At 37.7% G+C, this 72,089-nt stretch overlaps 1 protein-coding gene across 1 annotated transcript; it reads left to right on the top strand.

Annotated features, from left to right (window-relative positions):
• The first annotated feature begins 53,057 nt into the window (after positions 1-53,057).
• Positions 53,058-57,040, top strand: LOC131989974 (uncharacterized). Its single transcript, XM_059355353.1, has 7 exons — positions 53,058-53,140; positions 53,264-53,328; positions 53,484-53,668; positions 53,856-54,301; positions 55,163-55,224; positions 55,350-55,498; positions 55,595-57,040. The coding sequence occupies exons 3-7, from the start codon at positions 53,506-53,508 to the stop codon at positions 55,681-55,683; spliced, it is 909 nt and encodes a 302-aa protein (XP_059211336.1). The 5' UTR covers positions 53,058-53,140; positions 53,264-53,328; positions 53,484-53,505; the 3' UTR covers positions 55,684-57,040.
• The last annotated feature ends 15,049 nt before the right edge of the window (positions 57,041-72,089 follow it).

Here is a 72,089-nt window from a genome sequence, read left to right as displayed (position 1 = left end):
CTGAAAACATGAACCTAAATTTACCTCACATCAAAACAGCTGCTGTTAAATGCAAAGAGTTGTATCAATCCTTTTGTCACCAATTTCTTATTTACAGCAGCTGGAGTACCAACAACAACTGCTGGAACAACAACAGGCTTCATTGCAGCACCGCCACCAGTTGTGATTCTCACAGCAATCTTGGAAGAACCATTTGTTGCACAACTCAATAATCGCAGCAGTGAACAATACAGAGATCTTGAAGAGAGAGTGGTAGCAATGGTGAGTAGAATATAAAGTTATGGAAAAGTATTTCTGATGCTTGGAGGAACTTAGCACCAAAACAAGAATATTAAGATTATTAATGTTCCTCATTTTTAATTCTTCCTTACAGTGCGACTTCATCTTCTTTGTGACCTTTGGCAGCAGCTTCATGGGCACCACTGTCAATGAATTTCGGTAATCTTTTAAGTTTTGCAAGTCTGATTTAAATGTTCTTGAGTCATGAGTACCACTACAACAACAAAAAATGTGGATTATGTTTTAAAAAAGAAATATAAAATGTTACAGCAGTGGAGAAAAAAAAATTCAAGTTGCGATCCAACAAAAAAGCCCTTGAATTATTAGATGATCCCATTTGACTAACACGGCTGATTTTTCCATGCAAGGCAAAACATGGGAAATGTCCAAGTAGAGGTGGACCTGGTGTTTAACAGCACAGTCTCACGCGATGAGGTCCCAGAGGCTAATGTTGTTGTAGATACCCTGAAAGGTGCCTTGAATAACTCCAACAACAACTTCAACCTCACTGTTCTTGCAAACTCCATCACAGCCATTCGTAAGTCAACACTGAAAACATGAACCTAAATTTACCTCACATCAAAACAGCTGCTGTTAAATGCATAGAGTTGTATCAATCCTTTTGTCACCAATTTCTTATTTACAGCAGCTGGAGTACCAACAACAACTGCTGGAACAACGACAACAGGCTTCATTGCAGCACCGCCACCAGTTGTGATTCTCACAGCAATCTTGGAAGAACCATTTGTTGCACAACTCAATAATCGCAGCAGTGCACAATACAGAGATCTTGAAGAGAGAGTGGTAGCAATGGTGAGTAGAATATAAAGTTATGGAAGAGTATTTCTGATGCTTGGAGGAACTTAGCACCAAAACAAGAATATTAAGATTATTAATGTTCCTCATTTTTAATTCTTCCTTACAGTGCGACTTCATCTTCTTTGTGACCTTTGGCAGCAGCTTCGTGGGCACCACTGTCAATGAATTTCGGTAATCTTTTAAGTTTTGCAAGTCTGATTTAAATGTTCTTGAGTCATGAGTACCACTACAATAACAAAAAATGTGGATTATGTTTAAAAAAAGAAATACAAAATGTTACAGCAGTGGAGAAAAAAAATTAAAGTTGCGATCCAACAAAAAAGCCCTTGAAATAGTAGATGATCTCATTTAACTAACACAGCTGATTTTTCCACGCAAGGCAAAACATGGGAAATGTCCAAGTAGAGGTGGACCTGGTGTTTAACAGCACAGTCTCACGCGATGAGGTCCCAGAGGCTAATGTTGTTGTAGATACCCTGAAAGGTGCCTTGAATAACTCCAACAACAACTTCAACCTCACCGTTCTTGCAAACTCCATCACAGCCATTCGTAAGTCAACACTGAATACATGAACCTAAATTTACCTCACATCAAAACAGCTGCTGTTAAATGCATAGGGTTGTATCAATCCTTTTGTCACCAATTTCTTATTTACAGCAGCTGGAGTACCAACAACAACTGCTGGAACAACTACAACAGGCTTCATTGCAGCACCGCCACCAGTTGTGATTCTCACAGCAATCTTGGAAGAACCATTTGTTGCACAACTCAATAATCGCAGCAGTGAACAATACAGAGATCTTGAAGAGAGAGTGGTAGCAATGGTGAGTAGAATATGAAGTTATGGAAAAGTATTTCTGATGCTTGGAGGAACTTAGCACCAAAACAAGAATATTAAGATTATTAATGTTCCTCATTTTTAATTCTTCCTTACAGTGCGACTTCATCTTCTTTGTGACCTTTGGCAGCAGCTTCGTGGGCACCACTGTCAATGAATTTCGGTAATCTTTTAAGTTTTGCAAGTCTGATTTAAATGTTCTTGAGTCATGAGTACCACTACAACAACAAAAAATGTGGATTATGTTTTAAAAAAGAAATATAAAATGTTACAGCAGTGGAGAAAAAAAAATTCAAATTGTGATCCAACAAAAAAGCCCTTGAATTATTAGATGATCTCATTTGACTAACACGGCTGATTTTTCCATGCAAGGCAAAACATGGGAAATGTCCAAGTAGAGGTGGACCTGGTGTTTAACAGCACAGTCTCACGCGATGAGGTCCCAGAGGCTAATGTTGTTGTAGATACCCTGAAAGGTGCCTTGAATAACTCCAACAACAACTTCAACCTCACCGTTCTTGCAAACTCCATCACAGCCATTCGTAAGTCAACACTGAATACATGAACCTAAATTTACCTCATATCAAAACAGCTGCTGTTAAATGCATAGAGTTGTATCAATCCTTTTGTCACCAATTTCTTATTTACAGCAGCTGGAGTGCCAACAACAACTGCTGGAACAACTACAACAGGCTTCATTGCAGCACCGCCACCAGTTGTGATTCTCACAGCAATCTTGGAAGAACCATTTGTTGCAGAACTCAATGATCGCAGCAGTGAACAATACAGAGATCTTGAAGAGAGAGTGGTAGCAATGGTGAGTAGAATATAAAGTTATGGAAAAGTATTTCTGATGCTTGGAGGAACTTAGCACCAAAACAAGAATATTAAGATTATTAATGTTCCTCATTTTTAATTCTTCCTTACAGTGCGACTTCATCTTCTTTGTGACCTTTGGCAGCAGCTTCGTGGGCACCACTGTCAATGAATTTCGGTAATCTTGAGTTTTGCAAGTCTGATTTAAATGTTCTTGAGTCATGAGTACCACTACAACAACAAAAAATGTGGATTATGTTTTAAAAAAGAAATACAAAATGTTACAGCAGTGGAGAAAAAAAAATTCAAGTTGCGATCCAACAAAAAAGCCCTTGAATTAGTAGATGATCTCATTTGACTAACACGGCTGATTTTTCCATGCAAGGCAAAACATGGGAGATGTCCAAGTAGAGGTTGACCTGGTGTTTAACAGCACAGTCTCACGCGATGAGGTCCCAGAGGCTAATGTTGTTGTAGATACCCTGAAAGGTGCCTTGAATAACTCCAACAACAACTTCAACCTCACCATTCTTGCAAACTCCATCACAGCCATTCGTAAGTCAACACTGAATACATGAACCTAAATTTAACTCACATCAAAACAGCTGCTGTTAAATGCATAGAGTTGTATCAATCCTTTTGTCACCAATTTCTTATTTACAGCAGCTGGAGTACCAACAACAACTGCTGGAACAACTACAACAGGCTTCATTGCAGCACCGCCACCAGTTGTGATTCTCACAGCAATCTTGGAAGAACCATTTGTTGCAGAACTCAATAATCGCAGCAGTGCACAATACAGAGATCTTGAAGAGAGAGTGGTAGCAATGGTGAGTAGAATATAAAGTTATGGAAAAGTATTTCTGATGCTTGGAGGAACTTAGCACCAAAACAAGAATATTAAGATTATTAATGTTCCTCATTTTCAATTCTTCCTTACAGTGCGACTTCATCTTCTTTGTGACCTTTGGCAGCAGCTTCGTGGGCACCACTGTCAATGAATTTCGGTAATCTTTTAAGTTTTGCAAGTCTGATTTAAATGTTCTTGAGTCATGAGTACCACTACAACAACAAAAAATGTGGATTATGTTTTAAAAAAGAAATATAAAATGTTACAGCAGTGGAGAAAAAAAAATTCAAGTTGCGATCCAACAAAAAAGCCCTTGAATTAGTAGATGATCTCATTTGACTAACACGGCTGATTTTTCCATGCAAGGCAAAACATGGGAGATGTCCAAGTAGAGGTTGACCTGGTGTTTAACAGCACAGTCTCACGCGATGAGGTCCCAGAGGCTAATGTTGTTGTAGATACCCTGAAAGGTGCCTTGAATAACTCCAACAACAACTTCAACCTCACCATTCTTGCAAACTCCATCACAGCCATTCGTAAGTCAACACTGAATACATGAACCTAAATTTAACTCACATCAAAACAGCTGCTGTTAAATGCATAGAGTTGTATCAATCCTTTTGTCACCAATTTCTTATTTACAGCAGCTGGAGTGCCAACAACAACTGCTGGAACAACTACAACAGGCTTCATTGCAGCACCGCCACCAGTTGTGATTCTCACAGCAATCTTGGAAGAACCATTTGTTGCAGAACTCAATGATCGCAGCAGTGAACAATACAGAGATCTTGAAGAGAGAGTGGTAGCAATGGTGAGTAGAATATGAAGTTATGGAAAAGTATTTCTGATGCTTGGAGGAACTTAGCACCAAAACAAGAATATTAAGATTATTAATGTTCCTCATTTTTAATTCTTCCTTACAGTGCGACTTCATCTTCTTTGTGACCTTTGGCAGCAGCTTCGTGGGCACCACTGTCAATGAATTTCGGTAATCTTTTAAGTTTTGCAAGTCTGATTTAAATGTTCTTGAGTCATGAGTACCACTACAACAACAAAAAATGTGGATTATGTTTTAAAAAAGAAATACAAAATGTTACAGCAGTGGAGAAAAAAAAATTCAAATTGTGATCCAACAAAAAAGCCCTTGAATTAGTAGATGATCTCATTTGACTAACACGGCTGATTTTTCCATGCAAGGCAAAACATGGGAGATGTCCAAGTAGAGGTTGACCTGGTGTTTAACAGCACAGTCTCACGCGATGAGGTCCCAGAGGCTAATGTTGTTGTAGATACCCTGAAAGGTGCCTTGAATAACTCCAACAACAACTTCAACCTCACCATTCTTGCAAACTCCATCACAGCCATTCGTAAGTCAACACTGAATACATGAACCTAAATTTAACTCACATCAAAACAGCTGCTGTTAAATGCATAGAGTTGTATCAATCCTTTTGTCACCAATTTCTTATTTACAGCAGCTGGAGTGCCAACAACAACTGCTGGAACAACTACAACAGGCTTCATTGCAGCACCGCCACCAGTTGTGATTCTCACAGCAATCTTGGAAGAACCATTTGTTGCAGAACTCAATGATCGCAGCAGTGAACAATACAGAGATCTTGAAGAGAGAGTGGTAGCAATGGTGAGTAGAATATAAAGTTATGGAAAAGTATTTCTGATGCTTGGAGGAACTTAGCACCAAAACAAGAATATTAAGATTATTAATGTTCCTCATATTTAATTCTTCCTTACAGTGCGACTTCATCTTCTTTGTGACCTTTGGCAGCAGCTTCGTGGGCACCACTGTCAATGAATTTCGGTAATCTTGAGTTTTGCAAGTCTGATTTAAATGTTCTTGAGTCATGAGTACCACTACAACAACAAAAAATGTGGATTAGGTTTTAAAAAAGAAATACAAAATGTTACAGCAGTGGAGAAAAAAAAATTCAAATTGTGATCCAACAAAAAAGCCCTTGAATTATTAGATGATCTCATTTGACTAACACGGCTGATTTTTCCATGCAAGGCAAAACATGGGAAATGTCCAAGTAGAGGTGGACCTGGTGTTTAACAGCACAGTCTCACGCGATGAGGTCCCAGAGGCTAATGTTGTTGTAGATACCCTGAAAGGTGCCTTGAATAACTCCAACAACAACTTCAACCTCACCGTTCTTGCAAACTCCATCACAGCCATTCGTAAGTCAACACTGAATACATGAACCTAAATTTACCTCATATCAAAACAGCTGCTGTTAAATGCATAGAGTTGTATCAATCCTTTTGTCACCAATTTCTTATTTACAGCAGCTGGAGTGCCAACAACAACTGCTGGAACAACTACAACAGGCTTCATTGCAGCACCGCCACCAGTTGTGATTCTCACAGCAATCTTGGAAGAACCATTTGTTGCAGAACTCAATGATCGCAGCAGTGAACAATACAGAGATCTTGAAGAGAGAGTGGTAGCAATGGTGAGTAGAATATAAAGTTATGGAAAAGTATTTCTGATGCTTGGAGGAACTTAGCACCAAAACAAGAATATTAAGATTATTAATGTTCCTCATTTTTAATTCTTCCTTACAGTGCGACTTCATCTTCTTTGTGACCTTTGGCAGCAGCTTCGTGGGCACCACTGTCAATGAATTTCGGTAATCTTGAGTTTTGCAAGTCTGATTTAAATGTTCTTGAGTCATGAGTACCACTACAACAACAAAAAATGTGGATTATGTTTTAAAAAAGAAATACAAAATGTTACAGCAGTGGAGAAAAAAAAATTCAAGTTGCGATCCAACAAAAAAGCCCTTGAATTAGTAGATGATCTCATTTGACTAACACGGCTGATTTTTCCATGCAAGGCAAAACATGGGAGATGTCCAAGTAGAGGTTGACCTGGTGTTTAACAGCACAGTCTCACGCGATGAGGTCCCAGAGGCTAATGTTGTTGTAGATACCCTGAAAGGTGCCTTGAATAACTCCAACAACAACTTCAACCTCACCATTCTTGCAAACTCCATCACAGCCATTCGTAAGTCAACACTGAATACATGAACCTAAATTTAACTCACATCAAAACAGCTGCTGTTAAATGCATAGAGTTGTATCAATCCTTTTGTCACCAATTTCTTATTTACAGCAGCTGGAGTACCAACAACAACTGCTGGAACAACTACAACAGGCTTCATTGCAGCACCGCCACCAGTTGTGATTCTCACAGCAATCTTGGAAGAACCATTTGTTGCAGAACTCAATAATCGCAGCAGTGCACAATACAGAGATCTTGAAGAGAGAGTGGTAGCAATGGTGAGTAGAATATAAAGTTATGGAAAAGTATTTCTGATGCTTGGAGGAACTTAGCACCAAAACAAGAATATTAAGATTATTAATGTTCCTCATTTTCAATTCTTCCTTACAGTGCGACTTCATCTTCTTTGTGACCTTTGGCAGCAGCTTCGTGGGCACCACTGTCAATGAATTTCGGTAATCTTTTAAGTTTTGCAAGTCTGATTTAAATGTTCTTGAGTCATGAGTACCACTACAACAACAAAAAATGTGGATTATGTTTTAAAAAAGAAATATAAAATGTTACAGCAGTGGAGAAAAAAAAATTCAAGTTGCGATCCAACAAAAAAGCCCTTGAATTAGTAGATGATCTCATTTGACTAACACGGCTGATTTTTCCATGCAAGGCAAAACATGGGAGATGTCCAAGTAGAGGTTGACCTGGTGTTTAACAGCACAGTCTCACGCGATGAGGTCCCAGAGGCTAATGTTGTTGTAGATACCCTGAAAGGTGCCTTGAATAACTCCAACAACAACTTCAACCTCACCATTCTTGCAAACTCCATCACAGCCATTCGTAAGTCAACACTGAATACATGAACCTAAATTTAACTCACATCAAAACAGCTGCTGTTAAATGCATAGAGTTGTATCAATCCTTTTGTCACCAATTTCTTATTTACAGCAGCTGGAGTGCCAACAACAACTGCTGGAACAACTACAACAGGCTTCATTGCAGCACCGCCACCAGTTGTGATTCTCACAGCAATCTTGGAAGAACCATTTGTTGCAGAACTCAATGATCGCAGCAGTGAACAATACAGAGATCTTGAAGAGAGAGTGGTAGCAATGGTGAGTAGAATATAAAGTTATGGAAAAGTATTTCTGATGCTTGGAGGAACTTAGCACCAAAACAAGAATATTAAGATTATTAATGTTCCTCATTTTTAATTCTTCCTTACAGTGCGACTTCATCTTCTTTGTGACCTTTGGCAGCAGCTTCGTGGGCACCACTGTCAATGAATTTCGGTAATCTTTTAAGTTTTGCAAGTCTGATTTAAATGTTCTTGAGTCATGAGTACCACTACAACAACAAAAAATGTGGATTATGTTTTAAAAAAGAAATACAAAATGTTACAGCAGTGGAGAAAAAAAAATTCAAATTGTGATCCAACAAAAAAGCCCTTGAATTAGTAGATGATCTCATTTGACTAACACGGCTGATTTTTCCATGCAAGGCAAAACATGGGAGATGTCCAAGTAGAGGTTGACCTGGTGTTTAACAGCACAGTCTCACGCGATGAGGTCCCAGAGGCTAATGTTGTTGTAGATACCCTGAAAGGTGCCTTGAATAACTCCAACAACAACTTCAACCTCACCATTCTTGCAAACTCCATCACAGCCATTCGTAAGTCAACACTGAATACATGAACCTAAATTTAACTCACATCAAAACAGCTGCTGTTAAATGCATAGAGTTGTATCAATCCTTTTGTCACCAATTTCTTATTTACAGCAGCTGGAGTGCCAACAACAACTGCTGGAACAACTACAACAGGCTTCATTGCAGCACCGCCACCAGTTGTGATTCTCACAGCAATCTTGGAAGAACCATTTGTTGCAGAACTCAATGATCGCAGCAGTGAACAATACAGAGATCTTGAAGAGAGAGTGGTAGCAATGGTGAGTAGAATATAAAGTTATGGAAAAGTATTTCTGATGCTTGGAGGAACTTAGCACCAAAACAAGAATATTAAGATTATTAATGTTCCTCATTTTTAATTCTTCCTTACAGTGCGACTTCATCTTCTTTGTGACCTTTGGCAGCAGCTTCGTGGGCACCACTGTCAATGAATTTCGGTAATCTTGAGTTTTGCAAGTCTGATTTAAATGTTCTTGAGTCATGAGTACCACTACAACAACAAAAAATGTGGATTATGTTTTAAAAAAGAAATATAAAATGTTACAGCAGTGGAGAAAAAAAAATTCAAGTTGCGATCCAACAAAAAAGCCCTTGAATTAGTAGATGATCTCATTTGACTAACACGGCTGATTTTTCCATGCAAGGCAAAACATGGGAGATGTCCAAGTAGAGGTTGACCTGGTGTTTAACAGCACAGTCTCACGCGATGAGGTCCCAGAGGCTAATGTTGTTGTAGATACCCTGAAAGGTGCCTTGAATAACTCCAACAACAACTTCAACCTCACCATTCTTGCAAACTCCATCACAGCCATTCGTAAGTCAACACTGAATACATGAACCTAAATTTAACTCACATCAAAACAGCTGCTGTTAAATGCATAGAGTTGTATCAATCCTTTTGTCACCAATTTCTTATTTACAGCAGCTGGAGTACCAACAACAACTGCTGGAACAACTACAACAGGCTTCATTGCAGCAACGCCACCAGTTGTGATTCTCACAGCAATCTTGGAAGAACCATTTGTTGCAGAACTCAATAATCGCAGCAGTGCACAATACAGAGATCTTGAAGAGAGAGTGGTAGCAATGGTGAGTAGAATATAAAGTTATGGAAAAGTATTTCTGATGCTTGGAGGAACTTAGCACCAAAACAAGAATATAAAGATTATTAATGTTCCTCATTTTCAATTCTTCCTTACAGTGCGACTTCATCTTCTTTGTGACCTTTGGCAGCAGCTTCGTGGGCACCACTGTCAATGAATTTCGGTAATCTTTTAAGTTTTGCAAGTCTGATTTAAATGTTCTTGAGTCATGAGTACCACTACAACAACAAAAAATGTGGATTATGTTTTAAAAAAGAAATATAAAATGTTACAGCAGTGGAGAAAAAAAAATTCAAGTTGCGATCCAACAAAAAAGCCCTTGAATTAGTAGATGATCTCATTTGACTAACACGGCTGATTTTTCCATGCAAGGCAAAACATGGGAGATGTCCAAGTAGAGGTTGACCTGGTGTTTAACAGCACAGTCTCACGCGATGAGGTCCCAGAGGCTAATGTTGTTGTAGATACCCTGAAAGGTGCCTTGAATAACTCCAACAACAACTTCAACCTCACCATTCTTGCAAACTCCATCACAGCCATTCGTAAGTCAACACTGAATACATGAACCTAAATTTAACTCATATCAAAACAGCTGCTGTTAAATGCATAGAGTTGTATCAATCCTTTTGTCACCAATTTCTTATTTACAGCAGCTGGAGTACCAACAACAACTGCTGGAACAACTACAACAGGCTTCATTGCAGCACCGCCACCAATTGTGATTCTCACAGCAATCTTGGAAGAACCATTTGTTGCAGAACTCAATAATCGCAGCAGTGCACAATACAGAGATCTTGAAGAGAGAGTGGTAGCAATGGTGAGTAGAATATAAAGTTATGGAAAAGTATTTCTGATGCTTGGAGGAACTTAGCACCAAAACAAGAATATTAAGATTATTAATGTTCCTCATTTTCAATTCTTCCTTACAGTGCGACTTCATCTTCTTTGTGACCTTTGGCAGCAGCTTCGTGGGCACCACTGTCAATGAATTTCGGTAATCTTTTAAGTTTTGCAAGTCTGATTTAAATGTTCTTGAGTCATGAGTACCACTACAACAACAAAAAATGTGGATTATGTTTTAAAAAAGAAATATAAAATGTTACAGCAGTGGAGAAAAAAAAATTCAAGTTGCGATCCAACAAAAAAGCCCTTGAATTAGTAGATGATCTCATTTGACTAACACGGCTGATTTTTCCATGCAAGGCAAAACATGGGAGATGTCCAAGTAGAGGTTGACCTGGTGTTTAACAGCACAGTCTCACGCGATGAGGTCCCAGAGGCTAATGTTGTTGTAGATACCCTGAAAGGTGCCTTGAATAACTCCAACAACAACTTCAACCTCACCATTCTTGCAAACTCCATCACAGCCATTCGTAAGTCAACACTGAATACATGAACCTAAATTTAACTCATATCAAAACAGCTGCTGTTAAATGCATAGAGTTGTATCAATCCTTTTGTCACCAATTTCTTATTTACAGCAGCTGGAGTACCAACAACAACTGCTGGAACAACTACAACAGGCTTCATTGCAGCACCGCCACCAATTGTGATTCTCACAGCAATCTTGGAAGAACCATTTGTTGCAGAACTCAATAATCGCAGCAGTGCACAATACAGAGATCTTGAAGAGAGAGTGGTAGCAATGGTGAGTAGAATATAAAGTTATGGAAAAGTATTTCTGATGCTTGGAGGAACTTAGCACCAAAACAAGAATATTAAGATTATTAATGTTCCTCATTTTTAATTCTTCCTTACAGTGCGACTTCATCTTCTTTGTGACCTTTGGCAGCAGCTTCGTGGGCACCACTGTCAATGAATTTCGGTAATCTTTTAAGTTTTGCAAGTCTGATTTAAATGTTCTTGAGTCATGAGTACCACTACAACAACAAAAAATGTGGATTATGTTTTAAAAAAGAAATACAAAATGTTACAGCAGTGGAGAAAAAAAAATTCAAATTGTGATCCAACAAAAAAGCCCTTGAATTAGTAGATGATCTCATTTGACTAACACGGCTGATTTTTCCATGCAAGGCAAAACATGGGAGATGTCCAAGTAGAGGTTGACCTGGTGTTTAACAGCACAGTCTCACGCGATGAGGTCCCAGAGGCTAATGTTGTTGTAGATACCCTGAAAGGTGCCTTGAATAACTCCAACAACAACTTCAACCTCACCATTCTTGCAAACTCCATCACAGCCATTCGTAAGTCAACACTGAATACATGAACCTAAATTTAACTCACATCAAAACAGCTGCTGTTAAATGCATAGAGTTGTATCAATCCTTTTGTCACCAATTTCTTATTTACAGCAGCTGGAGTGCCAACAACAACTGCTGGAACAACTACAACAGGCTTCATTGCAGCACCGCCACCAGTTGTGATTCTCACAGCAATCTTGGAAGAACCATTTGTTGCAGAACTCAATGATCGCAGCAGTGAACAATACAGAGATCTTGAAGAGAGAGTGGTAGCAATGGTGAGTAGAATATAAAGTTATGGAAAAGTATTTCTGATGCTTGGAGGAACTTAGCACCAAAACAAGAATATTAAGATTATTAATGTTCCTCATTTTTAATTCTTCCTTACAGTGCGACTTCATCTTCTTTGTGACCTTTGGCAGCAGCTTCGTGGGCACCACTGTCAATGAATTTCGGTAATCTTGAGTTTTGCAAGTCTGATTTAAATGTTCTTGAGTCATGAGTACCACTACAACAACAAAAAATGTGGATTATGTTTTAAAAAAGAAATATAAAATGTAACAGCAGTGGAGAAAAAAAAATTCAAGTTGCGATCCAACAAAAAAGCCCTTGAATTAGTAGATGATCTCATTTGACTAACACGGCTGATTTTTCCATGCAAGGCAAAACATGGGAGATGTCCAAGTAGAGGTTGACCTGGTGTTTAACAGCACAGTCTCACGCGATGAGGTCCCAGAGGCTAATGTTGTTGTAGATACCCTGAGAGGTGCCTTGAATAACTCCAACAACAACTTCAACCTCACCATTCTTGCAAACTCCATCACAGCCATTCGTAAGTCAACACTGAATACATGAACCTAAATTTAACTCACATCAAAACAGCTGCTGTTAAATGCATAGAGTTGTATCAATCCTTTTGTCACCAATTTCTTATTTACAGCAGCTGGAGTACCAACAACAACTGCTGGAACAACTACAACAGGCTTCATTGCAGCACCGCCACCAGTTGTGATTCTCACAGCAATCTTGGAAGAACCATTTGTTGCAGAACTCAATAATCGCAGCAGTGCACAATACAGAGATCTTGAAGAGAGAGTGGTAGCAATGGTGAGTAGAATATAAAGTTATGGAAAAGTATTTCTGATGCTTGGAGGAACTTAGCACCAAAACAAGAATATTAAGATTATTAATGTTCCTCATTTTCAATTCTTCCTTACAGTGCGACTTCATCTTCTTTGTGACCTTTGGCAGCAGCTTCGTGGGCACCACTGTCAATGAATTTCGGTAATCTTTTAAGTTTTGCAAGTCTGATTTAAATGTTCTTGAGTCATGAGTACCACTACAACAACAAAAAATGTGGATTATGTTTTAAAAAAGAAATATAAAATGTTACAGCAGTGGAGAAAAAAAAATTCAAGTTGCGATCCAACAAAAAAGCCCTTGAATTAGTAGATGATCTCATTTGACTAACACGGCTGATTTTTCCATGCAAGGCAAAACATGGGAGATGTCCAAGTAGAGGTTGACCTGGTGTTTAACAGCACAGTCTCACGCGATGAGGTCCCAGAGGCTAATGTTGTTGTAGATACCCTGAAAGGTGCCTTGAATAACTCCAACAACAACTTCAACCTCACCATTCTTGCAAACTCCATCACAGCCATTCGTAAGTCAACACTGAATACATGAACCTAAATTTAACTCACATCAAAACAGCTGCTGTTAAATGCATAGAGTTGTATCAATCCTTTCGTCACCAATTTCTTATTTACAGCAGCTGGAGTACCAACAACAACTGCTGGAACAACTACAACAGGCTTCATTGCAGCACCGCCACCAATTGTGATTCTCACAGCAATCTTGGAAGAACCATTTGTTGCAGAACTCAATAATCGCAGCAGTGCACAATACAGAGATCTTGAAGAGAGAGTGGTAGCAATGGTGAGTAGAATATAAAGTTATGGAAAAGTATTTCTGATGCTTGGAGGAACTTAGCACCAAAACAAGAATATTAAGATTATTAATGTTCCTCATTTTTAATTCTTCCTTACAGTGCGACTTCATCTTCTTTGTGACCTTTGGCAGCAGCTTCGTGGGCACCACTGTCAATGAATTTCGGTAATCTTTTAAGTTTTGCAAGTCTGATTTAAATGTTCTTGAGTCATGAGTACCACTACAACAACAAAAAATGTGGATTATGCTTTTCAAAAAGAAATACAAAATGTTACAGCAGTGGAGAAAAAAAAATTCAAATTGTGATCCAACAAAAAAGCCCTTGAATTAGTAGATGATCTCATTTGACTAACACGGCTGATTTTTCCATGCAAGGCAAAACATGGGAGATGTCCAAGTAGAGGTTGACCTGGTGTTTAACAGCACAGTCTCACGCGATGAGGTCCCAGAGGCTAATGTTGTTGTAGATACCCTGAAAGGTGCCTTGAATAACTCCAACAACAACTTCAACCTCACCATTCTTGCAAACTCCATCACAGCCATTCGTAAGTCAACACTGAATACATGAACCTAAATTTAACTCACATCAAAACAGCTGCTGTTAAATGCATAGAGTTGTATCAATCCTTTTGTCACCAATTTCTTATTTACAGCAGCTGGAGTGCCAACAACAACTGCTGGAACAACTACAACAGGCTTCATTGCAGCACCGCCACCAGTTGTGATTCTCACAGCAATCTTGGAAGAACCATTTGTTGCAGAACTCAATGATCGCAGCAGTGAACAATACAGAGATCTTGAAGAGAGAGTGGTAGCAATGGTGAGTAGAATATAAAGTTATGGAAAAGTATTTCTGATGCTTGGAGGAACTTAGCACCAAAACAAGAATATTAAGATTATTAATGTTCCTCATTTTTAATTCTTCCTTACAGTGCGACTTCATCTTCTTTGTGACCTTTGGCAGCAGCTTCGTGGGCACCACTGTCAATGAATTTCGGTAATCTTGAGTTTTCCAAGTCTGATTTAAATGTTCTTGAGTCATGAGTACCACTACAACAACAAAAAATGTGGATTATGTTTTAAAAAAGAAATATAAAATGTTACAGCAGTGGAGAAAAAAAAATTCAAGTTGCGATCCAACAAAAAAGCCCTTGAATTAGTAGATGATCTCATTTGACTAACACGGCTGATTTTTCCATGCAAGGCAAAACATGGGAGATGTCCAAGTAGAGGTTGACCTGGTGTTTAACAGCACAGTCTCACGCGATGAGGTCCCAGAGGCTAATGTTGTTGTAGATACCCTGAAAGGTGCCTTGAATAACTCCAACAACAACTTCAACCTCACCATTCTTGCAAACTCCATCACAGCCATTCGTAAGTCAACACTGAATACATGAACCTAAATTTAACTCACATCAAAACAGCTGTTGTTAAATGCATAGAGTTGTATCAATCCTTTTGTCACCAATTTCTTATTTACAGCAGCTGGAGTACCAACAACAACTGCTGGAACAACTACAACAGGCTTCATTGCAGCACCGCCACCAGTTGTGATTCTCACAGCAATCTTGGAAGAACCATTTGTTGCAGAACTCAATAATCGCAGCAGTGCACAATACAGAGATCTTGAAGAGAGAGTGGTAGCAATGGTGAGTAGAATATAAAGTTATGGAAAAGTATTTCTGATGCTTGGAGGAACTTAGCACCAAAACAAGAATATTAAGATTATTAATGTTCCTCATTTTTAATTCTTCCTTACAGTGCGACTTCATCTTCTTTGTGACCTTTGGCAGCAGCTTCGTGGGCACCACTGTCAATGAATTTCGGTAATCTTGAGTTTTCCAAGTCTGATTTAAATGTTCTTGAGTCATGAGTACCACTACAACAACAAAAAATGTGGATTATGTTTTAAAAAAGAAATATAAAATGTTACAGCAGTGGAGAAAAAAAAATTCAAGTTGCGATCCAACAAAAAAGCCCTTGAATTAGTAGATGATCTCATTTGACTAACACGGCTGATTTTTCCATGCAAGGCAAAACATGGGAGATGTCCAAGTAGAGGTTGACCTGGTGTTTAACAGCACAGTCTCACGCGATGAGGTCCCAGAGGCTAATGTTGTTGTAGATACCCTGAAAGGTGCCTTGAATAACTCCAACAACAACTTCAACCTCACCATTCTTGCAAACTCCATCACAGCCATTCGTAAGTCAACACTGAATACATGAACCTAAATTTAACTCACATCAAAACAGCTGCTGTTAAATGCATAGAGTTGTATCAATCCTTTTGTCACCAATTTCTTATTTACAGCAGCTGGAGTACCAACAACAACTGCTGGAACAACTACAACAGGCTTCATTGCAGCACCGCCACCAATTGTGATTCTCACAGCAATCTTGGAAGAACCATTTGTTGCAGAACTCAATAATCGCAGCAGTGCACAATACAGAGATCTTGAAGAGAGAGTGGTAGCAATGGTGAGTAGAATATAAAGTTATGGAAAAGTATTTCTGATGCTTGGAGGAACTTAGCACCAAAACAAGAATATTAAGATTATTAATGTTCCTCATTTTTAATTCTTCCTTACAGTGCGACTTCATCTTCTTTGTGACCTTTGGCAGCAGCTTCGTGGGCACCACTGTCAATGAATTTCGGTAATCTTTTAAGTTTTGCAAGTCTGATTTAAATGTTCTTGAGTCATGAGTACCACTACAACAACAAAAAATGTGGATTATGTTTTAAAAAAGAAATACAAAATGTTACAGCAGTGGAGAAAAAAAAATTCAAATTGTGATCCAACAAAAAAGCCCTTGAATTAGTAGATGATCTCATTTGACTAACACGGCTGATTTTTCCATGCAAGGCAAAACATGGGAGATGTCCAAGTAGAGGTTGACCTGGTGTTTAACAGCACAGTCTCACGCGATGAGGTCCCAGAGGCTAATGTTGTTGTAGATACCCTGAAAGGTGCCTTGAATAACTCCAACAACAACTTCAACCTCACCATTCTTGCAAACTCCATCACAGCCATTCGTAAGTCAACACTGAATACATGAACCTAAATTTAACTCACATCAAAACAGCTGTTGTTAAATGCATAGAGTTGTATCAATCCTTTTGTCACCAATTTCTTATTTACAGCAGCTGGAGTACCAACAACAACTGCTGGAACAACTACAACAGGCTTCATTGCAGCACCGCCACCAGTTGTGATTCTCACAGCAATCTTGGAAGAACCATTTGTTGCAGAACTCAATAATCGCAGCAGTGCACAATACAGAGATCTTGAAGAGAGAGTGGTAGCAATGGTGAGTAGAATATAAAGTTATGGAAAAGTATTTCTGATGCTTGGAGGAACTTAGCACCAAAACAAGAATATTAAGATTATTAATGTTCCTCATTTTCAATTCTTCCTTACAGTGCGACTTCATCTTCTTTGTGACCTTTGGCAGCAGCTTCGTGGGCACCACTGTCAATGAATTTCGGTAATCTTTTAAGTTTTGCAAGTCTGATTTAAATGTTCTTGAGTCATGAGTACCACTACAACAACAAAAAATGTGGATTATGTTTTAAAAAAGAAATATAAAATGTTACAGCAGTGGAGAAAAAAAAATTCAAGTTGCGATCCAACAAAAAAGCCCTTGAATTAGTAGATGATCTCATTTGACTAACACGGCTGATTTTTCCATGCAAGGCAAAACATGGGAGATGTCCAAGTAGAGGTTGACCTGGTGTTTAACAGCACAGTCTCACGCGATGAGGTCCCAGAGGCTAATGTTGTTGTAGATACCCTGAAAGGTGCCTTGAATAACTCCAACAACAACTTCAACCTCACCATTCTTGCAAACTCCATCACAGCCATTCGTAAGTCAACACTGAATACATGAACCTAAATTTAACTAACATCAAAACAGCTGCTGTTAAATGCATAGAGTTGTATCAATCCTTTCGTCACCAATTTCTTATTTACAGCAGCTGGAGTACCAACAACAACTGCTGGAACAACTACAACAGGCTTCATTGCAGCACCGCCACCAATTGTGATTCTCACAGCAATCTTGGAAGAACCATTTGTTGCAGAACTCAATAATCGCAGCAGTGCACAATACAGAGATCTTGAAGAGAGAGTGGTAGCAATGGTGAGTAGAATATAAAGTTATGGAAAAGTATTTCTGATGCTTGGAGGAACTTAGCACCAAAACAAGAATATTAAGATTATTAATGTTCCTCATTTTTAATTCTTCCTTACAGTGCGACTTCATCTTCTTTGTGACCTTTGGCAGCAGCTTCGTGGGCACCACTGTCAATGAATTTCGGTAATCTTTTAAGTTTTGCAAGTCTGATTTAAATGTTCTTGAGTCATGAGTACCACTACAACAACAAAAAATGTGGATTATGCTTTTCAAAAAGAAATACAAAATGTTACAGCAGTGGAGAAAAAAAAATTCAAATTGTGATCCAACAAAAAAGCCCTTGAATTAGTAGATGATCTCATTTGACTAACACGGCTGATTTTTCCATGCAAGGCAAAACATGGGAGATGTCCAAGTAGAGGTTGACCTGGTGTTTAACAGCACAGTCTCACGCGATGAGGTCCCAGAGGCTAATGTTGTTGTAGATACCCTGAAAGGTGCCTTGAATAACTCCAACAACAACTTCAACCTCACCATTCTTGCAAACTCCATCACAGCCATTCGTAAGTCAACACTGAATACATGAACCTAAATTTAACTCACATCAAAACAGCTGCTGTTAAATGCATAGAGTTGTATCAATCCTTTTGTCACCAATTTCTTATTTACAGCAGCTGGAGTGCCAACAACAACTGCTGGAACAACTACAACAGGCTTCATTGCAGCACCGCCACCAGTTGTGATTCTCACAGCAATCTTGGAAGAACCATTTGTTGCAGAACTCAATGATCGCAGCAGTGAACAATACAGAGATCTTGAAGAGAGAGTGGTAGCAATGGTGAGTAGAATATAAAGTTATGGAAAAGTATTTCTGATGCTTGGAGGAACTTAGCACCAAAACAAGAATATTAAGATTATTAATGTTCCTCATTTTTAATTCTTCCTTACAGTGCGACTTCATCTTCTTTGTGACCTTTGGCAGCAGCTTCGTGGGCACCACTGTCAATGAATTTCGGTAATCTTGAGTTTTCCAAGTCTGATTTAAATGTTCTTGAGTCATGAGTACCACTACAACAACAAAAAATGTGGATTATGTTTTAAAAAAGAAATATAAAATGTTACAGCAGTGGAGAAAAAAAAATTCAAGTTGCGATCCAACAAAAAAGCCCTTGAATTAGTAGATGATCTCATTTGACTAACACGGCTGATTTTTCCATGCAAGGCAAAACATGGGAGATGTCCAAGTAGAGGTTGACCTGGTGTTTAACAGCACAGTCTCACGCGATGAGGTCCCAGAGGCTAATGTTGTTGTAGATACCCTGAAAGGTGCCTTGAATAACTCCAACAACAACTTCAACCTCACCATTCTTGCAAACTCCATCACAGCCATTCGTAAGTCAACACTGAATACATGAACCTAAATTTAACTCACATCAAAACAGCTGCTGTTAAATGCATAGAGTTGTATCAATCCTTTTGTCACCAATTTCTTATTTACAGCAGCTGGAGTACCAACAACAACTGCTGGAACAACTACAACAGGCTTCATTGCAGCACCGCCACCAGTTGTGATTCTCACAGCAATCTTGGAAGAACCATTTGTTGCAGAACTCAATGATCGCAGCAGTGAACAATACAGAGATCTTGAAGAGAGAGTGGTAGCAATGGTGAGTAGAATATAAAGTTATGGAAAAGTATTTCTGATGCTTGGAGGAACTTAGCACCAAAACAAGAATATTAAGATTATTAATGTTCCTCATTTTTAATTCTTCCTTACAGTGCGACTTCATCTTCTTTGTGACCTTTGGCAGCAGCTTCGTGGGCACCACTGTCAATGAATTTCGGTAATCTTGAGTTTTCCAAGTCTGATTTAAATGTTCTTGAGTCATGAGTACCACTACAACAACAAAAAATGTGGATTATGTTTTAAAAAAGAAATATAAAATGTTACAGCAGTGGAGAAAAAAAAATTCAAGTTGCGATCCAACAAAAAAGCCCTTGAATTAGTAGATGATCTCATTTGACTAACACGGCTGATTTTTCCATGCAAGGCAAAACATGGGAGATGTCCAAGTAGAGGTTGACCTGGTGTTTAACAGCACAGTCTCACGCGATGAGGTCCCAGAGGCTAATGTTGTTGTAGATACCCTGAAAGGTGCCTTGAATAACTCCAACAACAACTTCAACCTCACCATTCTTGCAAACTCCATCACAGCCATTCGTAAGTCAACACTGAATACATGAACCTAAATTTAACTCACATCAAAACAGCTGTTGTTAAATGCATAGAGTTGTATCAATCCTTTTGTCACCAATTTCTTATTTACAGCAGCTGGAGTACCAACAACAACTGCTGGAACAACTACAACAGGCTTCATTGCAGCACCGCCACCAGTTGTGATTCTCACAGCAATCTTGGAAGAACCATTTGTTGCAGAACTCAATAATCGCAGCAGTGCACAATACAGAGATCTTGAAGAGAGAGTGGTAGCAATGGTGAGTAGAATATAAAGTTATGGAAAAGTATTTCTGATGCTTGGAGGAACTTAGCACCAAAACAAGAATATTAAGATTATTAATGTTCCTCATTTTCAATTCTTCCTTACAGTGCGACTTCATCTTCTTTGTGACCTTTGGCAGCAGCTTCGTGGGCACCACTGTCAATGAATTTCGGTAATCTTTTAAGTTTTGCAAGTCTGATTTAAATGTTCTTGAGTCATGAGTACCACTACAACAACAAAAAATGTGGATTATGTTTTAAAAAAGAAATATAAAATGTTACAGCAGTGGAGAAAAAAAAATTCAAGTTGCGATCCAACAAAAAAGCCCTTGAATTAGTAGATGATCTCATTTGACTAACACGGCTGATTTTTCCATGCAAGGCAAAACATGGGAGATGTCCAAGTAGAGGTTGACCTGGTGTTTAACAGCACAGTCTCACGCGATGAGGTCCCAGAGGCTAATGTTGTTGTAGATACCCTGAAAGGTGCCTTGAATAACTCCAACAACAACTTCAACCTCACCATTCTTGCAAACTCCATCACAGCCATTCGTAAGTCAACACTGAATACATGAACCTAAATTTAACTAACATCAAAACAGCTGCTGTTAAATGCATAGAGTTGTATCAATCCTTTCGTCACCAATTTCTTATTTACAGCAGCTGGAGTACCAACAACAACTGCTGGAACAACTACAACAGGCTTCATTGCAGCACCGCCACCAATTGTGATTCTCACAGCAATCTTGGAAGAACCATTTGTTGCAGAACTCAATAATCGCAGCAGTGCACAATACAGAGATCTTGAAGAGAGAGTGGTAGCAATGGTGAGTAGAATATAAAGTTATGGAAAAGTATTTCTGATGCTTGGAGGAACTTAGCACCAAAACAAGAATATTAAGATTATTAATGTTCCTCATTTTTAATTCTTCCTTACAGTGCGACTTCATCTTCTTTGTGACCTTTGGCAGCAGCTTCGTGGGCACCACTGTCAATGAATTTCGGTAATCTTTTAAGTTTTGCAAGTCTGATTTAAATGTTCTTGAGTCATGAGTACCACTACAACAACAAAAAATGTGGATTATGCTTTTCAAAAAGAAATACAAAATGTTACAGCAGTGGAGAAAAAAAAATTCAAATTGTGATCCAACAAAAAAGCCCTTGAATTAGTAGATGATCTCATTTGACTAACACGGCTGATTTTTCCATGCAAGGCAAAACATGGGAGATGTCCAAGTAGAGGTTGACCTGGTGTTTAACAGCACAGTCTCACGCGATGAGGTCCCAGAGGCTAATGTTGTTGTAGATACCCTGAAAGGTGCCTTGAATAACTCCAACAACAACTTCAACCTCACCATTCTTGCAAACTCCATCACAGCCATTCGTAAGTCAACACTGAATACATGAACCTAAATTTAACTCACATCAAAACAGCTGCTGTTAAATGCATAGAGTTGTATCAATCCTTTTGTCACCAATTTCTTATTTACAGCAGCTGGAGTGCCAACAACAACTGCTGGAACAACTACAACAGGCTTCATTGCAGCACCGCCACCAGTTGTGATTCTCACAGCAATCTTGGAAGAACCATTTGTTGCAGAACTCAATGATCGCAGCAGTGAACAATACAGAGATCTTGAAGAGAGAGTGGTAGCAATGGTGAGTAGAATATAAAGTTATGGAAAAGTATTTCTGATGCTTGGAGGAACTTAGCACCAAAACAAGAATATTAAGATTATTAATGTTCCTCATTTTTAATTCTTCCTTACAGTGCGACTTCATCTTCTTTGTGACCTTTGGCAGCAGCTTCGTGGGCACCACTGTCAATGAATTTCGGTAATCTTGAGTTTTCCAAGTCTGATTTAAATGTTCTTGAGTCATGAGTACCACTACAACAACAAAAAATGTGGATTATGTTTTAAAAAAGAAATATAAAATGTTACAGCAGTGGAGAAAAAAAAATTCAAGTTGCGATCCAACAAAAAAGCCCTTGAATTAGTAGATGATCTCATTTGACTAACACGGCTGATTTTTCCATGCAAGGCAAAACATGGGAGATGTCCAAGTAGAGGTTGACCTGGTGTTTAACAGCACAGTCTCACGCGATGAGGTCCCAGAGGCTAATGTTGTTGTAGATACCCTGAAAGGTGCCTTGAATAACTCCAACAACAACTTCAACCTCACCATTCTTGCAAACTCCATCACAGCCATTCGTAAGTCAACACTGAATACATGAACCTAAATTTAACTCACATCAAAACAGCTGCTGTTAAATGCATAGAGTTGTATCAATCCTTTTGTCACCAATTTCTTATTTACAGCAGCTGGAGTACCAACAACAACTGCTGGAACAACTACAACAGGCTTCATTGCAGCACCGCCACCAGTTGTGATTCTCACAGCAATCTTGGAAGAACCATTTGTTGCAGAACTCAATAATCGCAGCAGTGCACAATACAGAGATCTTGAAGAGAGAGTGGTAGCAATGGTGAGTAGAATATAAAGTTATGGAAAAGTATTTCTGATGCTTGGAGGAACTTAGCACCAAAACAAGAATATTAAGATTATTAATGTTCCTCATTTTCAATTCTTCCTTACAGTGCGACTTCATCTTCTTTGTGACCTTTGGCAGCAGCTTCGTGGGCACCACTGTCAATGAATTTCGGTAATCTTTTAAGTTTTGCAAGTCTGATTTAAATGTTCTTGAGTCATGAGTACCACTACAACAACAAAAAATGTGGATTATGTTTTAAAAAAGAAATATAAAATGTTACAGCAGTGGAGAAAAAAAAATTCAAGTTGCGATCCAACAAAAAAGCCCTTGAATTAGTAGATGATCTCATTTGACTAACACGGCTGATTTTTCCATGCAAGGCAAAACATGGGAGATGTCCAAGTAGAGGTTGACCTGGTGTTTAACAGCACAGTCTCACGCGATGAGGTCCCAGAGGCTAATGTTGTTGTAGATACCCTGAAAGGTGCCTTGAATAACTCCAACAACAACTTCAACCTCACCATTCTTGCAAACTCCATCACAGCCATTCGTAAGTCAACACTGAATACATGAACCTAAATTTAACTAACATCAAAACAGCTGCTGTTAAATGCATAGAGTTGTATCAATCCTTTCGTCACCAATTTCTTATTTACAGCAGCTGGAGTACCAACAACAACTGCTGGAACAACTACAACAGGCTTCATTGCAGCACCGCCACCAATTGTGATTCTCACAGCAATCTTGGAAGAACCATTTGTTGCAGAACTCAATAATCGCAGCAGTGCACAATACAGAGATCTTGAAGAGAGAGTGGTAGCAATGGTGAGTAGAATATAAAGTTATGGAAAAGTATTTCTGATGCTTGGAGGAACTTAGCACCAAAACAAGAATATTAAGATTATTAATGTTCCTCATTTTTAATTCTTCCTTACAGTGCGACTTCATCTTCTTTGTGACCTTTGGCAGCAGCTTCGTGGGCACCACTGTCAATGAATTTCGGTAATCTTTTAAGTTTTGCAAGTCTGATTTAAATGTTCTTGAGTCATGAGTACCACTACAACAACAAAAAATGTGGATTATGCTTTTCAAAAAGAAATACAAAATGTTACAGCAGTGGAGAAAAAAAAATTCAAATTGTGATCCAACAAAAAAGCCCTTGAATTAGTAGATGATCTCATTTGACTAACACGGCTGATTTTTCCATGCAAGGCAAAACATGGGAGATGTCCAAGTAGAGGTTGACCTGGTGTTTAACAGCACAGTCTCACGCGATGAGGTCCCAGAGGCTAATGTTGTTGTAGATACCCTGAAAGGTGCCTTGAATAACTCCAACAACAACTTCAACCTCACCATTCTTGCAAACTCCATCACAGCCATTCGTAAGTCAACACTGAATACATGAACCTAAATTTAACTCACATCAAAACAGCTGCTGTTAAATGCATAGAGTTGTATCAATCCTTTTGTCACCAATTTCTTATTTACAGCAGCTGGAGTGCCAACAACAACTGCTGGAACAACTACAACAGGCTTCATTGCAGCACCGCCACCAGTTGTGATTCTCACAGCAATCTTGGAAGAACCATTTGTTGCAGAACTCAATGATCGCAGCAGTGAACAATACAGAGATCTTGAAGAGAGAGTGGTAGCAATGGTGAGTAGAATATAAAGTTATGGAAAAGTATTTCTGATGCTTGGAGGAACTTAGCACCAAAACAAGAATATTAAGATTATTAATGTTCCTCATTTTTAATTCTTCCTTACAGTGCGACTTCATCTTCTTTGTGACCTTTGGCAGCAGCTTCGTGGGCACCACTGTCAATGAATTTCGGTAATCTTGAGTTTTCCAAGTCTGATTTAAATGTTCTTGAGTCATGAGTACCACTACAACAACAAAAAATGTGGATTATGTTTTAAAAAAGAAATATAAAATGTTACAGCAGTGGAGAAAAAAAAATTCAAGTTGCGATCCAACAAAAAAGCCCTTGAATTAGTAGATGATCTCATTTGACTAACACGGCTGATTTTTCCATGCAAGGCAAAACATGGGAGATGTCCAAGTAGAGGTTGACCTGGTGTTTAACAGCACAGTCTCACGCGATGAGGTCCCAGAGGCTAATGTTGTTGTAGATACCCTGAAAGGTGCCTTGAATAACTCCAACAACAACTTCAACCTCACCATTCTTGCAAACTCCATCACAGCCATTCGTAAGTCAACACTGAATACATGAACCTAAATTTAACTCACATCAAAACAGCTGCTGTTAAATGCATAGAGTTGTATCAATCCTTTTGTCACCAATTTCTTATTTACAGCAGCTGGAGTACCAACAACAACTGCTGGAACAACTACAACAGGCTTCATTGCAGCACCGCCACCAGTTGTGATTCTCACAGCAATCTTGGAAGAACCATTTGTTGCAGAACTCAATAATCGCAGCAGTGCACAATACAGAGATCTTGAAGAGAGAGTGGTAGCAATGGTGAGTAGAATATAAAGTTATGGAAAAGTATTTCTGATGCTTGGAGGAACTTAGCACCAAAACAAGAATATTAAGATTATTAATGTTCCTCATTTTCAATTCTTCCTTACAGTGCGACTTCATCTTCTTTGTGACCTTTGGCAGCAGCTTCGTGGGCACCACTGTCAATGAATTTCGGTAATCTTTTAAGTTTTGCAAGTCTGATTTAAATGTTCTTGAGTCATGAGTACCACTACAACAACAAAAAATGTGGATTATGTTTTAAAAAAGAAATATAAAATGTTACAGCAGTGGAGAAAAAAAAATTCAAGTTGCGATCCAACAAAAAAGCCCTTGAATTAGTAGATGATCTCATTTGACTAACACGGCTGATTTTTCCATGCAAGGCAAAACATGGGAGATGTCCAAGTAGAGGTTGACCTGGTGTTTAACAGCACAGTCTCACGCGATGAGGTCCCAGAGGCTAATGTTGTTGTAGATACCCTGAAAGGTGCCTTGAATAACTCCAACAACAACTTCAACCTCACCATTCTTGCAAACTCCATCACAGCCATTCGTAAGTCAACACTGAATACATGAACCTAAATTTAACTAACATCAAAACAGCTGCTGTTAAATGCATAGAGTTGTATCAATCCTTTCGTCACCAATTTCTTATTTACAGCAGCTGGAGTACCAACAACAACTGCTGGAACAACTACAACAGGCTTCATTGCAGCACCGCCACCAATTGTGATTCTCACAGCAATCTTGGAAGAACCATTTGTTGCAGAACTCAATAATCGCAGCAGTGCACAATACAGAGATCTTGAAGAGAGAGTGGTAGCAATGGTGAGTAGAATATAAAGTTATGGAAAAGTATTTCTGATGCTTGGAGGAACTTAGCACCAAAACAAGAATATTAAGATTATTAATGTTCCTCATTTTTAATTCTTCCTTACAGTGCGACTTCATCTTCTTTGTGACCTTTGGCAGCAGCTTCGTGGGCACCACTGTCAATGAATTTCGGTAATCTTTTAAGTTTTGCAAGTCTGATTTAAATGTTCTTGAGTCATGAGTACCACTACAACAACAAAAAATGTGGATTATGCTTTTCAAAAAGAAATACAAAATGTTACAGCAGTGGAGAAAAAAAAATTCAAATTGTGATCCAACAAAAAAGCCCTTGAATTAGTAGATGATCTCATTTGACTAACACGGCTGATTTTTCCATGCAAGGCAAAACATGGGAGATGTCCAAGTAGAGGTTGACCTGGTGTTTAACAGCACAGTCTCACGCGATGAGGTCCCAGAGGCTAATGTTGTTGTAGATACCCTGAAAGGTGCCTTGAATAACTCCAACAACAACTTCAACCTCACCATTCTTGCAAACTCCATCACAGCCATTCGTAAGTCAACACTGAATACATGAACCTAAATTTAACTCACATCAAAACAGCTGCTGTTAAATGCATAGAGTTGTATCAATCCTTTTGTCACCAATTTCTTATTTACAGCAGCTGGAGTGCCAACAACAACTGCTGGAACAACTACAACAGGCTTCATTGCAGCACCGCCACCAGTTGTGATTCTCACAGCAATCTTGGAAGAACCATTTGTTGCAGAACTCAATGATCGCAGCAGTGAACAATACAGAGATCTTGAAGAGAGAGTGGTAGCAATGGTGAGTAGAATATAAAGTTATGGAAAAGTATTTCTGATGCTTGGAGGAACTTAGCACCAAAACAAGAATATTAAGATTATTAATGTTCCTCATTTTTAATTCTTCCTTACAGTGCGACTTCATCTTCTTTGTGACCTTTGGCAGCAGCTTCGTGGGCACCACTGTCAATGAATTTCGGTAATCTTGAGTTTTCCAAGTCTGATTTAAATGTTCTTGAGTCATGAGTACCACTACAACAACAAAAAATGTGGATTATGTTTTAAAAAAGAAATATAAAATGTTACAGCAGTGGAGAAAAAAAAATTCAAGTTGCGATCCAACAAAAAAGCCCTTGAATTAGTAGATGATCTCATTTGACTAACACGGCTGATTTTTCCATGCAAGGCAAAACATGGGAGATGTCCAAGTAGAGGTTGACCTGGTGTTTAACAGCACAGTCTCACGCGATGAGGTCCCAGAGGCTAATGTTGTTGTAGATACCCTGAAAGGTGCCTTGAATAACTCCAACAACAACTTCAACCTCACCATTCTTGCAAACTCCATCACAGCCATTCGTAAGTCAACACTGAATACATGAACCTAAATTTAACTCACATCAAAACAGCTGCTGTTAAATGCATAGAGTTGTATCAATCCTTTTGTCACCAATTTCTTATTTACAGCAGCTGGAGTACCAACAACAACTGCTGGAACAACTACAACAGGCTTCATTGCAGCACCGCCACCAATTGTGATTCTCACAGCAATCTTGGAAGAACCATTTGTTGCAGAACTCAATAATCGCAGCAGTGCACAATACAGAGATCTTGAAGAGAGAGTGGTAGCAATGGTGAGTAGAATATAAAGTTATGGAAAAGTATTTCTGATGCTTGGAGGAACTTAGCACCAAAACAAGAATATTAAGATTATTAATGTTCCTCATTTTTAATTCTTCCTTACAGTGCGACTTCATCTTCTTTGTGACCTTTGGCAGCAGCTTCGTGGGCACCACTGTCAATGAATTTCGGTAATCTTTTAAGTTTTGCAAGTCTGATTTAAATGTTCTTGAGTCATGAGTACCACTACAACAACAAAAAATGTGGATTATGTTTTAAAAAAGAAATACAAAATGTTACAGCAGTGGAGAAAAAAAAATTCAAATTGTGATCCAACAAAAAAGCCCTTGAATTAGTAGATGATCTCATTTGACTAACACGGCTGATTTTTCCATGCAAGGCAAAACATGGGAGATGTCCAAGTAGAGGTTGACCTGGTGTTTAACAGCACAGTCTCACGCGATGAGGTCCCAGAGGCTAATGTTGTTGTAGATACCCTGAAAGGTGCCTTGAATAACTCCAACAACAACTTCAACCTCACCATTCTTGCAAACTCCATCACAGCCATTCGTAAGTCAACACTGAATACATGAACCTAAATTTAACTCACATCAAAACAGCTGCTGTTAAATGCATAGAGTTGTATCAATCCTTTTGTCACCAATTTCTTATTTACAGCAGCTGGAGTGCCAACAACAACTGCTGGAACAACTACAACAGGCTTCATTGCAGCACCGCCACCAGTTGTGATTCTCACAGCAATCTTGGAAGAACCATTTGTTGCAGAACTCAATGATCGCAGCAGTGAACAATACAGAGATCTTGAAGAGAGAGTGGTAGCAATGGTGAGTAGAATATAAAGTTATGGAAAAGTATTTCTGATGCTTGGAGGAACTTAGCACCAAAACAAGAATATTAAGATTATTAATGTTCCTCATTTTTAATTCTTCCTTACAGTGCGACTTCATCTTCTTTGTGACCTTTGGCAGCAGCTTCGTGGGCACCACTGTCAATGAATTTCGGTAATCTTGAGTTTTCCAAGTCTGATTTAAATGTTCTTGAGTCATGAGTACCACTACAACAACAAAAAATGTGGATTATGTTTTAAAAAAGAAATATAAAATGTTACAGCAGTGGAGAAAAAAAAATTCAAGTTGCGATCCAACAAAAAAGCCCTTGAATTAGTAGATGATCTCATTTGACTAACACGGCTGATTTTTCCATGCAAGGCAAAACATGGGAGATGTCCAAGTAGAGGTTGACCTGGTGTTTAACAGCACAGTCTCACGCGATGAGGTCCCAGAGGCTAATGTTGTTGTAGATACCCTGAAAGGTGCCTTGAATAACTCCAACAACAACTTCAACCTCACCATTCTTGCAAACTCCATCACAGCCATTCGTAAGTCAACACTGAATACATGAACCTAAATTTAACTCACATCAAAACAGCTGCTGTTAAATGCATAGAGTTGTATCAATCCTTTTGTCACCAATTTCTTATTTACAGCAGCTGGAGTACCAACAACAACTGCTGGAACAACTACAACAGGCTTCATTGCAGCACCGCCACCAGTTGTGATTCTCACAGCAATCTTGGAAGAACCATTTGTTGCAGAACTCAATAATCGCAGCAGTGCACAATACAGAGATCTTGAAGAGAGAGTGGTAGCAATGGTGAGTAGAATATAAAGTTATGGAAAAGTATTTCTGATGCTTGGAGGAACTTAGCACCAAAACAAGAATATTAAGATTATTAATGTTCCTCATTTTCAATTCTTCCTTACAGTGCGACTTCATCTTCTTTGTGACCTTTGGCAGCAGCTTCGTGGGCACCACTGTCAATGAATTTCGGTAATCTTTTAAGTTTTGCAAGTCTGATTTAAATGTTCTTGAGTCATGAGTACCACTACAACAACAAAAAATGTGGATTATGTTTTAAAAAAGAAATATAAAATGTTACAGCAGTGGAGAAAAAAAAATTCAAGTTGCGATCCAACAAAAAAGCCCTTGAATTAGTAGATGATCTCATTTGACTAACACGGCTGATTTTTCCATGCAAGGCAAAACATGGGAGATGTCCAAGTAGAGGTTGACCTGGTGTTTAACAGCACAGTCTCACGCGATGAGGTCCCAGAGGCTAATGTTGTTGTAGATACCCTGAAAGGTGCCTTGAATAACTCCAACAACAACTTCAACCTCACCATTCTTGCAAACTCCATCACAGCCATTCGTAAGTCAACACTGAATACATGAACCTAAATTTAACTAACATCAAAACAGCTGCTGTTAAATGCATAGAGTTGTATCAATCCTTTCGTCACCAATTTCTTATTTACAGCAGCTGGAGTACCAACAACAACTGCTGGAACAACTACAACAGGCTTCATTGCAGCACCGCCACCAATTGTGATTCTCACAGCAATCTTGGAAGAACCATTTGTTGCAGAACTCAATAATCGCAGCAGTGCACAATACAGAGATCTTGAAGAGAGAGTGGTAGCAATGGTGAGTAGAATATAAAGTTATGGAAAAGTATTTCTGATGCTTGGAGGAACTTAGCACCAAAACAAGAATATTAAGATTATTAATGTTCCTCATTTTTAATTCTTCCTTACAGTGCGACTTCATCTTCTTTGTGACCTTTGGCAGCAGCTTCGTGGGCACCACTGTCAATGAATTTCGGTAATCTTTTAAGTTTTGCAAGTCTGATTTAAATGTTCTTGAGTCATGAGTACCACTACAACAACAAAAAATGTGGATTATGCTTTTCAAAAAGAAATACAAAATGTTACAGCAGTGGAGAAAAAAAAATTCAAATTGTGATCCAACAAAAAAGCCCTTGAATTAGTAGATGATCTCATTTGACTAACACGGCTGATTTTTCCATGCAAGGCAAAACATGGGAGATGTCCAAGTAGAGGTTGACCTGGTGTTTAACAGCACAGTCTCACGCGATGAGGTCCCAGAGGCTAATGTTGTTGTAGATACCCTGAAAGGTGCCTTGAATAACTCCAACAACAACTTCAACCTCACCATTCTTGCAAACTCCATCACAGCCATTCGTAAGTCAACACTGAATACATGAACCTAAATTTAACTCACATCAAAACAGCTGCTGTTAAATGCATAGAGTTGTATCAATCCTTTTGTCACCAATTTCTTATTTACAGCAGCTGGAGTGCCAACAACAACTGCTGGAACAACTACAACAGGCTTCATTGCAGCACCGCCACCAGTTGTGATTCTCACAGCAATCTTGGAAGAACCATTTGTTGCAGAACTCAATGATCGCAGCAGTGAACAATACAGAGATCTTGAAGAGAGAGTGGTAGCAATGGTGAGTAGAATATAAAGTTATGGAAAAGTATTTCTGATGCTTGGAGGAACTTAGCACCAAAACAAGAATATTAAGATTATTAATGTTCCTCATTTTTAATTCTTCCTTACAGTGCGACTTCATCTTCTTTGTGACCTTTGGCAGCAGCTTCGTGGGCACCACTGTCAATGAATTTCGGTAATCTTGAGTTTTCCAAGTCTGATTTAAATGTTCTTGAGTCATGAGTACCACTACAACAACAAAAAATGTGGATTATGTTTTAAAAAAGAAATATAAAATGTTACAGCAGTGGAGAAAAAAAAATTCAAGTTGCGATCCAACAAAAAAGCCCTTGAATTAGTAGATGATCTCATTTGACTAACACGGCTGATTTTTCCATGCAAGGCAAAACATGGGAGATGTCCAAGTAGAGGTTGACCTGGTGTTTAACAGCACAGTCTCACGCGATGAGGTCCCAGAGGCTAATGTTGTTGTAGATACCCTGAAAGGTGCCTTGAATAACTCCAACAACAACTTCAACCTCACCATTCTTGCAAACTCCATCACAGCCATTCGTAAGTCAACACTGAATACATGAACCTAAATTTAACTCACATCAAAACAGCTGCTGTTAAATGCATAGAGTTGTATCAATCCTTTTGTCACCAATTTCTTATTTACAGCAGCTGGAGTACCAACAACAACTGCTGGAACAACTACAACAGGCTTCATTGCAGCACCGCCACCAATTGTGATTCTCACAGCAATCTTGGAAGAACCATTTGTTGCAGAACTCAATAATCGCAGCAGTGCACAATACAGAGATCTTGAAGAGAGAGTGGTAGCAATGGTGAGTAGAATATAAAGTTATGGAAAAGTATTTCTGATGCTTGGAGGAACTTAGCACCAAAACAAGAATATTAAGATTATTAATGTTCCTCATTTTTAATTCTTCCTTACAGTGCGACTTCATCTTCTTTGTGACCTTTGGCAGCAGCTTCGTGGGCACCACTGTCAATGAATTTCGGTAATCTTTTAAGTTTTGCAAGTCTGATTTAAATGTTCTTGAGTCATGAGTACCACTACAACAACAAAAAATGTGGATTATGTTTTAAAAAAGAAATACAAAATGTTACAGCAGTGGAGAAAAAAAAATTCAAATTGTGATCCAACAAAAAAGCCCTTGAATTAGTAGATGATCTCATTTGACTAACACGGCTGATTTTTCCATGCAAGGCAAAACATGGGAGATGTCCAAGTAGAGGTTGACCTGGTGTTTAACAGCACAGTCTCACGCGATGAGGTCCCAGAGGCTAATGTTGTTGTAGATACCCTGAAAGGTGCCTTGAATAACTCCAACAACAACTTCAACCTCACCATTCTTGCAAACTCCATCACAGCCATTCGTAAGTCAACACTGAATACATGAACCTAAATTTAACTCACATCAAAACAGCTGCTGTTAAATGCATAGAGTTGTATCAATCCTTTTGTCACCAATTTCTTATTTACAGCAGCTGGAGTACCAACAACAACTGCTGGAACAACTACAACAGGCTTCATTGCAGCACCGCCACCAATTGTGATTCTCACAGCAATCTTGGAAGAACCATTTGTTGCAGAACTCAATAATCGCAGCAGTGCACAATACAGAGATCTTGAAGAGAGAGTGGTAGCAATGGTGAGTAGAATATAAAGTTATGGAAAAGTATTTCTGATGCTTGGAGGAACTTAGCACCAAAACAAGAATATTAAGATTATTAATGTTCCTCATTTTTAATTCTTCCTTACAGTGCGACTTCATCTTCTTTGTGACCTTTGGCAGCAGCTTCGTGGGCACCACTGTCAATGAATTTCGGTAATCTTTTAAGTTTTGCAAGTCTGATTTAAATGTTCTTGAGTCATGAGTACCACTACAACAACAAAAAATGTGGATTATGTTTTAAAAAAGAAATACAAAATGTTACAGCAGTGGAGAAAAAAAAATTCAAATTGTGATCCAACAAAAAAGCCCTTGAATTAGTAGATGATCTCATTTGACTAACACGGCTGATTTTTCCATGCAAGGCAAAACATGGGAGATGTCCAAGTAGAGGTTGACCTGGTGTTTAACAGCACAGTCTCACGCGATGAGGTCCCAGAGGCTAATGTTGTTGTAGATACCCTGAAAGGTGCCTTGAATAACTCCAACAACAACTTCAACCTCACCATTCTTGCAAACTCCATCACAGCCATTCGTAAGTCAACACTGAATACATGAACCTAAATTTAACTCACATCAAAACAGCTGCTGTTAAATGCATAGAGTTGTATCAATCCTTTTGTCACCAATTTCTTATTTACAGCAGCTGGAGTGCCAACAACAACTGCTGGAACAACTACAACAGGCTTCATTGCAGCACCGCCACCAGTTGTGATTCTCACAGCAATCTTGGAAGAACCATTTGTTGCAGAACTCAATGATCGCAGCAGTGAACAATACAGAGATCTTGAAGAGAGAGTGGTAGCAATGGTGAGTAGAATATAAAGTTATGGAAAAGTATTTCTGATGCTTGGAGGAACTTAGCACCAAAACAAGAATATTAAGATTATTAATGTTCCTCATTTTTAATTCTTCCTTACAGTGCGACTTCATCTTCTTTGTGACCTTTGGCAGCAGCTTCGTGGGCACCACTGTCAATGAATTTCGGTAATCTTGAGTTTTGCAAGTCTGATTTAAATGTTCTTGAGTCATGAGTACCACTACAACAACAAAAAATGTGGATTATGTTTTAAAAAAGAAATATAAAATGTAACAGCAGTGGAGAAAAAAAAATTCAAGTTGCGATCCAACAAAAAAGCCCTTGAATTAGTAGATGATCTCATTTGACTAACACGGCTGATTTTTCCATGCAAGGCAAAACATGGGAGATGTCCAAGTAGAGGTTGACCTGGTGTTTAACAGCACAGTCCCACGCGATGAGGTCCCAGAGGCTAATGTTGTTGTAGATACCCTGAAAGGTGCCTTGAATAACTCCAACAACAACTTCAACCTCACCATTCTTGCAAACTCCATCACAGCCATTCGTAAGTCAACACTGAATACATGAACCTAAATTTAACTCACATCAAAACAGCTGCTGTTAAATGCATAGAGTTGTATCAATCCTTTTGTCACCAATTTCTTATTTACAGCAGCTGGAGTACCAACAACAACTGCTGGAACAACTACAACAGGCTTCATTGCAGCACCGCCACCAGTTGTGATTCTCACAGCAATCTTGGAAGAACCATTTGTTGCAGAACTCAATAATCGCAGCAGTGCACAATACAGAGATCTTGAAGAGAGAGTGGTAGCAATGGTGAGTAGAATATAAAGTTATGGAAAAGTATTTCTGATGCTTGGAGGAACTTAGCACCAAAACAAGAATATTAAGATTATTAATGTTCCTCATTTTCAATTCTTCCTTACAGTGCGACTTCATCTTCTTTGTGACCTTTGGCAGCAGCTTCGTGGGCACCACTGTCAATGAATTTCGGTAATCTTTTAAGTTTTGCAAGTCTGATTTAAATGTTCTTGAGTCATGAGTACCACTACAACAACAAAAAATGTGGATTATGTTTTAAAAAAGAAATACAAAATGTTACAGCAGTGGAGAAAAAAAAATTCAAATTGTGATCCAACAAAAAAGCCCTTGAATTAGTAGATGATCTCATTTGACTAACACGGCTGATTTTTCCATGCAAGGCAAAACATGGGAGATGTCCAAGTAGAGGTTGACCTGGTGTTTAACAGCACAGTCTCACGCGATGAGGTCCCAGAGGCTAATGTTGTTGTAGATACCCTGAAAGGTGCCTTGAATAACTCCAACAACAACTTCAACCTCACCATTCTTGCAAACTCCATCACAGCCATTCGTAAGTCAACACTGAATACATGAACCTAAATTTAACTCACATCAAAACAGCTGCTGTTAAATGCATAGAGTTGTATCAATCCTTTTGTCACCAATTTCTTATTTACAGCAGCTGGAGTACCAACAACAACTGCTGGAACAACTACAACAGGCTTCATTGCAGCACCGCCACCAATTGTGATTCTCACAGCAATCTTGGAAGAACCATTTGTTGCAGAACTCAATAATCGCAGCAGTGCACAATACAGAGATCTTGAAGAGAGAGTGGTAGCAATGGTGAGTAGAATATAAAGTTATGGAAAAGTATTTCTGATGCTTGGAGGAACTTAGCACCAAAACAAGAATATTAAGATTATTAATGTTCCTCATTTTTAATTCTTCCTTACAGTGCGACTTCATCTTCTTTGTGACCTTTGGCAGCAGCTTCGTGGGCACCACTGTCAATGAATTTCGGTAATCTTTTAAGTTTTGCAAGTCTGATTTAAATGTTCTTGAGTCATGAGTACCACTACAACAACAAAAAATGTGGATTATGTTTTAAAAAAGAAATACAAAATGTTACAGCAGTGGAGAAAAAAAAATTCAAATTGTGATCCAACAAAAAAGCCCTTGAATTAGTAGATGATCTCATTTGACTAACACGGCTGATTTTTCCATGCAAGGCAAAACATGGGAGATGTCCAAGTAGAGGTTGACCTGGTGTTTAACAGCACAGTCTCACGCGATGAGGTCCCAGAGGCTAATGTTGTTGTAGATACCCTGAAAGGTGCCTTGAATAACTCCAACAACAACTTCAACCTCACCATTCTTGCAAACTCCATCACAGCCATTCGTAAGTCAACACTGAATACATGAACCTAAATTTAACTCACATCAAAACAGCTGCTGTTAAATGCATAGAGTTGTATCAATCCTTTTGTCACCAATTTCTTATTTACAGCAGCTGGAGTGCCAACAACAACTGCTGGAACAACTACAACAGGCTTCATTGCAGCACCGCCACCAGTTGTGATTCTCACAGCAATCTTGGAAGAACCATTTGTTGCAGAACTCAATGATCGCAGCAGTGAACAATACAGAGATCTTGAAGAGAGAGTGGTAGCAATGGTGAGTAGAATATAAAGTTATGGAAAAGTATTTCTGATGCTTGGAGGAACTTAGCACCAAAACAAGAATATTAAGATTATTAATGTTCCTCATTTTTAATTCTTCCTTACAGTGCGACTTCATCTTCTTTGTGACCTTTGGCAGCAGCTTCGTGGGCACCACTGTCAATGAATTTCGGTAATCTTGAGTTTTGCAAGTCTGATTTAAATGTTCTTGAGTCATGAGTACCACTACAACAACAAAAAATGTGGATTATGTTTTAAAAAAGAAATATAAAATGTAACAGCAGTGGAGAAAAAAAAATTCAAGTTGCGATCCAACAAAAAAGCCCTTGAATTAGTAGATGATCTCATTTGACTAACACGGCTGATTTTTCCATGCAAGGCAAAACATGGGAGATGTCCAAGTAGAGGTTGACCTGGTGTTTAACAGCACAGTCTCACGCGATGAGGTCCCAGAGGCTAATGTTGTTGTAGATACCCTGAAAGGTGCCTTGAATAACTCCAACAACAACTTCAACCTCACCATTCTTGCAAACTCCATCACAGCCATTCGTAAGTCAACACTGAATACATGAACCTAAATTTAACTCACATCAAAACAGCTGCTGTTAAATGCATAGAGTTGTATCAATCCTTTTGTCACCAATTTCTTATTTACAGCAGCTGGAGTACCAACAACAACTGCTGGAACAACTACAACAGGCTTCATTGCAGCACCGCCACCAGTTGTGATTCTCACAGCAATCTTGGAAGAACCATTTGTTGCAGAACTCAATAATCGCAGCAGTGCACAATACAGAGATCTTGAAGAGAGAGTGGTAGCAATGGTGAGTAGAATATAAAGTTATGGAAAAGTATTTCTGATGCTTGGAGGAACTTAGCACCAAAACAAGAATATTAAGATTATTAATGTTCCTCATTTTCAATTCTTCCTTACAGTGCGACTTCATCTTCTTTGTGACCTTTGGCAGCAGCTTCGTGGGCACCACTGTCAATGAATTTCGGTAATCTTTTAAGTTTTGCAAGTCTGATTTAAATGTTCTTGAGTCATGAGTACCACTACAACAACAAAAAATGTGGATTATGTTTTAAAAAAGAAATATAAAATGTTACAGCAGTGGAGAAAAAAAAATTCAAGTTGCGATCCAACAAAAAAGCCCTTGAATTAGTAGATGATCTCATTTGACTAACACGGCTGATTTTTCCATGCAAGGCAAAACATGGGAGATGTCCAAGTAGAGGTTGACCTGGTGTTTAACAGCACAGTCTCACGCGATGAGGTCCCAGAGGCTAATGTTGTTGTAGATACCCTGAAAGGTGCCTTGAATAACTCCAACAACAACTTCAACCTCACCATTCTTGCAAACTCCATCACAGCCATTCGTAAGTCAACACTGAATACATGAACCTAAATTTAACTCACATCAAAACAGCTGCTGTTAAATGCATAGAGTTGTATCAATCCTTTCGTCACCAATTTCTTATTTACAGCAGCTGGAGTACCAACAACAACTGCTGGAACAACTACAACAGGCTTCATTGCAGCACCGCCACCAATTGTGATTCTCACAGCAATCTTGGAAGAACCATTTGTTGCAGAACTCAATAATCGCAGCAGTGCACAATACAGAGATCTTGAAGAGAGAGTGGTAGCAATGGTGAGTAGAATATAAAGTTATGGAAAAGTATTTCTGATGCTTGGAGGAACTTAGCACCAAAACAAGAATATTAAGATTATTAATGTTCCTCATTTTTAATTCTTCCTTACAGTGCGACTTCATCTTCTTTGTGACCTTTGGCAGCAGCTTCGTGGGCACCACTGTCAATGAATTTCGGTAATCTTTTAAGTTTTGCAAGTCTGATTTAAATGTTCTTGAGTCATGAGTACCACTACAACAACAAAAAATGTGGATTATGCTTTTCAAAAAGAAATACAAAATGTTACAGCAGTGGAGAAAAAAAAATTCAAATTGTGATCCAACAAAAAAGCCCTTGAATTAGTAGATGATCTCATTTGACTAACACGGCTGATTTTTCCATGCAAGGCAAAACATGGGAGATGTCCAAGTAGAGGTGGACCTGGTGTTTAACAGCACAGTCTCACGCGATGAGGTCCCAGAGGCTAATGTTGTTGTAGATACCCTGAAAGGTGCCTTGAATAACTCCAACAACAACTTCAACCTCACCATTCTTGCAAACTCCATCACAGCCATTCGTAAGTCAACACTGAATACATGAACCTAAATTTAACTCACATCAAAACAGCTGCTGTTAAATGCATAGAGTTGTATCAATCCTTTTGTCACCAATTTCTTATTTACAGCAGCTGGAGTACCAACAACAACTGCTGGAACAACTACAACAGGCTTCATTGCAGCACCGCCACCAATTGTGATTCTCACAGCAATCTTGGAAGAACCATTTGTTGCAGAACTCAATAATCGCAGCAGTGCACAATACAGAGATCTTGAAGAGAGAGTGGTAGCAATGGTGAGTAGAATATAAAGTTATGGAAAAGTATTTCTGATGCTTGGAGGAACTTAGCACCAAAACAAGAATATTAAGATTATTAATGTTCCTCATTTTTAATTCTTCCTTACAGTGCGACTTCATCTTCTTTGTGACCTTTGGCAGCAGCTTCGTGGGCACCACTGTCAATGAATTTCGGTAATCTTTTAAGTTTTGCAAGTCTGATTTAAATGTTCTTGAGTCATGAGTACCACTACAACAACAAAAAATGTGGATTATGTTTTAAAAAAGAAATACAAAATGTTACAGCAGTGGAGAAAAAAAAATTCAAATTGTGATCCAACAAAAAAGCCCTTGAATTAGTAGATGATCTCATTTGACTAACACGGCTGATTTTTCCATGCAAGGCAAAACATGGGAGATGTCCAAGTAGAGGTTGACCTGGTGTTTAACAGCACAGTCTCACGCGATGAGGTCCCAGAGGCTAATGTTGTTGTAGATACCCTGAAAGGTGCCTTGAATAACTCCAACAACAACTTCAACCTCACCATTCTTGCAAACTCCATCACAGCCATTCGTAAGTCAACACTGAATACATGAACCTAAATTTAACTCACATCAAAACAGCTGCTGTTAAATGCATAGAGTTGTATCAATCCTTTTGTCACCAATTTCTTATTTACAGCAGCTGGAGTGCCAACAACAACTGCTGGAACAACTACAACAGGCTTCATTGCAGCACCGCCACCAGTTGTGATTCTCACAGCAATCTTGGAAGAACCATTTGTTGCAGAACTCAATGATCGCAGCAGTGAACAATACAGAGATCTTGAAGAGAGAGTGGTAGCAATGGTGAGTAGAATATAAAGTTATGGAAAAGTATTTCTGATGCTTGGAGGAACTTAGCACCAAAACAAGAATATTAAGATTATTAATGTTCCTCATTTTTAATTCTTCCTTACAGTGCGACTTCATCTTCTTTGTGACCTTTGGCAGCAGCTTCGTGGGCACCACTGTCAATGAATTTCGGTAATCTTGAGTTTTCCAAGTCTGATTTAAATGTTCTTGAGTCATGAGTACCACTACAACAACAAAAAATGTGGATTATGTTTTAAAAAAGAAATATAAAATGTTACAGCAGTGGAGAAAAAAAAATTCAAGTTGCGATCCAACAAAAAAGCCCTTGAATTAGTAGATGATCTCATTTGACTAACACGGCTGATTTTTCCATGCAAGGCAAAACATGGGAGATGTCCAAGTAGAGGTTGACCTGGTGTTTAACAGCACAGTCTCACGCGATGAGGTCCCAGAGGCTAATGTTGTTGTAGATACCCTGAAAGGTGCCTTGAATAACTCCAACAACAACTTCAACCTCACCATTCTTGCAAACTCCATCACAGCCATTCGTAAGTCAACACTGAATACATGAACCTAAATTTAACTCACATCAAAACAGCTGCTGTTAAATGCATAGAGTTGTATCAATCCTTTTGTCACCAATTTCTTATTTACAGCAGCTGGAGTACCAACAACAACTGCTGGAACAACTACAACAGGCTTCATTGCAGCACCGCCACCAGTTGTGATTCTCACAGCAATCTTGGAAGAACCATTTGTTGCAGAACTCAATAATCGCAGCAGTGCACAATACAGAGATCTTGAAGAGAGAGTGGTAGCAATGGTGAGTAGAATATAAAGTTATGGAAAAGTATTTCTGATGCTTGGAGGAACTTAGCACCAAAACAAGAATATTAAGATTATTAATGTTCCTCATTTTCAATTCTTCCTTACAGTGCGACTTCATCTTCTTTGTGACCTTTGGCAGCAGCTTCGTGGGCACCACTGTCAATGAATTTCGGTAATCTTTTAAGTTTTGCAAGTCTGATTTAAATGTTCTTGAGTCATGAGTACCACTACAACAACAAAAAATGTGGATTATGTTTTAAAAAAGAAATATAAAATGTTACAGCAGTGGAGAAAAAAAAATTCAAGTTGCGATCCAACAAAAAAGCCCTTGAATTAGTAGATGATCTCATTTGACTAACACGGCTGATTTTTCCATGCAAGGCAAAACATGGGAGATGTCCAAGTAGAGGTTGACCTGGTGTTTAACAGCACAGTCTCACGCGATGAGGTCCCAGAGGCTAATGTTGTTGTAGATACCCTGAAAGGTGCCTTGAATAACTCCAACAACAACTTCAACCTCACCATTCTTGCAAACTCCATCACAGCCATTCGTAAGTCAACACTGAATACATGAACCTAAATTTAACTCACATCAAAACAGCTGCTGTTAAATGCATAGAGTTGTATCAATCCTTTCGTCACCAATTTCTTATTTACAGCAGCTGGAGTACCAACAACAACTGCTGGAACAACTACAACAGGCTTCATTGCAGCACCGCCACCAATTGTGATTCTCACAGCAATCTTGGAAGAACCATTTGTTGCAGAACTCAATAATCGCAGCAGTGCACAATACAGAGATCTTGAAGAGAGAGTGGTAGCAATGGTGAGTAGAATATAAAGTTATGGAAAAGTATTTCTGATGCTTGGAGGAACTTAGCACCAAAACAAGAATATTAAGATTACTAATGTTCCTCATTTTTAATTCTTCCTTACAGTGCGACTTCATCTTCTTTGTGACCTTTGGCAGCAGCTTCGTGGGCACCACTGTCAATGAATTTCGGTAATCTTTTAAGTTTTGCAAGTCTGATTTAAATGTTCTTGAGTCATGAGTACCACTACAACAAAAAAAAATGTGGATTATGTTTTAAAAAAGAAATACAAAATGTTACAGCAGTGGAGAAAAAAAAATTCAAATTGTGATCCAACAAAAAAGCCCTTGAATTAGTAGATGATCTCATTTGACTAACACGGCTGATTTTTCCATGCAAGGCAAAACATGGGAGATGTCCAAGTAGAGGTTGACCTGGTGTTTAACAGCACAGTCTCACGCGATGAGGTCCCAGAGGCTAATGTTGTTGTAGATACCCTGAAAGGTGCCTTGAATAACTCCAACAACAACTTCAACCTCACCATTCTTGCAAACTCCATCACAGCCATTCGTAAGTCAACACTGAATACATGAACCTAAATTTAACTCACATCAAAACAGCTGTTGTTAAATGCATAGAGTTGTATCAATCCTTTTGTCACCAATTTCTTATTTACAGCAGCTGGAGTACCAACAACAACTGCTGGAACAACTACAACAGGCTTCATTGCAGCACCGCCACCAGTTGTGATTCTCACAGCAATCTTGGAAGAACCATTTGTTGCAGAACTCAATAATCGCAGCAGTGCACAATACAGAGATCTTGAAGAGAGAGTGGTAGCAATGGCGAGTAGAATATAAAGTTATGGAAAAGTATTTCTGATGCTTGGAGGAACTTAGCACCAAAACAAGAATATTAAGATTATTAATGTTCCTCATTTTCAATTCTTCCTTACAGTGCGACTTCATCTTCTTTGTGACCTTTGGCAGCAGCTTCGTGGGCACCACTGTCAATGAATTTCGGTAATCTTTTAAGTTTTGCAAGTCTGATTTAAATGTTCTTGAGTCATGAGTACCACTACAACAACAAAAAATGTGGATTATGTTTTTAAAAAGAAATATAAAATGTTACAGCAGTGGAGAAAAAAAAATTCAAGTTGCGATCCAACAAAAAAGCCCTTGAATTAGTAGATGATCTCATTTGACTAACACGGCTGATTTTTCCATGCAAGGCAAAACATGGGAGATGTCCAAGTAGAGGTTGACCTGGTGTTTAACAGCACAGTCTCACGCGATGAGGTCCCAGAGGCTAATGTTGTTGTAGATACCCTGAAAGGTGCCTTGAATAACTCCAACAACAACTTCAACCTCACCATTCTTGCAAACTCCATCACAGCCATTCGTAAGTCAACACTGAATACATGAACCTAAATTTAACTCACATCAAAACAGCTGCTGTTAAATGCATAGAGTTGTATCAATCCTTTCGTCACCAATTTCTTATTTACAGCAGCTGGAGTACCAACAACAACTGCTGGAACAACTACAACAGGCTTCATTGCAGCACCGCCACCAATTGTGATTCTCACAGCAATCTTGGAAGAACCATTTGTTGCAGAACTCAATAATCGCAGCAGTGCACAATACAGAGATCTTGAAGAGAGAGTGGTAGCAATGGTGAGTAGAATATAAATTTATGGAAAAGTATTTCTGATGCTTGGAGGAACTTAGCACCAAAACAAGAATATTAAGATTATTAATGTTCCTCATTTTTAATTCTTCCTTACAGTGCGACTTCATCTTCTTTGTGACCTTTGGCAGCAGCTTCGTGGGCACCACTGTCAATGAATTTCGGTAATCTTTTAAGTTTTGCAAGTCTGATTTAAATGTTCTTGAGTCATGAGTACCACTACAACAACAAAAAATGTGGATTATGTTTTAAAAAAGAAATACAAAATGTTACAGCAGTGGAGAAAAAAAAATTCAAATTGTGATCCAACAAAAAAGCCCTTGAATTAGTAGATGATCTCATTTGACTAACACGGCTGATTTTTCCATGCAAGGCAAAACATGGGAGATGTCCAAGTAGAGGTTGACCTGGTGTTTAACAGCACAGTCTCACGCGATGAGGTCCCAGAGGCTAATGTTGTTGTAGATACCCTGAAAGGTGCCTTGAATAACTCCAACAACAACTTCAACCTCACCATTCTTGCAAACTCCATCACAGCCATTCGTAAGTCAACACTGAATACATGAACCTAAATTTAACTCACATCAAAACAGCTGCTGTTAAATGCATAGAGTTGTATCAATCCTTTTGTCACCAATTTCTTATTTACAGCAGCTGGAGTACCAACAACAACTGCTGGAACAACTACAACAGGCTTCATTGCAGCACCGCCACCAATTGTGATTCTCACAGCAATCTTGGAAGAACCATTTGTTGCAGAACTCAATAATCGCAGCAGTGCACAATACAGAGATCTTGAAGAGAGAGTGGTAGCAATGGTGAGTAGAATATAAAGTTATGGAAAAGTATTTCTGATGCTTGGAGGAACTTAGCACCAAAACAAGAATATTAAGATTATTAATGTTCCTCATTTTTAATTCTTCCTTACAGTGCGACTTCATCTTCTTTGTGACCTTTGGCAGCAGCTTCGTGGGCACCACTGTCAATGAATTTCGGTAATCTTTTAAGTTTTGCAAGTCTGATTTAAATGTTCTTGAGTCATGAGTACCACTACAACAACAAAAAATGTGGATTATGTTTTAAAAAAGAAATACAAAATGTTACAGCAGTGGAGAAAAAAAAATTCAAATTGTGATCCAACAAAAAAGCCCTTGAATTAGTAGATGATCTCATTTGACTAACACGGCTGATTTTTCCATGCAAGGCAAAACATGGGAGATGTCCAAGTAGAGGTTGACCTGGTGTTTAACAGCACAGTCTCACGCGATGAGGTCCCAGAGGCTAATGTTGTTGTAGATACCCTGAAAGGTGCCTTGAATAACTCCAACAACAACTTCAACCTCACCATTCTTGCAAACTCCATCACAGCCATTCGTAAGTCAACACTGAATACATGAACCTAAATTTAACTCACATCAAAACAGCTGCTGTTAAATGCATAGAGTTGTATCAATCCTTTTGTCACCAATTTCTTATTTACAGCAGCTGGAGTGCCAACAACAACTGCTGGAACAACTACAACAGGCTTCATTGCAGCACCGCCACCAGTTGTGATTCTCACAGCAATCTTGGAAGAACCATTTGTTGCAGAACTCAATGATCGCAGCAGTGAACAATACAGAGATCTTGAAGAGAGAGTGGTAGCAATGGTGAGTAGAATATAAAGTTATGGAAAAGTATTTCTGATGCTTGGAGGAACTTAGCACCAAAACAAGAATATTAAGATTATTAATGTTCCTCATTTTTAATTCTTCCTTACAGTGCGACTTCATCTTCTTTGTGACCTTTGGCAGCAGCTTCGTGGGCACCACTGTCAATGAATTTCGGTAATCTTGAGTTTTGCAAGTCTGATTTAAATGTTCTTGAGTCATGAGTACCACTACAACAACAAAAAATGTGGATTATGTTTTAAAAAAGAAATATAAAATGTAACAGCAGTGGAGAAAAAAAAATTCAAGTTGCGATCCAACAAAAAAGCCCTTGAATTAGTAGATGATCTCATTTGACTAACACGGCTGATTTTTCCATGCAAGGCAAAACATGGGAGATGTCCAAGTAGAGGTTGACCTGGTGTTTAACAGCACAGTCTCACGCGATGAGGTCCCAGAGGCTAATGTTGTTGTAGATACCCTGAAAGGTGCCTTGAATAACTCCAACAACAACTTCAACCTCACCATTCTTGCAAACTCCATCACAGCCATTCGTAAGTCAACACTGAATACATGAACCTAAATTTAACTCACATCAAAACAGCTGCTGTTAAATGCATAGAGTTGTATCAATCCTTTTGTCACCAATTTCTTATTTACAGCAGCTGGAGTACCAACAACAACTGCTGGAACAACTACAACAGGCTTCATTGCAGCACCGCCACCAGTTGTGATTCTCACAGCAATCTTGGAAGAACCATTTGTTGCAGAACTCAATAATCGCAGCAGTGCACAATACAGAGATCTTGAAGAGAGAGTGGTAGCAATGGTGAGTAGAATATAAAGTTATGGAAAAGTATTTCTGATGCTTGGAGGAACTTAGCACCAAAACAAGAATATTAAGATTATTAATGTTCCTCATTTTCAATTCTTCCTTACAGTGCGACTTCATCTTCTTTGTGACCTTTGGCAGCAGCTTCGTGGGCACCACTGTCAATGAATTTCGGTAATCTTGAGTTTTCCAAGTCTGATTTAAATGTTCTTGAGTCATGAGTACCACTACAACAACAAAAAATGTGGAATATGTTTTAAAAAAGAAATATAAAATGTTACAGCAGTGGAGAAAAAAAAATTCAAGTTGCGATCCAACAAAAAAGCCCTTGAATTAGTAGATGATCTCATTTGACTAACACGGCTGATTTTTCCATGCAAGGCAAAACATGGGAGATGTCCAAGTAGAGGTTGACCTGGTGTTTAACAGCACAGTCTCACGCGATGAGGTCCCAGAGGCTAATGTTGTTGTAGATACCCTGAAAGGTGCCTTGAATAACTCCAACAACAACTTCAACCTCACCATTCTTGCAAACTCCATCACAGCCGTTCGTAAGTCAACACTGAATACATGAACCTAAATTTAACTCACATCAAAACAGCTGTTGTTAAATGCATAGAGTTGTATCAATCCTTTTGTCACCAATTTCTTATTTACAGCAGCTGGAGTACCAACAACAACTGCTGGAACAACTACAACAGGCTTCATTGCAGCACCGCCACCAGTTGTGATTCTCACAGCAATCTTGGAAGAACCATTTGTTGCAGAACTCAATAATCGCAGCAGTGCACAATACAGAGATCTTGAAGAGAGAGTGGTAGCAATGGTGAGTAGAATATAAAGTTATGGAAAAGTATTTCTGATGCTTGGAGGAACTTAGCACCAAAACAAGAATATTAAGATTATTAATGTTCCTCATTTTCAATTCTTCCTTACAGTGCGACTTCATCTTCTTTGTGACCTTTGGCAGCAGCTTCGTGGGCACCACTGTCAATGAATTTCGGTAATCTTTTAAGTTTTGCAAGTCTGATTTAAATGTTCTTGAGTCATGAGTACCACTACAACAACAAAAAATGTGGATTATGTTTTAAAAAAGAAATATAAAATGTTACAGCAGTGGAGAAAAAAAAATTCAAGTTGCGATCCAACAAAAAAGCCCTTGAATTAGTAGATGATCTCATTTGACTAACACGGCTGATTTTTCCATGCAAGGCAAAACATGGGAGATGTCCAAGTAGAGGTTGACCTGGTGTTTAACAGCACAGTCTCACGCGATGAGGTCCCAGAGGCTAATGTTGTTGTAGATACCCTGAAAGGTGCCTTGAATAACTCCAACAACAACTTCAACCTCACCATTCTTGCAAACTCCATCACAGCCATTCGTAAGTCAACACTGAATACATGAACCTAAATTTAACTCACATCAAAACAGCTGCTGTTAAATGCATAGAGTTGTATCAATCCTTTCGTCACCAATTTCTTATTTACAGCAGCTGGAGTACCAACAACAACTGCTGGAACAACTACAACAGGCTTCATTGCAGCACCGCCACCAATTGTGATTCTCACAGCAATCTTGGAAGAACCATTTGTTGCAGAACTCAATAATCGCAGCAGTGCACAATACAGAGATCTTGAAGAGAGAGTGGTAGCAATGGTGAGTAGAATATAAAGTTATGGAAAAGTATTTCTGATGCTTGGAGGAACTTAGCACCAAAACAAGAATATTAAGATTATTAATGTTCCTCATTTTTAATTCTTCCTTACAGTGCGACTTCATCTTCTTTGTGACCTTTGGCAGCAGCTTCGTGGGCACCACTGTCAATGAATTTCGGTAATCTTTTAAGTTTTGCAAGTCTGATTTAAATGTTCTTGAGTCATGAGTACCACTACAACAACAAAAAATGTGGATTATGTTTTAAAAAAGAAATATAAAATGTTACAGCAGTGGAGAAAAAAAAATTCAAGTTGCGATCCAACAAAAAAGCCCTTGAATTAGTAGATGATCTCATTTGACTAACACGGCTGATTTTTCCATGCAAGGCAAAACATGGGAGATGTCCAAGTAGAGGTTGACCTGGTGTTTAACAGCACAGTCTCACGCGATGAGGTCCCAGAGGCTAATGTTGTTGTAGATACCCTGAAAGGTGCCTTGAATAACTCCAACAACAACTTCAACCTCACCATTCTTGCAAACTCCATCACAGCCATTCGTAAGTCAACACTGAATACATGAACCTAAATTTAACTCACATCAAAACAGCTGCTGTTAAATGCATAGAGTTGTATCAATCCTTTTGTCACCAATTTCTTATTTACAGCAGCTGGAGTACCAACAACAACTGCTGGAACAACTACAACAGGCTTCATTGCAGCACCGCCACCAATTGTGATTCTCACAGCAATCTTGGAAGAACCATTTGTTGCAGAACTCAATAATCGCAGCAGTGCACAATACAGAGATCTTGAAGAGAGAGTGGTAGCAATGGTGAGTAGAATATAAAGTTATGGAAAAGTATTTCTGATGCTTGGAGGAACTTAGCACCAAAACAAGAATATTAAGATTATTAATGTTCCTCATTTTCAATTCTTCCTTACAGTGCGACTTCATCTTCTTTGTGACCTTTGGCAGCAGCTTCGTGGGCACCACTGTCAATGAATTTCGGTAATCTTTTAAGTTTTGCAAGTCTGATTTAAATGTTCTTGAGTCATGAGTACCACTACAACAACAAAAAATGTGGATTATGTTTTAAAAAAGAAATATAAAATGTTACAGCAGTGGAGAAAAAAAAATTCAAGTTGCGATCCAACAAAAAAGCCCTTGAATTAGTAGATGATCTCATTTGACTAACAAGGCTGATTTTTCCATGCAAGGCAAAACATGGGAGATGTCCAAGTAGAGGTTGACCTGGTGTTTAACAGCACAGTCTCACGCGATGAGGTCCCAGAGGCTAATGTTGTTGTAGATACCCTGAAAGGTGCCTTGAATAACTCCAACAACAACTTCAACCTCACCATTCTTGCAAACTCCATCACAGCCATTCGTAAGTCAACACTGAATACATGAACCTAAATTTAACTCACATCAAAACAGCTGCTGTTAAATGCATAGAGTTGTATCAATCCTTTTGTCACCAATTTCTTATTTACAGCAGCTGGAGTACCAACAACAACTGCTGGAACAACTACAACAGGCTTCATTGCAGCACCGCCACCAGTTGTGATTCTCACAGCAATCTTGGAAGAACCATTTGTTGCAGAACTCAATAATCGCAGCAGTGCACAATACAGAGATCTTGAAGAGAGAGTGGTAGCAATGGTGAGTAGAATATAAATTTATGGAAAAGTATTTCTGATGCTTGGAGGAACTTAGCACCAAAACAAGAATATTAAGATTATTAATGTTCCTCATTTTCAATTCTTCCTTACAGTGCGACTTCATCTTCTTTGTGACCTTTGGCAGCAGCTTCGTGGGCACCACTGTCAATGAATTTCGGTAATCTTTTAAGTTTTGCAAGTCTGATTTAAATGTTCTTGAGTCATGAGTACCACTACAACAACAAAAAATGTGGATTATGTTTTAAAAAAGAAATATAAAATGTTACAGCAGTGGAGAAAAAAAAATTCAAGTTGCGATCCAACAAAAAAGCCCTTGAATTAGTAGATGATCTCATTTGACTAACACGGCTGATTTTTCCATGCAAGGCAAAACATGGGAGATGTCCAAGTAGAGGTTGACCTGGTGTTTAACAGCACAGTCTCACGCGATGAGGTCCCAGAGGCTAATGTTGTTGTAGATACCCTGAAAGGTGCCTTGAATAACTCCAACAACAACTTCAACCTCACCATTCTTGCAAACTCCATCACAGCCATTCGTAAGTCAACACTGAATACATGAACCTAAATTTAACTCACATCAAAACAGCTGCTGTTAAATGCATAGAGTTGTATCAATCCTTTTGTCACCAATTTCTTATTTACAGCAGCTGGAGTACCAACAACAACTGCTGGAACAACTACAACAGGCTTCATTGCAGCACCGCCACCAGTTGTGATTCTCACAGCAATCTTGGAAGAACCATTTGTTGCAGAACTCAATAATCGCAGCAGTGCACAATACAGAGCTCTTGAAGAGAGAGTGGTAGCAATGGTGAGTAGAATATAAAGTTATGGAAAAGTATTTCTGATGCTTGGAGGAACTTAGCACCAAAACAAGAATATTAAGATTATTAATGTTCCTCATTTTCAATTCTTCCTTACAGTGCGACTTCATCTTCTTTGTGACCTTTGGCAGCAGCTTCGTGGGCACCACTGTCAATGAATTTCGGTAATCTTTTAAGTTTTGCAAGTCTGATTTAAATGTTCTTGAGTCATGAGTACCACTACAACAACAAAAAATGTGGATTATGTTTTAAAAAAGAAATATAAAATGTTACAGCAGTGGAGAAAAAAAAATTCAAGTTGCGATCCAACAAAAAAGCCCTTGAATTAGTAGATGATCTCATTTGACTGACACGGCTGGTTTTTCCATGCAAGGCAAAACATGGGAAATGTCCAAGTAGAGGTGGACCTGGTGTTTAACAGCACAGTCTCACGCGATGAGGTCCCAGAGGCTAATGTTGTTGTAGATACCCTGAAAGGTGCCTTGAATAACTCCAACAACAACTTCAACCTCACCGTTCTTGCAAACTCCATCACAGCCATTCGTAAGTCAACACTGAAAACATGAACCTAAATTTACCTCACATCAAAACAGCTGCTGTTAAATGCATAGAGTTGTATCAATCCTTTTGTCACCAATTTCTTATTTACAGCAGCTGGAGTACCAACAACAACTGCTGGAACAACGACAACAGGCTTCATTGCAGCACCGCCACCAGTTGTGATTCTCACAGCAATCTTGGAAGAACCATTTGTTGCACAACTCAATAATCGCAGCAGTGAACAATACAGAGATCTTGAAGAGAGAGTGGTAGCAATGGTGAGTAGAATATAAAGTTATGGAAAAGTATTTCTGATGCTTGGAGGAACTTAGCACCAAAACAAGAATATTAAGATTATTAATGTTCCTCATTTTTAATTCTTCCTTACAGTGCGACTTCATCTTCTTTGTGACCTTTGGTAGCAGCTTCGTGGGCACCACTGTCAATGAATTTCGGTAATCTTTTAAGTTTTGCAAGTCTGATTTAAATGTTCTTGAGTCATGAGTACCACTACAACAACAAAAAATGTGGATTATGTTTTAAAAAAGAAATATAAAATGTTACAGCAGTGGAGAAAAAAAAATTCAAGTTGCGATCCAACAAAAAAGCCCTTGAATTATTAGATGATCTCATTTGACTAACATGGCTGATTTTTCCATGCAAGGCAAAACATGGGAAATGTCCAAGTAGAGGTGGACCTGGTGTTTAACAGCACAGTCTCACGCGATGAGGTCCCAGAGGCTAATGTTGTTGTAGATACCCTGAAAGGTGCCTTGAATAACTCCAACAACAACTTCAACCTCACCGTTCTTGCAAACTCCATCACAGCCATTCGTAAGTCAACACTGAATATATGAACCTAAATTTACCTCACATCAAAACAGCTGCTGTTAAATGCATAGAGTTGTATCAATCCTTTTGTCACCAATTTCTTATTTACAGCAGCTGGAGTACCAACAACAACTGCTGGAACAACTACAACAGGCTTCATTGCAGCACCGCCACCAGTTGTGATTCTCACAGCAATCTTGGAAGAACCATTTGTTGCACAACTCAATAATCGCAGCAGTGCACAATACAGAGATCTTGAAGAGAGAGTGGTAGCAATGGTGAGTAGAATATAAAGTTATGGAAAAGTATTTCTGATGCTTGGAGGAACTTAGCACCAAAACAAGTATATTAAGATTATTAATGTTCCTCATTTTTAATTCTTCCTTACAGTGCGACTTCATCTTCTTTGTGACCTTTGGCAGCAGCTTCGTGGGCACCACTGTCAATGAATTTCGGTAATCTTTTAAGTTTTGCAAGTCTGATTTAAATGTTCTTGAGTCATGAGTACCACTACAACAACAAAAAATGTGGATTATGTTTTAAAAAATAAAAATAAAATGTTACAGCAGTGGAGAAAAAAAAATTCAAGTTGCGATCCAACAAAAACGCCCTTGAATTATTAGATGATCTCATTTGACTAACATGGCTGATTTTTCCATGCAAGGCAAAACATGGGAAATGTCCAAGTAGAGGTGGACCTGGTGTTTAACAGCACAGTCTCACGCGATGAGGTCCCAGAGGCTAATGTTGTTGTAGATACCCTGAAAGGTGCCTTGAATAACTCCAACAACAACTTCAACCTCACCGTTCTTGCAAACTCCATCACAGCCATTCGTAAGTCAACACTGAATATATGAACCTAAATTTACCTCACATCAAAACAGCTGCTGTTAAATGCATAGAGTTGTATCAATCCTTTTGTCACCAATTTCTTATTTACAGCAGCTGGAGTACCAACAACAACTGCTGGAACAACTACAACAGGCTTCATTGCAGCACCGCCACCAGTTGTGATTCTCACAGCAATCTTGGAAGAACCATTTGTTGCACAACTCAATAATCGCAGCAGTGCACAATACAGAGATCTTGAAGAGAGAGTGGTAGCAATGGTGAGTAGAATATAAAGTTATGGAAAAGTATTTCTGATGCTTGGAGGAACTTAGCACCAAAACAAGAATATTAAGATTATTAATGTTCCTCATTTTCAATTCTTCCTCACAGTGCGACTTCATCTTCTTTGTGACCTTTGGCAGCAGCTTCGTGGGCACCACTGTCAATGAATTTCGGTAATCTTTTAAGTTTTGCAAGTCTGATTTAAATGTTCTTGAGTCATGAGTACCACTACAACAACAAAAAATGTGGATTATGTTTTAAAAAAAGAAATATAAAATGTTACAGCAGTGGAGAAAAAAAAATTCAAGTTGCGATCCAACAAAAAAGCCCTTGAATTATTAGATGATCTCATTTGACTAACATGGCTGATTTTTCCATGCAAGGCAAAACATGGGAAATGTCCAAGTAGAGGTGGACCTGGTGTTTAACAGCACAGTCTCACGCGATGAGGTCCCAGAGGCTAATGTTGTTGTAGATACCCTGAAAGGTGCCTTGAATAACTCCAACAACAACTTCAACCTCACCGTTCTTGCAAACTCCATCACAGCCATATGTAAGTCAACACTGAATACATGAACCTAAATTTAACTCAAGTCATAACTGCTGTTGGAAAATGCACAGAGTAGTATCATCCTTTTGTCACTATTTACTCATTTACAGCATCACAAGAACACACAACAACCTCACCAGTTGTGCTACTCTCTACTAGTGTTTCAATAAGTACCATTGAATTAACCAAAACTAGTGGGCCAACTCCAACCAGTGCATCAACAAGTACCAACGGATTAACTACAACTGGTGGGCCAACCTTAACTCACGGTTCAACAAGTGCCAATGAATTAACAACAACTGTCAGGCCAACTTCAACCAGTGGATCAACAAGTAACAATGAGTTCAGTACAGCTGCTAGGCCAACTTCAACCAGGGGTTCAACAAGTGCCGATGAATTAACAACAAGTGGTGGGCCAACCTTAACCCATGGTTCAGTAAGTACCAGTGACTTAACCAAAACTAGTGGGCCAACTTCAACCCCTGAATCAACAAATACAAATGGATTAACTTCAACTGGTGGGAAAACTTTTACCAGTGGATCAACAAGTACCAACGAATTAACAGCAACTGGTGGGCCAACTAAGAGTGGAACTACAATTGGTGGGTCAACTGGTAGTTCTCCTGTAACAACAGCGTCAACTACAGCTGCTCCCTCAGTTACAGCTGATGGCTCAGTAACATCAAAAGTAACAACTGCTGCTGCTGTAGCATTAACCCCAGCCCCCCCAGCAGTTTTTGTTCTGGCAGCCACCTTGGAAGAACCATTCGTAGAAGAACTCAATAATCCAAACAGTGTACAATACAGAACACTTGCAATACGAGTTGTAACTGTGGTGAGTACAAATTTGAAGTTAATCCATACTTTGGTGGTATCTTAAGTGAATTTTACATTTTTTTCAATTCATTTTGGATACATGTTTACTGATATTTTTCTATATTTTATTTCCCTTTCACAGTGTGATATCATCTACAGGGCACAATTTGGTTTTCTTTTCATCCGAACCTATATCATCCGATTTAGGTAATATTTCAAGCCTTAGAATCATTGCTCAGAATACATAATATTATATTACGAGTATATTACAATCACAATTCAAGAATACATTGTGGGTTTTGGTCTTCATATTAAAATGTTGCAAGCAATGCAAGATGAACATTTTTCTTATTTTTATACAGCCCGGTTGCAACAAGGACACGAATGGGAAACACTGCAGCAGAGGTGGGAATTGAGTTCAACAATACAGCTCCATCATACCCAACCCCAAACAAAACAGCTGTTGAAAACACCTTAATACAAGCTGTAACTAACCCCAACAGCACCTTCAACCTCACTGTTGATGCAAGCAGCATTGAAGTAATACGTAAGTAATCACTCAGACCTTAGGTGTAAAAGAAAGAGACTAACTGATGAATTATCATTGGTTTTATCAAGATATGAGACTTATATGAATGCTTAGTAGTGTTGGTTTGACATCACAAAAAATACAATAAAATATTTCCCTGTATATGAACCTAAAACTTACTCAAGTACTCTTATTGTTTTTACAGGAACTCCAAATGTAACATCAAGTTCAACAACTACAGCCCCAAATTCAAATACTGCAACTACTGCGGCAACAACTGCTGAAGCTCCAAAAACAACTCAGGCAACAACTGCAGCTCCAGTTACAACTCCGATGGCTGCTGCAACGACAGCTACTGTGGCCATAACTGCTGCAGCTTCCACCACAACTCAGGCAACAACTGCAGCTCCAGTTACAACTCCGATGGCTGCTGCAACGACAGCTACTGTGGCCATAACTGCTGCAGCTTCCACCACAACTCAGGCAACAACTGCAGCTCCAGTTACAACTCCGATGGCTGCTGCAACGACAGCTGTACAACTCATTAAAAGGAGGCTAACTTTCAGATCTGCTGGAGAGAAATTTACAAATGATCTGTTGAGTCCATCATCTACAGCATTTATGAATCGAGCTAAAATGATAAAGTCAACGGTAAGTCTCTACCTTCAATATTGAAAAACCTGTGTTAACAAAAATATCAATTGTTTTTTACTCAGAGTGAGGTTTTTAACTGTAGGCTTTTCAGCTACAACAACTACAATACAACATAATATGGGATACATCTACAGCTCTAAATCAGACATTTTCCTCTTCAGGGACTTGCTTGATGACCCATAACCTGGTGTTTCCCATAACCTACAGTATAATGGATAGGTTCTAGGTTATTGTTTTTACTCTGTTCACATCTATGTTGTCATTTAATTGCATTGCTCGCAGGGGAGTGTGCCAAGTACATTGCACTGATGCGACAGACAGAGATACAAATAGTGCAATATATAGGTTTTCTTTTACATGTGGTAAGAATCAGTATTGTTTCACAATAGAAAAAGTTTAACAATTAATATTGTTAAATTAAAAGAAGAGCCACAACCACAAAAATAACTCAAAGGCTCAAAGTTCAAAGAGGATAAAAAAGACAAAAGAACAGCTTTCACACAATTGAATAGTTCTCTAGAGCTGGGTACAACAGGACAGGTTGCACACACAGATGCAGGTTTGACACTCTTCCTGCTTCATGCAAACAGAAAACACTGAACCGCTTGATTCTGTCTTACATTAGAAGACGAGGGAGTGGAGAAACAAACCTGTCCATATTGTTTATGATGGACGTAGAATGGATATGTGTTCATCATGAAAAACACTGGACAAATATGTACTGAAGATACGGGCAAATGGTTAAATTGTGCAAAAGAAGTTGTAATGAAAAATACACCACTTGAATGAGGAATAGCACACCATTAAAATATAGACAACAATAATGTATTTACAATTCACTTCCTTGTTTTTCTGCAGCTTGAACCAGTCTTCAAAGAGGCATTCTCCACATTCAGATCCTTGACAGTGATTTCATTCAGGTAATTTCTTTATGTTGTGTTTTTATCGTGTAAAGGTATTGTACTGTAAATTCATCAAAAAACTGTGATAATTATAATGCACTCAAAATTCTATACAAAAAAAATGTCTTTCAATTCTTATGCAGTAATGGATCGATCTACAACAACATGGACATTGGCTTTGAATCCCAACCTGTTCCTAATGGCACTCAGATTGCTGATGTTTTGGTTGGTGCAGCTTCAAATATCACAGCCTTCAATATTGACACCACCTCCATTTCTGTGGATGGCACACGTAAGCAATATTGAATTTGACCTTATACAAAAAAATTGAATATTCCAAAAATATTTGCTCATGCTATATCTTACTGCATTTTCTCCTCATTTACAGAAGTTTCAAGTGGAGTCAGCCACAAGATCAGTCTCATCACTGCATCCTTCCTGATGCTGCTCTCATGGCTACTGTCACGCCAGCACTAGTGCAGGGGTTATGCCCATGTAAAACATCATTAGAAAAATACTTCTACTACTGATATGATAAAGGACAATGTTACCATTAAAAATTCAACAGGACAAGAAGCTTGGAAAGAACTTCCAGTTATTGACCTGATACATTAATAACTAAGGTTGTTTGCAATGGCATGAATTTATCCTGAAAGATCTTTCCTAGAACTTTTCCTAATTTCTCTGTTTGAAGGCAAATTCTGGCCCATTGTAACACAATACTTATCACTGTAAATATTGGCTTGAAAATGAGTGACAATTTAAACTTTGCTTATCAGACACACCACTCATAAAATTTTCTTTATGCGCAAACACAATTATAACTTAATGTGCTATGATAGGATATTTTTGAAGCAATAACATTCAAATGGAACAAATGCCCTGTATGATTATCCAGTCATTTTTTTCTTATTTATATATATTTATATTTACATAATTATGTGTATTCTGTGACCTTACCTACATTTTTGTACAATTTAGGTAAAAATACTAGGTCTTCCTGATGATTAAGACACAAAACACAACATGTTTATACTAACTTGTAATGTTTTCACAATGTAAATGGGATAAAAAGTGAAGATGCTTTGATAAAAGGCACTGATGGTATGTATACACAATTTTATTTTCTAAAAATGTTCACAACCAGCTATTGTGAATAGCATTAATGAATCAGGTTTTTACCGGAAGAAAGTAGCCACATATTGTTTTCCATTGATTCTGGGTCTTGAGGAACTCTATCCATGTCTTTAAACAAAATAAATAGCCACTAATGTCAACTTGTTCTGTGGAATAACTAAAGCGCCAATAATTCTTGAAAGACATATTGATGTTGATTTTAGATGCAAGATTTGTTTGTTTGTTTTATTCATCAATGTACAATGTACTCGAATGGAGGCAGAAATCTCAAATAAATCAAAAACTACTGTTCAGTCAGCCATCTTACATGGAATGTATTTGCACAGTGCTTATATTTGCATTGAGTGGGTGTGACAATGACAACTTTCCCCCTAAAGAAGTGCGAGCCAACGTAATCTTCACTACGATCGACACATTTCTTTCAACGTATTACACGTTTGGGTAAGCGTGGACCCATCCAGTTTGCCTCTCTGTCTGCTCTGCTAAATTTAGGGAAATTATTAGGAGGAGCTGTTTCACTGAAAAGGAAGAAAATCATTTCTCTCAAACTGAAAATCTACGCTCTTGAATAAAGATAGGATATTTTATTATTCCAGACTATCACAGGACAGACACATAGAGACAGACAACCATTTACATTCTCATTCACACCTATGGGCAATTAATAGTCACCAATTAAACCTAAGTGCATGTTTTTGGACTGTGGGAGGAAGCCGGAGTACCAGGTGAGAACCCGCGCTGACACAGGGAGAACATGCAAACACACAGAAGAGCAGCAGTGCTAACCACTACACCACCGTGTAGCCCTTCGTATGTATTGATTGATTTTATCTCCTGGCCCACTTTAGCAAGTGAGGGGAGTCTGCATGGATGATACAACGAATAAGCGGCGCTCATGTCTCACTGACGTCTTTGAAAACAGAAACTTTCAGCTGACAGCTTGTATCCTGAGATGTGGTATTGGTTTGTTTTGTTGCTAAAACATTTCTAAAAAAAAAGGTCAACTATCACGTACTTTTCTACAGATCAATAACGTCTGTCATAATTTCAGGAAATCTCCACTATAATGGCACCTTATCTCTTTTTTGCAGGATGGTAAAAATGCACTATTTTAGGCATAAACACACCAGCATCCCATTATTAAATTCAGATTCAAATAAAGACAGAGGTCAGAGTAAACTTACAACAACCCTGCACTAACAAGGGTTCAGCGCTTTGCTCAAAGACATTTCAGCCTGGTTGAAGCTTGTGACCAACCAAATGTGTTAATGTAGAATCAATATCAATATATCTGAACTACTATAATACAAATTGCAGGTGTTGTGCAAGCAACTATCAAAAACGGTTGACTTCTTCATTTCTAGCCTCAATCCAAAAATGGCTGTCTGAAATATATTCAGATCAATTCAAATGTATGGTTAAAGATATGGTTAATCATTACTGCATTGTCAGAATAATGTTTTGAATATAAACAAGTTACTGTACTTATTTGTGTATTTCTATTGTCATATCTTCATTCTGAGGGCTTTACTTTTTGTAATTTTTTTGTTTTTCTTAATGTTCAAAATACAAGCATGACAAAAGACTATAGTCTTTTTCTTACATGGATGGTAAATTAAAACATATTGTATCAGGTATGTGGATGGTTTCCATTAAAGGCATTAAAGTTATTTGCAATATATCATCCCGTCTCAATATTTCCTAAAATGTAATTTGACACTATTATCATATGAAAGACATTCTCAACCACAGTCAATTAATCAATTAGCTGATTGAATGTGCCCAAAATAATTTGATTAATCAATAAATGGTTAAAATCCTTTTTTATAGCAAAAAAATGCCTCAACAGTATGAGGATCCAGCTTCCCAATTTACTGAGTTGAAGGCAATTTCCTTCACCCGAGTAGAGGAGAGGAGAGGGACATCACTCTTGCTGCTTTACCTCACTAGAAACCACACATTCGCATTAAAAAGTAAGAATCCTGCCTGTTTTGTGACCAACTCTGCAGGTGTTTATGAGCGGCAATGTTGCAGAGTATCAGCAGATGGCGCCATAAATAAAGGAGTTATTTCTGCCCAAGTCCTCATGGGGTGTGATCTACACACTGCAAAAAGCCAACTTGTATTTTTTTGCCCTAAAACAGTGATTTAAGTTGGTAAAACTTGGAAATAGAAATTATTGACATTTAGGGCAATAATGTAAGTTAGCACAACAAAGGAAGCCAGTTGTCTGCTCAAAAACAAGTTTATGAGTTGTTGTTACTTATATCTTTAAGTTGGGGTTCACAACAAGGGACAATAGTTCTGCTAACTCTTATTTCTTTGTTGTGAAATTCGGTCATTAGGGAAAGCTAGCGGCTAACTGATGCTAGCGGCTAACTGAAGCTAGCGGCTAACTGATGCTAGTGGCTAACTGATGCTAGCGGCTAACTGAAGCTAGCGGCTAACAGATGCTAGTGGCTAACTGAAGCTAGCGGCTAACTGATGCTAGCGGCTAATTGATGCTAGCGGCGCTGCTTGTTACAGCTACAAGAGTAGCCATTAGTGTATCAATGCTAACTCAAAATTGTGGTCACAACATTAGCTGACATTTCATAGCGGCGTTACAATCGTGCCAGAGAAATTCAGAGTTGAGCAAACTCAAAAACAGAACTTAAAATATTTAGTTTAATTGTCCAACTTAAAATTTTATCGAAGTTTGTTGCCTTGAAATTTTGAGTTCACCCAACTTTTCTTTTTTTGCAGTGCAGAACCAAGATGTTCTATTGTGCTCCACCTGTTGAGCCTTTTTGCGGGTGCAGGCCAAATTTTACTGCACATGTGTTGTACCCTAAGCATATGACATCATTTAATCCTATGTCTTCATCTTCTACACTACCCTTTACCAAAGGAATTTCAGCCCACATTTCATTGCAGCAACATTTTAATTGAATAGCACTCAGCTGTTCAAAATCACAATCATTAAAACAGTTAGCGGACCATCTGAATATCCTGAAGATACTGGTATCATATGAAACTGGAAGATCTAAGAATCCTTTGGTACCAAGCATTTAAGGTTAACATGTCAGGAAGTAACTCTGCAAAGTTTTTGATTCGGCATGGAGATTTTCAAAGCAGTCGTGTTATGCTATGATTTCTGAATGAAAATGGGCTGTATGGGTTCCCACAAGTCTCCTCTTTACATACATGGCTAATTATGCTGATAATATGTAGTTTAAGGCAAAAACCAAATTGTTTTTTCTCATGCATTAAAATGTGTTATGTCCACCTACTGTATTTGAATATTGTGGATTCAATGAGTCTACTTTTATTCATGTGGGGTGATGTTAGTCCCTGTAGTAGCCAGTTCATTGCAGACGGGTATAAAATGACCTGCTGCAATTTCTAGGATAATCACAGCCTCATGAAACTTTACAACCACAAACTAGAGACCTAGAGCATTCAGAAGTGCTCGTTATCCAATAGCTGAAAATTCAGAAATCTCCAAAATGACCAAAGTATTTAAAACCAAATTACCACATGGGTTTTTTCTGTGTTGTAATGATGTAATATTCTAGAGGGTTTTTGACCATTTTTATCCATTCTCGATATTTTAAAAAATGCCTAATTCAGCATCAAATGTGTGTAACAAATGGTATCAACCCAAAAATTGCTGCAACGACATAGTTGAACATGGAAATGGACTTCAAAAGGAAAAAATAATAATGTTCTGAACCGTTATACACCTTAATAGGTTTAATTCATTTATTAATTAAGTCATGTTTATTAGAGATTTTAGACCAGAAAAACCGTGCTGAGCTCAGATCCCCAGCTTTCAGATGATGTCCACCAATTCCATGTGACATTTATTGTCGACCTGCTAATTCCCCCTAAGCATCCACTGCCCACCACCCCCAATCCTCTACAAAGGTAGAGGATTGGGGGTACAGACATCCCCCCAAAGTACAGACATTTTTCTTTCAAGAAAAAAGGTTATGATAGACTTTTAAACCTGATGATGTATTTCATTCAACATGTTTGAAACGTCATAATAGCAGTAATACGTACATTGGTAGATTTGCAGACATAACAAATTATGCAACATGTTCTCCAAACCAGCCAACCTAATGTGTCTTTTGTTCCAACTCTTAAATACAACCTACAGGAGTGTTTCCAAAAATAAAGCCCTAACCAGTTGCAGGAGATCAAAACGTCCCATACATAAACATAACTATCGATGTTGTGAAAATACCAGTTTTCTTAACACTTAGCTACAAAGCTACTTCTGGAGGGTTAGGGCAGAAAGAAGTTGGTAAGGTGTTTAAAAAGAAAAAATAAAGCATGTTTGTAACGCCCGCGAATGTAATAATGGCCACAAACGTAATAAAAATCTGCAGCTTTTAATGTAATTAACCCACAAATGTATATGTTTAGGCAAACAAACAAACAACCACAACAACCATTATTCTTCGCCTTATTACATTTGTGGGAACTTATTACAATATTGAAAGTTGAAGATTTTCACTTCCCCTTATGTCCCTGCAAACGTAATAGTTATTACATTTATTTAATATTATACATTACATATTACATTGTGGGAAATCGCATGTTACGTTTGTAGTAGGCAGTGGCTATTACGTTTGTGGAAAATGTATAACATATGTGGGTTTATTACATTACAAGCTGCAGACTGTGACATGACACTTATTAGGTTTGTGGTTTATTACGTTTGTGGGCATTACTACATTTGCGGGGGTTACACATGTTAATGCCGGAAGTGAAGTAGTTATGAAGTGACTACTGGAAGTAACATAATTATGTTGGTGATGTAACATAATGTACAATGTAAAGATAATACAAAAAAGTAATGTCACGTTACTTTAAATAGCAATTTTCCTTCGTTTTCACATGGGACATGAATGCCTGTCCAGTGTTTGTTTATTTGACCCTCTCACCTGCCCTAAGATCAACTTTTCCTGCCTTATACTCTGTTTCCTTGTGATAGGGTTTACATATGCCTCTAACCTGAACACCACTGGTGTAGGTTTCACTGTTCAAAAGTGTGTTTAGATGGCTATGAGAATGATAAGTAGTATAATAATAATATATTATTCATAAATTACATTAAATGATATAACTCAATTTACTCTACGTCACGTCGAAATGGGGCACCACTCTGTAAAACAGAGAAAAGATAGCCAATTAAACTCAGTCTCATCTATCAACTATCAATTTGGAACTCTCATTAATAATTAACTTAATAATTATAACCATATTACCATATTAACATTAAGTAATGGCTGAATGGTTGTCCAGTTAGGGTAACAGACTCTTCTCACCTCACTACACTCATATTTTGAGTATAATTAACTTGCCAAAAAAAGACACCAAACACACAATAAACCAAGTTAAAGATGAATTTGACTGATAGATACATTTTATATTTTTTTCATATTTGTCATAATAATGTTGTAATCGTGTAGTAAAAATTTGGGAGCATTCCTTATGAGGAATTGAAATGGCATAATATATGTTTAATAGGTGATACAAAGTGTTGGTAATGAGGTTTCTTTTGGGTTGGAGAGGTTTAGACTTAAAAACTCTTGTGACTTGGATGGATTATAAAAGACATTTCTCATCTGATCTTTTGTTGCATAACGACAAAAAAAAGAAAAATTCTACACAATGCCCTGGATGAATACTGAAAATCTACATGACATTTTAAAAGCAATAGGATGGAAAAAGATTATTTAATATATTTGTATGCTTACATACAAACATAAAGAGATGCAGACTGATTCCAAACCTTTTCTTCAAACATTTGTAATTTACTCAATTTTTAATACTACAACTCAGTTGTTTTCTTAAATACAGTATAAACACAGTCTATTATTTTAAACAACAATAATAATTTCATCATTTAAAAAAAAAAAGGCTAACAATATTACTGTTAAAAAAGGTTGTCCCAGTGTTTACCAATATATATCAACAGGGGGAGCCAACACACTGAATGTGCTATGATTCATGACATACAGGAAACTAAGTGCTATAGAAAAGGCATTGATTTGACTTATACGTAAAAACAATAAAAATAAAAATAAATACAAATAAAAACAATGAAAAACCATGAACATAAAACAAAATCCTGAAAATGTAAATTAAAAAAAACAACAAAAAACTAAATTAACAATAATAACACATAACTACACCAACACATACATATGTTTAAGTTTTTAGTAAAACACCTGCTTCACCACTCACAGTTGAAAAGCAGGTGTATGACTAAAAATATCAGGTCTGTCACACAACACTAGTGATCAAACAATGCATAAAGATGTAGTTGCTTGCTAGTAGTTGCTTTTATTGCTACATATAAACTGAATGAATCATTGTTGACTCTTTGATTTTGACGTTTTTTCCCCTTGTTTTCATATTTTATTATATATTTTCCATATTACCTTTATGGCAATAAGGTAACTAATGTCATTTTCTATAGTCTCTCAACAAGCACACCTGCCTCTCATTAGTTTTCCTCGTTAGATTGTTTTCTTTACTTGCTGTTACACTTCTATGCTAACCTGGCTAATTGTAATAAGCTAGGTCTAGCTTGGATGGAACTTCAACCTTACCTACCATAGGGTGTGATTGGCTGACTCATCTATTGAGAAACTTCTCTCTGTGATGTGCTTCTCTGTGTTATGAATGTCTGAAAATTGTTGTTATTCCCATGGGCCTTTAACAGCTTTAACCCTTTATCAGGCAAAGAACTATATTTGGTAACTTCAGATAATATTTTGAGAAAAAAGTTGCAAATTTACTAGATTAAAGTGGCAAATCTACAAGAAAAAAAGTTGCAGATTTAAGAGACTTAAAGTGGCAAATCTGCACGAAAACAGTTGCAGATTTACGAGAAAAAAGTGGGGGAAAAAACAACTTTTTTCTCCCGGATTCAGCACGTCAAATCTCATTAATTTGTGCATTTTTTTCTTGTAAATTTGCCACTTTAATCTTGTAAACTTTTTTTCTCAAAATATTATTTTCGTATGTTTGTTTGGAAATTTGGAATTTGCAAGTATTTCAATGAGTGCCCTATTAAGGGTTAACACCAAATATTCCATCAGTTTACATAATTTAGAGATATAGATTTTTTGTGCATGTCCATGCTTTATTTTGATAGTGCTAGAGACAGATAGGTTCCTGAGGCAGACTGGAACCTGGGCCACTGTGACAAGGATTCACTTTCAGTAGTTTGTGCTCTACCAATGAGCCACCAGGATGCCACCAAATGGCTTTGTACAAAACTACAATATCAGCGAAATAGAAACCATTGAAGCAAGATTTCACAATGATAAGTTAATTTGTCAATCAGTTATTATCACTTTAACTTTGTGATATGTGATCATCATTTATAGTAAAACAGAAATATGTGAATGTAGCCCAAAATTACAACACATGTAATTAATGACATTTATTGAAATCTGTGCAATTGCAAATCACTCAAATTATGCAACAGTCCTCATATATCAATGCCTTTATATTGGAATGGAATGCTTATTACGTGAGTAATAATAATAGAATTAGAAATGTTGTTACACCCTAGCGTGGAACAAACCTGAATTGCAGTTTCAATCTCAGCTTCTTGGCTCAGTTTCAAGGCATACTCCCTCCTTTTGTCCTGGTGCATTCCACCTATCTAAATGTTGAAGGGAGTTCCACCAGTGTGACAGCAAGTTAAGCCATAGCAATAAATATAGATTTCTACTGACATTGCAGGAAGAGATGCAAAGAAAGACAAACGTGCATATTGAAACATAGTGAACAAGTCCCAGATATTTAGAGTAAATATGTAAATGGCTGATACAGTAAAGTTAAAGTAAAAAAACATTATGTTTATATAAAGATATCAAAGAAATGCATCTCAGCATCTATAAAATTGTGTTGTATTGACTATTGAAGATACTTTCCCACTCCTACTAATACTTAAATGGGGGTACAGATTATGGGGCACATGGGAGTAACCTTTGGCATTTTTGAGAAAAGGAAAAATAAATACTATTTCTTTATTAACATATTGTCCTTTTTGGGTACAGTACTGAAAAAAACCCCTCTGTTCTACCCACTGTTTTGGTAGTATATAAAAATTTACATAAAAATACTCCATAGTTGAGCAGAGTACCAATATATTGTATAATTTTTCACAAACCTCAGTTTTGTTTTCTAGTGTATAGTAACCAGTAAACGTACTTAAAGTTGATACATTTTCCTTTACTCCACATGCACAAGGTTAACTCCCTATAGTTTCCTAGCATCTATTTAAGTACCAAAAAATTATGTATCAGTATCTTATTCATACAACGAAAAGACTCTGTAAAGCTTGGTCTGTATTACAAAGATACCAATGTTAATGATACATGCATTCAGTACAATAAGATATCTAAAATGAATCGTTCAAATTCAATTTTAGCATTACAATATGTTCTTATAGAATGTTGTTAAGAAAAAAATATCTCTTCAACAAAATCCAATACATTTTTGTGTCAACAAACTGAATTGTGTACTAGTAAAGTGCCTGTGGGAAGTATGTATTCATGTAGTGCGAGATTGTATTTTGTATGCTAATGCATATATAACACAGAAACGCGATCTTTCCATCTGTATTATGCTTAGCTGTCAGTTAATAAAGTTTTGTTTTTACTGTTTTCAATGGATCAAACTGATAGAGGAAAGGGCTTAAATCCCCGCATAGCATGCTAATCGCAAGATAGCACATTACGCAGTATGCTGCATTAAAAATACATTATCATGAACCCAATTAGTTAATATACTATATTGCATGTAAGTATCTCATATCAAATGATTATGGGCATTACGCTAAGCAACATGAATGTCATCCCTGAATTACATAGTAATGCAACATAAGAAGTGAATAAAGCTAAATCTCCGCTTAGCATGCTAATCGCGCTACAACAACGTCTGCAACTCCATAAAACACTTAGTTTTCATATGATACGCACACCATCCAGCACACAAACATTGAACATTGGTATTCGCTGGGAACTATTCGAATATTATTGGAAAATCTAACCTTGTAGCGCACTTTAAAAGTCCAAAAGATAGGTAGGCTAAATAGACTTACAGATGAGATGAGTCAGGGTGGAAATCCAGAGCGAGCTCTCCTAAAAGGCGTCCAATCGGAAACAGTGCAATGCTGCAACATGTCCTACAAAAATAATGATATTTTGAAAAATGAATCAATGATGCACACCTTTGTGCCATGCGCAAGCCACATACAAAATCTTAGGTCAATCTGACCTAAAACGGTCAGCGAGATATGCCCTAGACCAGGGATGGGCAACTTAAATGCTGCAGGGGGCCACAGTTTTTCATCGACACTACCACAGGGCCACATATAGGACCGGGCACTTAACCAGATATGATGAAACTGCAATTTTAAATATGTTTACAGTGCAGTAACTTAACATATTTCATGCTCAAATGCATGTATACTGCAAAAAAGGAGTGTCTAAAAACCAGATAAAACAATAAATCTGAGGGAAATGATCTTGCTGCATGGACAGATAATTTCACTTGACAAGATTTCTTAAATTAAGATTATTAAATCTAGAAATAAGCATGTTGAACACTTAAAATAAGAAATGAACTCTTAAAACAAGATAAATTATCTAACACTTCTAAATCTAAGTTTGTTTTATTTTAAGAATGAAATAATTTGCAGTGTATAACAGTATAAATAGGAATACAAAAGGTTTGATGCAAATAGAAAATAACCACCTACTGTGATTTCTATTTTTTTCAGTGCAAGAACAGCAGACCAACTCTAATTGCAATAAGTAATTTTGTGCATTTTTACACAGCACTTTTAAGATTTCATGCTCAAATGCCACACACACGCACAGCCGCTTCTTGCTTTATAGATAGATGTTATATGAACCGTATGTAATAAGATTCATTGCGTTACAACTAAATAATGGAGACCTAAACCTGAGATTTTCATCCATCCATTATCCTTAACTGCTTATCTGAACTCTGGTCACAGGGGGCGAGAGCAAATCCCAGATAACACTGGGCCAAAGGAAGGGTACACCACACAGCACTATCCACGCTCTCATTCACTCCTACAGACAATTGATGTGATTAAACCTAAGCCACGTGTCTTTGGATTGTGGGAGGCAGCCGGAGGACCCGGAGAGAACCCACACTGACACAGGGAGAAAATGCAAACTCCACAAAGAAGAGATGAAGAGATTGCTAACCACCACACCACAGTCTGATATTTATACAACAATCATTTTGGTTTCTCCTTCTGCAGTAATGGTTTGACCATTAACATGATGGACATTAGCTGTGGAAACACATCTGATCATAATGACACTTAAAGTGCGAGTGCTTTGAACAACATAGCTTCAAATGTCATCAGCTTTGACACTGAAACTGCCTTCTTTACCGTGAATGGCATTATCTAAGTATGCCTCAAGATTAGTTGTCACTGCATCTTAACTCTTACCATTTCCTAAAATAAGTTTTAACAAAGGTCATGGTATATGTCAAACCAATGCTAGGTCAATTTTGCATTTGTATTTATGTAATTAATTATAGCTCTCTGCGGAATTAAAGCATCTCTTTTGTTATGTTTTGCAATTTTGCTGGGTAAATAGAATGTGCATGTTTAGGGCATGTTCAGTGACAGGAGCTTAAATTGAAGCACCAGGTATGTTTATAGACAATGAAACCCTGCCATGGGATTGTCTATATTTCAATTTCACAGTAGCATCTTTCAATGAGCTGCTCTCAGCCTTTGTCATGTCAGTATTTCAGGTTTGTTCAGAAAGAGAGAACAGGGAGTGGTGCATAACTTGTTTTGGCTGTGAGATTCTTATGTTGCAAAAATATTTAAGGCTACCACAGTAAGAATAATGGGCTTCATTCACCAATATCTTTCAAAGTTTTGTCTTAAATTTGTTTGAATAAAGATCCTAAGAAAAGTCTACATCAGATTCATGACATGCTCTCAAACTGCAAAGTTGGTTGTACCTGTTTTATTATAATGATCAACTGCATCTCCTTGTAAGTTGAAAGGGTGTGCCATTTGAACCAAATTAGCAACGGTTACAGTGTGTCAGAGAATTAAAGAATGACCAAACAAAAGTCTGAAGACGGTGTAGTCCTTGACTGCAACCATTTAAAAAAATGCAACAGTCCTTAAGTGAAGAAACTTCTGCAGGAAGTAAACATCAAACCTGTCGTATTTGGTAACATTAATAGTGGATATAAAACAGAATCATGTTCCTCTTTAAATACTTTTAAGACCAAGCTCAAAAAATCCCTATAGATGTTCTACACCTTTGTAGTTTTGTTTGTATTTTGTTTGTATTTTTTTTTTTTTTTTTCATCGAGCTATGTAATTTAAGTATAGTATAGTTACTTATAGGTTTAAGAGGGAGGGTCGCGTAAAACCCTTTGGGCTTTTTGATCTTTCCTGCATTTTCTTTTACTGTTTCTTGTACTGTTATTTCCTTATGATTGTATGTTTTTTAAGTGCAAACAACAATAAATAAATAAAATAAAAAAATAAAAAATAAAACACAGTCAATATGGTGCCCCGATAGCTCAACCTGGCAGAGCGCCCATATGTACAGGATTTGGACGAATGTAAGGTCACAGTGTCCTTGACCTTTGACCTCTAAAATCAAATGAGTCCATCCTTGAGTCTAAATGACATCTGTGGCAAATTTGAAGAAATTCCCTCAAGGCATGATGTCACGCTACAGGGGCCGTCTCCTTGACCTATAACCTGCAGCATCTAATCACTTCATCCTCAAATCTCAGTGAATGTTTGTGCCAAACAATTCCCTCAAAAAATATTTCTTTCACCAGAATTGGGCAGATGTGAAGTCACAGTGACCTTAACCTTTGACCTCTAAAAACCAACCAGTTCATCCTTGTGTCTAAATGGACATTTGTGATGTTAAATTTGAGATCACAAGAACGGGATGAATGGACAAACCAAAAACACTGACACTGTCTCCGGGGCCTGGAGGAATAATAAGGATGAAAGCTTTTATATTTTTTTCGAGCGAAATCCTGGAAAGACACATTTTGTGTGTTGTTTTTTTTATTACTTTATTTCAGGTTATGAGATTACAAATATTAGCAGCTTCATCAAATATTCAATTCATCCTGCCACATTTATGCATTTTTTACAAGAGGCAGTGCCAAAAGAATACATAAATTAAATAAGTGAATAAATATTGTTGTTTAATTGTTTGCTTATTAAATTAATTATTTCATTGAGGAAAAGGAAGAGAAGAAAAGAAAGTTTCTTTTAAATTCTTCTTCTCTGTTTCTCAACTTATAGGTGATTCTTTCCATTTCCTTAATCTCATCTACTGTTATTTTCCATTTGTTGATGCATGGTGAATTAACGTCCAACCAATTTCGTGTGATCTGTTTAATGCAGCTATACGTATCACTGTATACAGATATTTATCTCCTTCCTTCTCAATTTCTGATGGAATAATACCTAAAAGAATATTAACTGGTTTTAATGGCTTCTTTAAATAAAATGTACTGATGATTTTCTCCTGAACTGCCCTCCAGAATGTTTCTAACACTGGACAGAAATAAAAAATATGTGCATGGTTAGCTTCTTGTTCCGGACATTCCCTCCAGCATTTTGCACTTCCTGGTGAACTATATGTTATGATTGGTGTTATGAAGAGCTTCATGTTAATTTTCCAGGCAAATTATTTCCAATACTTTGATTGTGTTGTCTTATATATTCTTTTACATGCTTCTTCCCATTCTTCTTCCAATATCGTTATTGCCAGTTCCTTTTCCCATTTTTCTTTAGTATTATCTACAGATTCTTTTGTTTCCTGTAGAATTTTATACAGTTTAGAGATTCCAGTATTAAAGCTATTTCTATTTTTGTTTATGAATTCCAATAATGTATGTTTTCTTTAAATCTGTTCTCTCTGCTCTTCCATGAGATAGCTCCTCATTTGGAAATATTGAAATAAATCCTTATAGTCTAAATTACATATTTTTAAGCACAATTTAGCACAATATTTGTCATCAATTGTGAGTACAATTGTAACCCCTTCCCTGCCCAGCCTTCCAATACTGTATACATTTTATTAGGCAAAAAGTCTGGATCATTCACCATCTCTCTCAAGTAAACACATTTTTTGTCAAAATTATACATTTTCCGAATACATCTCCAATTTTTTAATGTGCTCTCTACACATCTGTTGTTTTTGTTGTATTTGTGCATTTCTTTTTAACTTAGGAAGGGTAGTGTTCCAATTGATATTGATGGTGATTGTTTTTCTATTAATTTCCATTTACCTTTTACCCCATTTTTCATCCATTTCATTATAATATCTATTTGAGTAGCATGAAAGTAAGTCATTAAATCTGGAAAGCGAAGCCCACCCTTTTCTTTAGGTTGGGTTAACGTACTTAGTTTTTTCCTTTTCCTTTTGTAATTCCAGATATAATTTGACAATATTATATTCCACCTTTAAAGCTGCTTTTGGGGATATATATTGGTAAGGTTTGAAATAAAAACAAAAATTGTGGTAGAACCATCATTTTCACAACCTCTACTCTGTGCAATATTGATTCTGGTATTGCTTTCCATCTGCTGAGGTCTTGTTTGAGTTTATTTTAAAAAACTTGATAATTGTCTATGTATAGACTCTTTAAGTCTTCGGTAAGGTAGATTCCCAAGTATTTAATTTTTTTTTTAATTTTTATATTTTTCTTCTAAAAGTTTTATTTGTTGTTTGAGTGTCTTCTGTTTGTGTTGTTTTTGTCTTAAATGAAGAATATGCTATTATGTGTCTGCGTAGAACAGCTTTAGCTCCTTCCCATAAAGTAATTGGATTAATATCCCCAGTATTATTAATCTCTATATATTCTTAAAGTATATTGTTTATCTTATCTACAAATATTTTATCCTGCAAAAGAGAGTTGTTTAACTTCCATGTTTTTTCTCCTTCCTTTATATTAATATTTATATTTATGCTCACTGTGGCGTGGTCTGATAAGTCCCTTATCCCTATTATGCATGTTTCAATTAACTCTACATCTTTTTTGAACATAAAAAAAAATAAATGTAGTCTATTATAAGTTGAGAATCTACCTGAATAATATGTATACATTTTTTTTCGCCATGCATCAACCAGTCCAAGGTCTGAAATTGCTCCCCTTAGTATTGATGATGCTTTGTCAGCTCTATGTGGTTTATTGTTTGAGGAGTCCAATCTCGGATTTATTGTAAGATTCAGATCTCCTCCCATTACTGTAATTCCTTTACATTTTGTCATTAACAGTTCAGTTATTTCCGACATGAATTCTGGGCCTATTTCTGGCGGGTAGTTTACATTCACAAAAGAGACCATAATTGACTCTATTTTACCAACAACTAAAATTAACCTACCCTCTTTGTAAGCTATATAGCTTTCCACTTGAAATGCTCTGTGCGGTTGTATAATTATAGCCACTCCCCTCTTTTTTGAGCCAAATGAACTAGAGTAAGTTAGTCCCTTTGTCATTTTGCCTAGTTTTTCATGCTCATTCCTCTTCAGGTGGGTTTCTTGAAGGAAGAGCACATCTCCTTTTGCTTTCTTCAACTGCAGGAGAATTTTTTTTCTTTTAATTTGATTATTTAGCCCATTTACATTTAATGCAATTCTTTTCAATTTTGTCATGTCCTTTGTTTAAAATTAACTGGAGTTCCTTTGAATGAAATGAGTGGTAGTGGTGTTGTTGTTGAGGGTGTGTGTCGGTGGGAGGGGGGCGGGGCGGGGGCAGAAAAAACAAAACAAAATAGACAAAACAAAAAACACCTGCACAGGTTCCATTTACTCCACCTTAGAATCAGGAGGAATTCATTAGCGGTCTTTAGGGTGCACTATATCAGCCGCCAGTATAATTTTACATATCAAACTTCCCATTATCCTCAACGTAATTTATAGCTCCTCCATTCCCCTACCTTTGTCACTGAAACCTTCTCTGAAGCTCTAACACCAGAATTGATCTACATATCTACAAGAAAATACAATAAACTGAATTAATTCTTAATCATTTTTTTTCTCTTCACCTTTAAATCATAGTTACCAAGAAATTCAGTCCTATACCTGAGAGGCACACTGTAGGATATCACATTTTACAGAAAATAAGAAACAAAAATAGACACAAACCATTATTAATATACTTCTATAAAACTTAAACTTAAATCATTAGTCTGCCTTTTCCCCCCCTTATCTCTACCGCTATTGTCTATCCTAAATCTTCTATTCATTAGCAAGCCATCTGCTCTCAGCCTTCACCATCATTCATTCATCCATTCCTGATCAGTGATCACCTTCTCTCCTCTCAATTTACCATACAAGTAGGCTAAACCACACACACACACACACACACACACACACACACACACACACACACACACACACACAGTCCCTCATGCATAGGGGGGTCATTCCAGAATTCAAGGACAATTTACCGACCGAAACACTTCAAAATTTTACTATTTATTTGATCATTTTTTGCTATATATTTGAGAAATACAGGTAATTAACCATCAAATAATTATGTCTGTCCAGCTCAGGACTCAAAGTGACACTTTTATATTGTGTGCCCTGCTTAGCGCAACCCTGTTACCAATACTCAGTAACCTGTAAAAGTATTACATAAAATGTTGTTGAATATGTCCTTAAGCAGTAAGTAAAAAAATGTCA

This window comes from Centropristis striata, chromosome 17 (assembly GCF_030273125.1).
Source record: "Centropristis striata isolate RG_2023a ecotype Rhode Island chromosome 17, C.striata_1.0, whole genome shotgun sequence".
In the NCBI taxonomy this organism is placed as follows: Eukaryota; Metazoa; Chordata; class Actinopteri; order Perciformes; family Serranidae; genus Centropristis; species Centropristis striata.
The sequence above is the reverse complement of the archived record's forward strand: the minus strand, read 5'-3'. Positions and strand labels throughout refer to the sequence as shown.

What these genes read in the sequence shown, in the direction of transcription:
- LOC131989974 (XM_059355353.1), top strand. Translation starts at nt 53,506, where the DNA reads ATGGGAAACACTGCAGCAGAGGTGGGAATTGAGTTCAACAATACAGCT. An exon ending in TTGACAGTGATTTCATTCAG is followed by an intron (nt 55,225 to 55,349) that starts GTAATTTCTTTA and finishes ATTCTTATGCAG; the next exon opens with TAATGGATCGATCTACAACA. An exon ending in CATTTCTGTGGATGGCACAC is followed by an intron (nt 55,499 to 55,594) that starts GTAAGCAATATT and finishes CCTCATTTACAG; the next exon opens with AAGTTTCAAGTGGAGTCAGC.